The sequence below is a fragment of the Euprymna scolopes genome, chromosome 21 (assembly GCF_053919585.1).
Source record: "Euprymna scolopes isolate OS-2025 chromosome 21, ASM5391958v1, whole genome shotgun sequence".
NCBI lineage: Eukaryota > Metazoa > Mollusca > Cephalopoda > Sepiida > Sepiolidae > Euprymna > Euprymna scolopes.
The window spans coordinates 45,881,790-45,942,737 of NC_136502.1; the positions used below are offsets into that span (position 1 = coordinate 45,881,790).

General features: G+C 32.4%; 1 protein-coding gene and 1 long non-coding RNA gene across 2 annotated transcripts; one reads left to right on the forward strand and one right to left on the reverse strand.

Moving 5' to 3' along the window:
• Window positions 1-30,012: 30,012 nt before the first annotated feature.
• Window positions 30,013-48,500, forward strand: LOC145242202 (uncharacterized). Its single transcript, XM_080105197.1, has 2 exons — window positions 30,013-30,501; window positions 39,902-48,500. Exon 2 carries the CDS (start codon window positions 41,034-41,036, stop codon window positions 42,510-42,512), a length of 1,479 nt encoding a protein of 492 aa, XP_079961323.1. The 5' UTR covers window positions 30,013-30,501; window positions 39,902-41,033; the 3' UTR covers window positions 42,513-48,500.
• A 1,853-nt stretch (window positions 48,501-50,353) lies between these two features.
• On the reverse strand, window positions 50,354-59,300 carry LOC145242203 (uncharacterized). Its single transcript, XR_013862667.1, has 2 exons — window positions 59,223-59,300; window positions 50,354-53,202 (listed from the first exon to the last, which is right to left on the reverse strand). It is a non-coding gene; the product is annotated as an uncharacterized LOC145242203 (long non-coding RNA).
• Between the last annotated feature and the right edge of the window lie 1,648 nt (window positions 59,301-60,948).

The window sequence follows — 60,948 nt, forward strand, 5'->3', positions numbered from 1 at the left end:
TTTTGAGTTCATGCATTCATTTCTTTTAATGAAATGATCCACAAGTTTGTTTTATTTTACAAAAAGAAATTTTATGAGAACTGCAAGTAGTTCATGGGGAGCGCTGAGTTTATGTGGTTCTGAATTCAAAGTCACCAGTTTGGAGACGGGTTCACCAGTTTGTATAGCGACTCTGAGGCTGCCTGGCGCTAAATTGCTGAAGTTCTAACTTGTTTACTCTATTCATATGCGAAGAGATAAAAATATAGTTCCATGAGTTTGTGTGTCAAGGTGACACATTACAATGCGTTTCCTTGTGTGATACTGATTTGCGTAGGTGTTTGATGACACAATCAAAATATCCATGCGGGAATAAATTCCGGCTATATGGATTCTTTTATTAATGTAACAAGTGACTTGGGTTAGCTGGTCAGTGACCAGCTAACCCAAGTCAGCCTGGTCACTACAAACATATCCCAAAATTACGATAAACGATAAGGTAGAAAATTAATTAATGCGAAAAGGTTTCAAAGGCAATTAGTAAAAATTAAGTTTTGCTAAATTAGCCAAAGATTATCATTTTTCAGAAAAGATTTATCTCCCCTTTTGTTACGATTAGAGCCCTCCGGTTTGTTTGTTTTTTCTTTACAAAACTCAATTTTTGCTTCAAAAACTATTTTCATTAATAATTAGCTTCTACCTTATTGTTTTTTCATAATTTTTTGGATATGTTCATTGTTGTGAGATGACAATTCAGTAGCTAGAATTGGTTTCACTGGAAAGTCCATTTTTCAAGTTTCGAATTTTGCTACACGAACCTTATTTTTAAAGCATCGAGTACAAGTGTAAATGAATAACTTTGAAAGATAATTCCTTGTAGCAATATAGTAATAATATTAATATATTATTAAAAAATATATATTAATAATATTAATATATTAATAAAAAGTATATAGCAATAATATTAATATATTATTAAAAAATGTATAGTAATAATATTAATATATTAATAAAAAGTATATAGTAATAATATTAATATATTATTAAAAAATATATAGTAATAATATTAATATATTATTAAAAAATATATAGTAATAATATTAATATATTATTAAAAAGTATATAGTAATAATATTAATATATTAATAAAAAGTATATAGCAATAATATTAATATATTATTAAAAATATATAGTAATAATATTAATATATTATTAAAAAATGTATAGTAATAATATTAATATATTATTAAAAAATATATAGTAATAATATTAATATATTATTAAAAAGTATATAGTAATAATATTAATATATTATTGAAAAATATATAGTAATAATATTAATATATTAATAAAAGGTATATAGCAATAATATTAATATATTATTAAAAAATGTATAGTAATAATATTAATATATTATTAAAAAATATATAGTAATAATATTAATATATTAATAAAAAGTATATAGCAATAATATTAATATATTATTAAAAAATATATAGTAATAATATTAATATATTATTAAAAATATATAGTAATAATATTAATATATTATTAAAAAATATATAGTAATAATATTAATATATTATTAAAAAATATATAGCAATAATATTAATATATTATTAAAAAATGTATAGTAATAATATTAATATATTATTAAAAATATATAGTAATAATATTAATATATTATTAAAAAATATATAGTAATAATATTAATATATTATTAAAAAATATATAGTAATAATATTAATATATTAATAAAAAGTATATAGCAATAACATTAATATATTATTAAAAAATATATAGCAATAATATTAATATATTAATAAAAAATATATAGTAATAATATTAATATATTATTTAAAATATATAGTAATAATATTAATATATTATTAAAAAATATATAGCAATAATATTAATATATTATTAAAAAATATATAGTAATAATATTAATATATTATTAAAAAATATATAGCAATAATATTAATATATTAATAAAAAGTATATAGCAATAATATTAATATATTATTAAAAAATATATAGCAATAATATTAATATATTAATAAAAAGTATATAGTAATAATATTAATATATTATTAAAAAATATATAGTAATAATATTAATATATTATTAAAAATATATAGTAATAATATTAATATATTATTAAAAAATATATAGCAATAATATTAATATATTATTAAAAAATATATAGTAATAATATTAATATATTATTAAAAATATATAGTAATAATATTAATATATTATTAAAAAATATATAGTAATAATATTAATATATTATTAAAAAATATATAGTAATAATATTAATATATTATTAAAAAATATAGTAATAATATTAATATATTATTAAAAAATACGTAGTAATAATATTAATATATTATTAAAAAATATATAGTAATAATATTAATATATTAATAAAAAGTATATAGCAATAATATTAATATATTAATAAAAAGTATATAGCAATAATATTAATATATTATTAAAAAATATATAGTAATAATATTAATATATTATTAAAAATATATAGTTATAATATTAATATATTATTAAAAAATGTATAGTAATAATATTAATATATTATTAAAAAATATAGTAATAATATTAATATATTATTAAAAAATATGTAGTTATAATATTAATATATTATTAAAAAATATATAGTAATGATATTAATATATTATTAAAAAATATATAGTAATAATATTAATATATTATTAAAAATATATAGTAATAATATTAATATATTATTAAAAAATATATAGTAATAATATTAATATATTATTAAAAAATATATATTAATAATATTAATATATTATTAAAAAATATGCAGTAATAATATTAATATATTATTAAAAAATATATACTAATAATATTAATATATTATTAAAAAATATATAGTAATAATATTAATATATTATTAAAAAATATAGTAATTATATTAGTATATTATTAAAAATATATAGTAATAATATTAATATATTATTAAAAAATATATTAATAATATTAATATATTATTAAAAAATATATTAATAATATTAATATATTATTAAAAAATATATAGTAATAATATTAATATATTATTAAAAAATATATAGTAATAATATTAATATATTATTAAAAAATATATAGTAATAATATTAATATATTATTAAAAAATATATAGTAATAATATTAATATATTATGAAAAAATATATAGTAATAATATTAATATATTAAAAATACACCAACTTTTAGGCAAATGGAATACTTTCGACATTTTAAAAATGACATTTTTAAAATGCTAATATAAATAAAATATTGCTTGTCAAGCATTTTTATCTTGTGTTAACAAAATATTTGGTTGCTTATTGAGATAGTCGACAGATCGACTTTTTAAAATATGTCATCTTAAGTAAAAACATATTACTTAGTTAATAATTATCATATAAAAAATAGAAATATATCCAAAAATTATGAAAATTCGTGGGTTTTTTTTTTACTAACTTTTCACTAAAAATTCTTCTTCCCCAACTTGAAGGGAAACCTTTTTAGCAGACTACACGATAAATGCCCTGAATTTACCTCCCTTTGCAAAAAACATTTTTTTACGGGCTTAAAAAGCTAAAATTGTCCAGAAATGAAGGGGTCATTTCACATTAAATTTCATACATGCACAATGTGTAGGGGGAAGATTGGATAATTGTTGTAAAAAAGACATGATCCCAGTTTGGATAATTTAGTGATGCTGGGGGCTATTTCCCTGCACCCACTACTCTCGGGTGAGAAATTCATTTTGGTTTTAGTTCTTTTTTATTTTTATTTTTTATTTTTTTCCTATTAGTCACTCACAGTTCTGTCAACATTATCCAGCTGTGTGGGTTTCCACACTCAAGGGTTTTCTATTTTAGCAGTTTTCATGAGTATCATGCATTGTATGGTATCACTTTGACTAAAATTTTTCTTTGTCTTTTTCCCCAGTGTTTTTTTTTTTTTGCTTAATTATTCCTACAATTATTGGCAATCACTTTCTTCATGTTCCATATTCCTTTTAGCTCTCTGGCAAGTTTTGTGTATTATTTTTTTCTGTTCTGTGAAATATTTTAACAGTTTTTTTCTTCTATTATTACGTCCAGTTTCTTATATTTCATTCCAAAAGGCATCCAAGCAAGAAAACCAGACATTTTTTTTTTACATAGGCATCACCGCTTATCAAGGCCAAGAGGCCACTCAAGGATAAGAGTTAAAGAGTGAACAGTAGACATTGGACAATATAGTAATCATTAGTAATGAAAATTTGGTAAATTTGATAACTTATATAGAACGGCTCATCAAGAACTTATTTACGTTAGACTTGAAGACAACCATATTGTAGTCAGCCGGAAAGCAGGAAAACGGAAGACAATTCCACTGGCGTGCAGTTCTAAGAAAGAAGCTTTGTTCATGGAATCTACGTTTAGGTTTAGGCACAGATAAAGAGTGGGGGGAGTTATTGATAGTGTGTACAGCTAGACGAGTGTTTCTTGTGAAAGTTTGGCGAGTGGGGACCATAGATTGAAGCTCAGTTGAACACCTTCCATGAAAATAACGATACATCAGAGACAAACTCGCAACATCTCTTCTGTGAGATAGAGGTTGCAAGGAAGAGAAAAGGATATCTCCTACGAGGCTACGAAGTCTATTTTGAACCCTATCAAGGCAGGACAAGTCCTTTCTAGCAGCTCCTGCCCAGATGTGACAACAATATTCCATCCTTGGACGTACCTGGCTCTTATATAGATAGAGAATAGCATCAGCAGTGAGATATCTACCGGATCGATAGAAAGATCCCTCCATTTTTCCAGCGGCCTTGGCAACAGATTTGATGTATGTGTTCCATTTAAGATCAGGAGTAAAGGTCAAGCCCAGAAGCTTGTCAAAACTTGAGGCCTCCTGAAGACGAGAGCCATTCATTTCAATTGATGCCAGATGTGGATCAGAATGTTGATGATGTAAAGAGAGAAGCTTGGTTTTAGATGCATTAAAAGTAACCAGCCACTCCTTTCCCCATTGTACTATGTGCTCAAGATCAGAGGAGAGAGAATTGGAGAGAACTTGCTCGTTTACTGTCTTAGATGTGCTACCATAAATGGTAGTGTCATCAGCATAAATGTCTACAAATGATGTAAGGATGTGATTTGGAAGATCATTAATGTAGATCAGGAAAAGAGTTGGGCCCAGGATGGACCCCTGAGGGACACCAGCATTAATACTGTGAGCTTCTGATTTTTGCCCCTCAACTACTATTCTTAAGAACCTATCAGAAAGAAATGATTTAATAATTGAGAAGACATTTCCAGCTATACCATAGCTAGAGATCTTATGAAGTAAACCTTTATGCCATACCCTATCAAAGGCCTTAGATATGTCAAGAGCAATTGCTCTAGAAAGGTGGCCTCCATCGAGAGATTTGCTAATCCTATGAGATATAACTCTAAGCACATCTGCTGTAGAACTAGCAGAACGGAAACCATATTGAGTGTCACTAAGAAGGTTATTTTTGTTGAGATGGTTGATTACTTCTGTATTTAACACAGATTCCAGCAACTTACTCATGACGCACAGGAGACTTATTGGCCTGTACTGAGAGGGGGATGAACGATCACCTGAATTCTTAAATACAGGGCATACTGATGAAATTTTCCAGGGAGATGGGAAACTATTCTCCTTAAGACAGCGTTTAAACAGTTTTGTAAGTATGGGCACTAGTTCTGGTTGAAGTTTTTTGAGTACTATAATTGGAATACCGTCAGGGCCAGTTGCTTTACTGGAATCAAGGTTTTTGATTAGCTCGGCAACATCACGTACAGATATATGTATATCACATAGCGTGTTTTCTGATACAGGAGGAAATATTGGGGGTTGGCGGCCTTGGTCGCAAAGGGTAGAATTAGCTGCAAAGTTCTTGACAAAGAGTTTGGCTTTGTCTGATGCTGACGAGATTACCTCAGGACCATTGATAATAGTTGGGATGGAACACACGCTTCTGTTCAGGATTCTGTTTGCTATTTGCCAAAACTGGTGGGAACCAAGCCGCTGCTCAGCTACTTTGGACTTAACAGATTGAGCATACAACTCTCTAGTGTTCTTTATTACTTTCTTACAATGGTTGCTGGCAGTCCTGAAAGCGGCTTTAGTTTCCATACATCTATTATGTTGGAAGCAGTGGAAAAAGTGATTTCTGTGCGCAATGGCAGCAGCACATTCTGGAGATAACCATGGCTGGCTGTTAGGTTTTTGCTGAAACTTTTTCGAGGGTATGAAACGGTCAATACCTACAATTAACCATTCTGTCAGGTCTAATACTATAGAGGACACATCCTTTTTAAACATGGAATGCAGAGGTAGATCGGATATAAATGTACAGAAGCTATCCCAGTCAGCCTTAGAGTATCAATATACTGTACGATGGAGAGGTACGTCTAGGGACATATTACATTTCATTTTTATCTTAATTGATACAACAGAGTGGTCGGAGGATCCAAGAGGCGACAGAACAGAAACTGAACATAGTTCAGGGCAAGTTGTGAGAAAAAGGTCTAGTAAGCTCGCATACTGGCCGTCATTGTCGGGCACATGGGTGGGTTCCTGAACAATCTGAGTGAGGTCATAGGCAATGGAGAAATCATGACAGAACCTCCCCTCATCATCGGACATGTCCGGTTTTCTTGCTTGAATACCTTTATCGCTTTATCTCCGAGGCCCAAAGGATTTTATGATTTTCATTTTATATATATAGACTAGCCGCGGTGTTTGGAGGTGTGTGTAAGGGTGTTTATTGAGCAAAAAATAAAAATGGTAGTAGGCAGGCAGGCTCGACCCCATACCACGAAGGAGGAAAAGAATGTGAAAAAAAAATCCGTGACATCTTTGCCGTTGTGTCCATTGTAAAATTGGAAGTGACGAATGTCAAAATTAAGGCTAGTCAATCAAAAAGAGGGGATGACTTGTGAAAATATCAGTGACCCCCTCCTTGTAGAAAAGTACCCAGTTGAGGGTGAAGGAATTAATGTTTTTGGCCAATTTTTCAATATTTGTCGTCTGAAAGTTTGAGGTTTAAAATCAATACCTGTTCCGTCATGTTCCGACACGTCTGTCAAAAGTTTTTAGCTGACATACAAACACACACACACACACACACACACACACACACACACACACACAAATTTTTGCCCTTTATCTTATAGTTGTTATTCATGTATTATTTATACGAAATTAATATTTTTCTTTTCAGATTAGAGAATATGGAACAATACTAGCAGTACAGTAAAGAACACTGGTTATTATAAACAAACTGATTATTATTTTTATCAAACAACAATAAAACTATACTAACTGTACAGTCAAGTGAAACACGGTCTATTAAAAATACAATTTCTTGTTGCTTTGAATGTGCTGGTCTGTTAAGGGGGAAATTTTGATTTTAAATATTTGATCTCATAAAGTGATTTTATTCATCATCATTATACATTTAAAGATTTGTCGTTGGGGGAAAAAACTTCTTTAACCCATCAATGTGTAAAAAAAAAGGTTTTGTTTTAGGCGAGAATTTAACAATTCTGTAGGAACTGAATAAAAAAAATTACTTTTAAATGTATAGAATGTCAGAAATCTTTCTGTAGCGATATTCTCTTAAAAAAGCACAGCAATACACATACTAATAGCAAGCATACCCGGTGAACCAAGTGCAAGTGAAATACAAACGATTGCACTGAAAGGGACGGCTAGAATCCTGAAAAGATCTCTTGGTTGGACTCACTAAAATAGGGGTAAATGTCAGACATCTGGTTGGATGTCCCATCTCCTAGAAGAAAAAGTTTAAGAAAAATGAAAAAAAAAAAGTGAAAATAAGACACTTTTCACTGTGAAATTTGTAAAAAATCTTTCTCTAAAATTGTTCAGCTGAATCCTCATATGCGGTCACATGCTGAAGAGACTCCTTTTCAGTGTCAGGTGTGTAGCAAATCCTTCTCTGGGATGAACACTTTAAGAACTCACATGAAAACTCACACAAATGAAAACGAACATCTGGGAACATGAACCACCACCGATAACATCAAACGGAAAAGTGACCGTGTTCTATGACAAAGACATACAGGCGGGCAGATACATAAAAGACAAGGCTATCAAACCAGATATTGTAATATGGAACAAGCCCCAAAAAACTGCGCTCATTATCGATGTCACAGTCCCAAATGATTTTGGCCTTAATAGAGCTGAACGGGAAAAGATAACAAAATATCAGGACCTAAAAATGATCTAAAAACCACATGGTCTCTGAAAGAAATAAACATTATACCGGTTGTGATAGGAGCAACTGGTTTAATAAAAAAGAACCTTCAGAAATACTTAGAAGCAATTCCTGGAAGATCAAGCTGTAACGAGATACAAATAGCAGCCATAAAGGGAACAGCATCTATTCTTAAAAGAGCCCTCAGATATAAATTTAAATCATAACAGAATCAAGTGTTAGCTCCAGGAGGGAGCCCCTTGACATCCTAAAACTTACTGAAGTTAAATAAATAAAATAAAAAAAATGAAACTCCCTTTTATTGTGAAATATGCAATAAGTCATTTTCGCTAAATTCTTACTTAAAAAAAACATATGATTATCCATACAGGAGAGACACCTTTTGAATGTGGAGTGTGCAGAAAATCTTTTACGCAAAAAGCTCACCTAAAAAGTCACACAGAAACTCATTCGGGAAAAAAATCTTTTACATGTGAAAAGGTTTTTCTGGAAAAGTTTGCCGAAATGAACATGTTATAATTCACGTAGGTGAATATCCATTTTGGTGTGAAGTTTGCTCAAAAGGTTTCCCTTCAAATGCTTCATTAGGCCGGCATGTAAGAACGCATATCGAAGGGGCCCATCTTCAATGTGAGATTTGCAGCAAAAGCTTTTCCCTAAATTATACCTTAAAAAGACACATGAAGGTTCATGCAGAAGAAACTCCTAAAGGAATCAAGTGTAAGCCTCAGGAGGCGACTCAGATCTCTGAGAAATAACAAATAAAATAAGAGAGAAACGTTTTTGTGGTCAAGTTTGTGAAAAATTTTATGCACAAATTTCAAAACAGTGATTCCTAAGTGTGTTCTATAAGTTTTGGAATAGAGGGTACTGTATTTTGATGATTTTGAAGTTCACACACGCATATTTAAAAATGATATACCAAAACCAATATATGAACAGGATGTACCTATCATAAAAAAAGTGGGTCTCGGCCTTACTGAAATAAACTATGCATATCAAACCACCATAGTAAGCATGGGGCAGTATATCAAAAGCTCAAGAGATAGGGCAATGCAAATGATGAGGGACCACCATGAACGTCTACCCCCAGCAAACCTCAATCACAAACTTTGGGGGGTCTCATACTGGAAAATACTGCCAAGGTATATAATAAAGCAGCAACACAGATTGCAAAAAAAGAAAAGAAAGAAATACACGGAAATCGAGATAGACACAAGAAAACAAGGATGGGAACAACATAAAAGAGCAGGAAAGTTCTTAGAAGAGCTTAAACCGGAATATATAGACAGGGTGCTTCACTCCAATGGCTCAAGAGTGGGAGACTTCCATTTGACGAATAAAGACTCATTGTAGCCAGTCAAGATCAGGGCCTACTCACAAATGGATTTACAAAAATGGCTGGCCTACAAGCAAATGACTAACGCCGGTTTTGCCACTCAATGATTGAGAGCCTAAGCCACCTAATGTCTACATGCTTAATCTTATTGGTAGATGGCCTTTACACTGTCCACCACAACAAAGTATGTAAATACTTCCATTGGAAGATATGTGGAGAGATGCAACTTGATAGATTGTCAAACATCTGGGAACATGAACCACCACCAATAAGATCAAATGGAAAAATAAGTGTTCTATGACAAATATTTACAGGTGGGCTGATACATAAAAGACAAGGCCATCAAGCCAGATATTGTAATAAGAAACAAGCCTGAAAGATCTGTACTCATTATCGATGTCACAGTCCCAAATGATTTGGGTCTAAATAGAGCTGAACAGGAAAAGATAACAAAAAATGATCTAAAAACGACATGGTCTCTTATACCGGTTGTGATAGGAGCAACTGGCCTAATTAAAAATTTAAAAGAATTAAAAAGAATCTTCAGAAATATTTAGAAGCAATCCCTCGAAGACCGAGCTGTAACAAAATACAGATAGCAACCATAAAGGGAACAACAACTATTCTAAAAAAAAAGCCCTCGGATATAAATTCAAATCATAATGAAATCAAGTGTTAGCTTCAGGAGGAGTTAGCTCCCTTTGATCTCCTAAAAAAATTACTGAAGTAAAATAAAAAATAAAAATAAAAGATGGTATGCTGTCTTGAGTCATCCAACATATTCCTCAGGTTGCAAAATGTGGCCCTCCCCCCATTTATAGAAGGCAGCTTCTAATACCAAATAAGAAGCCATGGACAATAAGGAATTAACTAATATAAAACAATAAGTAAAAATAAACCTACATATTGGCAGGCCGGCACCCAGGATAAAAAGGCCCACCAACCCATTTATACACCAGGCGGGTAGAGGTAAGTAATGGTGTAAACCTTTTCTCCTCTGAAAGTGCCACACAATAGTCATGGCAGAGCCTTACTAGGGTCAGCCATCAGGCTTTGATAAAAAAAAAACCATCACTAATTCTAGCAACGAAAAATTATACCGGTTATGATATAACATTAGAGGATTAAAAACCAACCATGGTCAGTTGCAGAAAAGAAGGTCCTATTGTTTTTCTACCATTATTCAAAGTTTGAGAAGTGGAGCAAAACTTCAAACTTAAGCCTTACCGAGAAGATAAAAAAAAACTAACCTTCCATATGAAGATGTTTAACTATACGAGGGCTAAGTGGGATGGGCTTTGCAGCTTCGTATGTGATGCTCCATGGGGTTCTATTTTTGGTCCTATTTTTCCAAATACTGCTCCTAAGGAGATTAGTGACTGGTTTCTTGTTGGAATTGAAATCTTCATTCCTCATCGTCAATTTAAAATCAAACCTTTTTCTACTCCCTGACTTCCGCCATTGCCCAGTGTAATCATTACTTCGATCTGAGTCTTTTCAGCAATCATACAAAAGAGCTAGCAATGCCTGCAAGAGACCAATTTCTGAGGTTAAGTCTAGCTATTCTCAAAGGATTTGTGACTCTATTTCATCTCAAAAGGTCGGCTTTATAGATTTTTAGGGAATTTATAATAGTATTATTAATGTGACAAGTTGGCTATTCCTCCTTTTTTTAATGGCTTCTAAGTCATTTCATCTTCTAAGGATACGGCTCATCTCGTCTATTAATGATTCTGGTGTTGTTCTTGCGGATTTCATACTTCCACAATTTTAGAACCATCTCAACGACTGCCAGCCTGCGGAACATCCCTGCTTCTATTACACAACAATTATCTGCTAAAACAAAACTCTTTGTCAAGAACTTTGCAGCTAATTCTACCCTTTGCGACCAAGACCGCCAACCCCCAATATTTCCTCTTGTATCAGAAAACACGCTACGTGATATACGTATATCTGTACGTGATGTTGCCAAGCTAATCAAAAACCTTGATTCCAGTAAAGCAACTGGCCCTGATGGTATTCCAATTATAGTACTCAAAAAACTTCAACCTGAACTAGCGCCCATACTTACAAAACTGTTTAAACGTTGTCTTAAGGAGAATAGTTTCCCATCTCCCTGGAAAATCTCATCAGTATGCCCTGTATTTAAGAATTCAGGTGATCGCTCATCCCCCTCTCAGTACAGGCCAATAAGTCTCCTGTGCGTCATGAGTAAGTTGCTAGAATCTGTATTAAATACAGAAGTAATCAAACATCTCAACAAAAATAACCTTCTTAGTGACACTCAATATGGTTTCCGTTCTGCTAGATCTACAGCAGATGTCCTTACAGTTATATCGCATAGGATTAGCAAATCTCTCGACGGTGGCAATCTTTCTAGGGCAATTGCTCTTGACATATCTAAAGCCTTTGATAAGGTATGGCATAAAGGTTTACTTCATAAGATCGCTAGCTATGGTATAGCTGGAAAAGTCTTCTCAATTATTAAATCATTTCTTTCTGATAGGTTCATAAGAGTAGTAGTTGAGGGGCAAAAATCAGAAGCTCACAGTATTAATGCCGGTGTCCCTCAGGGATCCATCCTGGGCCCAACTCTTTTCCTGATCTACATTAATGATCTTCCAAATCATATCCTTACATCATTTGTAGACATTTATGCTGACGACACTACCATTTATGGTACCACATCTAAGACAGTAAACGAGCAAGTTCTCTCCAATTCTCTCTCCTCTGATCTTGAGCACGTAGTACAATGGGGAAAGGAGTGGCTGGTTACTTTTAATGCATCTAAAACCAAGCTTCTCTCTTTACATCATCAACATTCTAATCCACATTTGTCATCAATTGAAATGAATGGCTCTCGTCTTCAGGAGGCCTCAAGTTTTGACAAGCTTCTGGGCTTGACCATTACTCCTGATCTTAAATGGAACACGTATATCAAATCTGTTGCCAAGGCCGCTGGAAAAATGGTGGGATCTTTCTATCGATCCAGTAGATATCTCACTGCTGATGCTATTCTCTATCTATATAAGAACCAGGTACGTCCAAGGATGGAATACTGTTGCCACATCTGGGCAGGAGCTGCTAGAAAGGACTTGGCCTGCCTTGATAGAGTTCAAAATAGACTTCGTAGCCTCGTAGGAGATGTCCTTTTCTCCTCCTTGCAACCTCTATCTCACAGAAGAGATGTTGCGAGTTTGTCTCTGATGTATCGTTATTTTCATGGAAAGTGTTCAACTGAGCTTCAATCTATGGTCCGCCCTCGCCAAACTTTCACAAGAAACACTCGTCTAGCTGTAAACACTATCAATAATTTCCCCCACTCTTTATCTGTGCCTAAACCTAAACGTAGATTCCATGAACAAAGCTTCTTTCTTAGAACTGCACGCCTGTGGAATTGTCTTCCGTTTTCCTGCTTTCCGGCTGACTACAATATGGTTTTGTTCAAGTCTAAAGTAAATAAGTTCTTGATGAGCCGTTCCATATAAGTTATTAAATTTACCAAATTTTCATTACTAATGATTACTATATTGACCAACTTCTACTGTACACTCTTTAACCCTTATCCTTGAGTGGCCTCTGGGCCTTGATAATGTGGTGATGCCTTTGTAAAAAAAAAAAAAAAAAAAAAAAAACATCTGCAGAACATCTCCGTTTACATCTCACAATTACTACCCTTGCAGAGCTTCAGAACAGTCCCAAATATAAAAACAACACAAACGTGTCAACCAAGGAAGATGCATATCGTTCTCCCTGAATATCCTGATGCAAAGAAACCGAGTCTTCACCACAGCTCGTATGTTCTCCAAACCTAACTTGCACAATGTCACACTTTCCTGTGCAACTTTACTAAACTCTATGATATCCAAACATTTTCATCCCTTAACTTGTCTCGCCCTTTGACCGAGGACAAGGGGCAGCACCTGCTCTATGCCAAACTTAACATATTTTATCTTCATCCAGAGAAGGAAAAATCCTCCACAACCGAGGCAATTCCTTTTTCAGACCCTTAATGTGTCCCAGCAGCGCCATTTTGGTCAGGGACCAAGTGTAACAATTGCTCCAACACTACACTCAACATAGTCAATCCCTGTCCCGTGAAGGAGAAATCCTTCTCGACTGAGTCATTTTTTTAACAGAATAATATCAGCACCATTAGTTTCTTTAAGACTTTCTACTTGACAGTTTAACTGATTTAACACTACTCTCAATTAGATAATTATTTTGTTCTTTTTTTTTTTTTCATAAAGTTCTCCAACCCAACGACTCTGACAGTTGAAAAGCAGTTTACTATTGTATCCCCTATAAGGATTCTCAAGCCAAAAGATTTTCTATTCAGCAGTTTAAATGCTTCAACATCACTTCCAAACAAGTTACTATTTCACATTTCATGACAATTTTCAGGTCAAATGACTTACTATTCCACAGTTTAAATGCTTCAACACCATAACAACATCCGAGAGGCAGCATGCGCCATATTCACTAATATAAATATTATTTAATCATTAAATATATTTTGAATTATGCTTTATGTAGTTGGTTATATTTAAACAAGAATATTTGATGCTATACCTAAAAGAAAAAAGGAAAATGTATCTTCCCTTTTCATGTATAATCGGAATTTTGCTGTTTCATTTCATAATTAAACGTTTTCAATGTTTATAGTGGAAAAATAATCCTTGTGAAACATCAATTGATTATAATTATTATTTTTTAATATTTATGGAAGAACAATAAAACTATACTAACAGTACAACTAAGAGCAACCGGGTATATTAAAAATAGAATCACTTCTGTTACCTATGTTGCTATGAATGAATGGATCTGATCTTTCCAGTTTACCATTTTTTTATGGTGATTTTGGATGTTGTTTTTAATTTTCTGGAGGTCTTTGTTCATGTTTCTCAAACATTCAGCATTTTTGATGATGATGATGATGATGATGATGATGATTGTTGTTGTTGTCATCTATGATGTTCTTCAGATAATCCCATCTCTTCTTATTCTTACCAAATTAAATATATTTTGTGGAAATAATACAATTATTAATTTTTATTTTCAGAGTACAGAATATTGAACAAAACATACAATTATGCTAACAGTACAGTAACAGTACAGTAACAGGCAACATGAAATCTTTTGTGTCACGTATGGTTTCATGAATGGACTGCTCTCTCTCCATTTATCTTTTATTTCAAATCAAATGAACAGATCCATGGTCGACTTAGGATTTTACTTTTAGATTTTTGGCATTCTATCTTAATTATTTGACTTTTTCAGCTGAAGAGTTAGTAGTATATCAAACTATGGATAGACCATCATCCTTATATAGTCCTATATCCTTACTGTTAATAACTCAGTTATTTCATATACAATAAAACATCAAACCTGCAGAATCCAGTGAGCTCATCTCCACATCAAATGAATCCGTGAAATATAGATAACATCTATTTCTTTGTTAGTAATATTTGTAAGTAATTTCGTGAAACTCAAGCTTGTAGAATAACTTCTTTATTATTGAAGAGTAATAATCTATTTTGTCGAATTGAATAAATGAACAATGCTTTTTTCCTCTGTTTCATTAAACCAGTTAATCATACTGGTAATATTACTATTGGTTAAGATGCAGTTTTTCTTTGGTAATCTTATTTGTAACTATTTTATTAATTCTTCCAAGTTTATATTTTCTTGGGTTGATTCCCTGGCAGTGGGCTCCAGGCAAAGTTGCACCCAAACAGAGAAGTGCATTGTCAGTGAAAGCTGAGAAGAAAGAGAATTGCAGTGGGTTTAACCTTTTATAAACTCTGCCTTGCGGTCTACTTGCCTGAGTGATGATCTTTGATTAGACATGCTAGAAAGGAAGTTGACTGCTACAACCAATCAGAAATGTTGTTATAAACCAAACATATTGAAAATCATAAGCCACAAGTATATACTGCTACGGCTTATACTTCATGCCAGAATCTCGTTCTCCACTAGTAATTATTCAAAAATCAACAACCATGATGCATCTTGTACTGCCATAAACTGTTTGGTATGTAAACACATTACAGCATCTATTATGAAAAATACTAAAGCCGACAATGTGGTTGTGATATGTGGATGACACATTTATACCCTGGCCCCATCAGGAAGATGTTCAAACATTACTAGATCATGTGAACTCAATCCATCCAACTATACAGTTCACGATGGAAAAAGAACACGCCAACAAATTATCATTCCTAGATATGTTGATAGCTCACACTGGTCAGGGCTTTATGTCATCTGTATACCGAAAGCCAACTTTCATTGGACAGTACCTAAACTTTAACTCCCACCATCCATATAATGTAAAGAAAGGGATCGTCTATTGCCTACACCACCAACCAAATGCAATATATTGTAACATCAGTCCATATCAAGGGAGATGGACAGTTTAAGAGAAACCTTCCACCAAAATAACTATCCAGAGAGCATGGCATCAGCTCCAAGAAATCTGGACCAGACACAAAAGGACACCATTCAGAAACTCGCCACAGTTTGTATACAATATATGAAGGGTGTGGGAACATGCCAACCGGATGCTAACGTCTCCAGCATAAGAGACAAAATGAAAAATCGTCTTTTGCACATGGCTCCACGCATCGCTTCCATTTGGAAAAAGAAAAATAAGATAACCACAAAAGAATTATCAACCAATGGCAGAGCTCCGCGCCGAAAATAAAGGCCTAAAATATCACAGTCGCTGGGAACCGGTTTGCCACTATAAAATGAGGGGACCAGAAAGAAAAGAAGAGGAGATTCGCCCAGCTGCATCAGTGAATGCACGGACATTCTCCCACCCGACCTAAGGAGATGAAGAAGAAAAAGAAATAAGGCACCAGTGAACTGAAACCAACTACGCTCTCAAGTTATGGGCCAAGACGCCTTCAATTCTAAACAATGTCTAATTCAAACAAACCACAGAAAAAGAAAGAAAGAGGAGAAAAACATAGGAGGCGAAGACGCCGTGCTGCTAGCTGTTGAGGAAAGAAGTCGCCGCTCTCAAGTTAAAAGCCAGGACACATATCACCGACAGTAGCACGACTGGCCACCCACTTACCACCCCCATCGTCCGAAAAGATAAGTACGCTTACGAACATTCATTCTTTGTTAAATTATACAAGCCTACAAAAGTTCATTCCTTATCAATGCATACACACCTACAAACATCCTACGAACACTTTACCTCTTCTAATTAAAACTGTCATTAATAAATAAAACCGGTTCTCAACCTTCAATATTCGTCTGTCCTTAATTGCATGGAGTCAGATTCTACATACGTTGTCAATTAAATGTATTCTTTGTTGTGACCTCTATGGCCTCATTCCTTCACCCCTTCTCCATCTATAAACCAACCAAAAAAACCTCCGGGCCATAAGGGCTTGTCTGAAAAACTTCAACGAATATGTAATCCATTTGACATCAGGACAGTATTCAAGAGTGATTCAATTCTCCGAAAACAGCTTGTGAGAGTCCAGCCACCTACAGAAAAAAAATGCTGACTAAGAAATGTGTATATAAAATCCCATATAAATGTGGAAAACTATACAAAGGTGAGACATGTCGTTCGTTGAAAGTACGGTTAGAAGAACATCGAAAAGCTGTCGTATGTGGAGAGATTGAAAAATCAGGTATTGCTGACCATATCTGAAAGGAAAAGGGAAATGATCTACCTTTATGGGATGAAGTAAAAATTATAGACTGACAAAAAACGGTGGAGAGTAAGATGACTCAAAGAAGCAGCACATGTACTGAGAGACAACCAATTACCAAGTAGACCTAGTATAGATTTAATACAATATGGGAACTGTTAATTATAAATAATAGATAATATGTACAAATAATAAGTAAAAACGTTCATATATATTAGGATATATAGTAATATAAAAAAATTGTAATAAATAGTGATATTTAAAACTAGAAATAAAAATAGGTTTAAGGCTTTTAAAATTCATACTAGAATTGTCTACAAGGACCCATGGCGCAATGGTTAGAGTACATGGAAAAATCAATTGTAAAAAGCAATATTATCCTGAAGGTTGTATGGGTGACCAAAAAATACAATTGCGAATTACTTAGGGCCTCTATCCAGCCATGGCTGACAGAACAAGAGCATGCTACTCTTGTGAAGTAAATAAAGAGTCTTGCTTGAAATTTTGTCCAAATTCCCGAGTTTGACAGAAACATTCCCGAGTTCAATAAGACTACACCTGAAGAAAGTCAACTGTTACATCGACCAAAATGTAATGAAAATCATACTCAAGACGAGAACAGTAGTCCGATGAATCCAAATAATATGAATAACCAATCCTCATCTCAAAAATTCAGAAATGTCATTATTATGATATTATTATAATTATTACCGATATTGGTATTATTATTAACATAATTGAAAATTGCTTGTAAAATACCTGAAACCATTGGGACTAATAGAAATAAAGTTATAAAGAATTGTAAAATTTTTCTTTATTTTTTTTTTATTTATAAAATGTGCGATTTGTTTTTCTTCTACAATGAATATATAAAGCAGTAATGGAAGGCCATGATATTTTTATTTTGGTGTAGTTACAATATAAAAGTAATTTTTCTCAATCAATGAGGAGAGAAGGAGTACATATGTATTGGAGAGTGAAAACGTCTTCCTTTATTCATCATTTAAAAAATATTGATCAGAATTAAATATCAAAATCGATGAAGTTGATTTAAAATGAATTTTTTGTTTTTAAGAATACTATGTTTGATTAAATAGAAAGAGTTTACTTGGCAACAGCTTATGGTTTCTGATTACAAGATCAGAAGCTGTCACTAATTAAACTCTTTCTATCTTACTATATATTTTCCGAAACTGTACAAGATTCATTCCTAAACTAATTAACTGATCATTTTAGAATACAACTGCTAGGCATAAGGGATGAAAATATGGGCTATATTTAGTTTTATTTATTTTTAGGTGGTAAAAAGGGGTTAAAGACACTTGATGTGGTCTCTAGCCTTAGTCTAGGCCATTTTACAGCATTTTTGAATAAAGTCTAAGAATCACACGAACGTTTAATATGAATTGGGGTAAAGCATTATTCTTTTAGTGAAGTGAAAAAATGAATCGATATATATATATATATATATATATATATATATATATATATATAAATAGGTAAAATAAAATGAAACGTTGGAAAAGTAACAAGTGTTACCTAAAACAAACAAACAGTTTTATGAATGAAAAATGAGAAATATGAAAGTTTATAAGAAAACATTTTCATATAAGAATATAAAAGTTATTTTCATGCTAGTAAATGTTCATCGCTAAAATGTTGATTGTGTGAATAATATAAGTATTTGAGTGCTTAGTAGTGTGACATTGTGTATGCTTGTGTGTTACCTTTGTTCTTGTAGTGTTTGTGCATCTGTGCATGAGTGATAAAAAGCTGAATGCTAAGTCTTGAAGTTCTTTCGTCTTACCATCTTGTCCAAAGGCCAGGTTGGGGTGCTCAGTTGACCTTCTTGCTTTCCTTTTATTTGATAGGCTGGTGGAGAATCTCTCTAAACTGATTTTCTTCACCAAGTCTTATAGTAATTTCTAAATTCACCCTGACTTACTACATTCACGTATAGGTGTTACTTTCTAGAGCTTGGAAAAATTGCCATTGGCTGAAAATACTTTTTTTTTTTTTTTTTTTTTTTACAAAGGCATCACCACATTATCAAGGCCCAGAGGCCACTCAAGGATAAGGGTTAAAGAGTGTACAGTAGAAATTGGTCAATATAGTAATCATTAGTAATGAAAATTTGGCAAATTTAATAACCTATATGGAACGGCCCATCAAGAACTTATTTACTTTAGACTTGAACACAACCATATTGTAGTCAGCCGGAAAGCAGGAAAACGGAAGACAATTCCACAGGCGTGCAGTTCTAAGAAAGAAGCTTTGCTCATGGAATCTACGTTTAGGTTTAGGCACAGATAAAGAGTGGGGGAAATTATTGATAGTGTTTACAGCTAGACGAGTGTTTCTTGTGAAAGTTTGGCGAGGGGGGACCATAGATTGAAGCTCAGTTGAACACTTTCCATGAAAATAACGATACATCAGAGACAAACTCGCAACATCTCTTCTGTGAGATAGAGGTTGCAAGGAGGAGAAAAGGACATCTCCTACGAGGCTACAAAGTCTATTTTGAACTCTATCAAGGCAGGACAAGTCCTTTCTAGCAGCTCCTGCCCAGATGTGGCAACAGTATTCCATCCTTGGACGTACCTGGCTCTTATATAGATAGAGAATAGCATCAGCAGTGAGATATCTACTGGATCGATAGAAAGATCCCACCATTTTTCCAGCGGCCTTGGCAACAGATTTGATATACGTGTTCCATTTAAGATCAGGAGTAATGGTCAAGCCCAGAAGCTTGTCAAAACTTGAGGCCTCCTGAAGACGAGAGCCATTCATTTCAATTGATGACAAATGTGGATTAGAATGTTGATGATGTAAAGAGAGAAGCTTGGTTTTAGATGCATTAAAAGTAACCAGCCATTCCTTTCCCCATTGTACTACGTGCTCAAGATCAGAGGAGAGAGAATTCGAGAGAACTTGGTCGTTTACTGTCTTAGATGTAGTACCATAAATGGTAGTGTCGTCAGCATAAATGTCTACAAATGATGTAAGGATATGATTTGGAAGATCATTAATGTAGATCAGGAAAAGAGTTGGGCCCAGGATGGATCCCTGAGGGACACCGGCATTAATACTGTGAGCTTCTGATTTTTGCCCCTCAACTACTACTCTTATGAACCTATCAGAAAGAAATGATTTAATAATTGAGAAGACTTTTCCAGCTATACCATAGCTAGCGATCTTATGAAGTAAACCTTTATGCCATACCCTATCAAAGGCTTTAGATATGTCAAGAGCAATTGCCCTAGAAAGATTGCCACCGTCGAGAGATTTGCTAATCCTATGCGATATAACTGTAAGCACATCTGCTATAGATCTAGCAGAACGGAAACCATATTGAGTGTCACTAAGAAGGTTATTTTTGTTGAGATGTTTGATTACTTCTGTATTTAACACAGATTCTAGCAACTTACTCATGATGCACAGGAGACTTATTGGCCTGTACTGAGAGGGGGATGAGCGATCACCTGAATTCTTAAATACAGGGCATACTGATGAGATTTTCCAGGGAGATGGGAAACTATTCTCCTTAAGACAACGTTTAAACAGTTTTGTAAGTATGGGCGCTAGTTCAGGTTGAAGTTTTTTGAGTACTATAATTGGAATACCATCAGGGCCAGTTGCTTTACTCGAATCAAGGTTTTTGATTAGCTTCGCAACATCACGTACAGATATACGTATATCACATAGCGTGTTTTCTGATACAGGAGGAAATATTGGGGGTTGGCGGTCTTGGTCGCAAAGGGTAGAATTAGCTGCAAAGTTCTTGACAAAGAGTTTGGCTTTGTCTGATGCTGACGAGATTACCTCAGGTCCATTGATAATAGTTGGGATGGAGCACACGCTTCTGTTCAGGATTCTGTTTGCTATTTGCCAAAACTGGTGGGAACCAAGCCGCTGCTCAGCTACTTTGGACTTAACAGATTGAGCATACAACTCTCTTGCGTTCCTTATTACTTTCTTACAATGGTTGCTGGCAGTCCTGAAAACGGCTTTAGCTTCCATACATCTATTACGTTTGAAGCAGAGGAAAAAGTGATTTCTGTGCGCAATGGCAGCAGCACATTCTGGAGAGAACCATGGCTGGCTGTTAGGTTTTTGCTGAAACTTTTTAGAGGGTATGAAATGGTCAATACCTACAATTAACCATTCAGTTAGGTCTAATACTATAGAGGACACATCCTTTTTAAACATGGAATGCAGAGGTAGATCAGATATAAATGTATGGAAGCTATCCCAGTCAGCCTTAGTGTATCGATATACTGTACGATGAAGAGGTACGTCTGGGGACTTATTACATTTCATTTTTATCTTAATTGATACAACAGAGTGGTCGGAAGATCCAAGAGGCGACAGAACAGAAACTGAACATAGTTCAGGGCAAGTTGTGAGAAAAAGGTCTAGTTGGCTTGCATACTGGCTGTCATTATCGGGCACACGGGTAGGTTCCTGAACAATCTGAGTGAGGTCATAGGCAATGGAGAAATCATGACAGAACCTCCCCTCATCATCGGTCTTGTTTGAGTGGGTCAACCATTCGACGTTGTGAACATTGAAGTCTCCACATACGTGAATGTTAGCTGAAGGATAAGTAGAAAGGACTTGGTCAATTTTCTCAGATATGCTTTGAAAGATAGTAACTCCGCTGTTGTGGGGGCGATAGAGAGTAAATATAAATGCAGTAGTGTGAGCTAAAGCAACCCGGAAGCACATATAGGGTAAGTTAGGATCTTCCCTGGAGATGTTCCTCCCACATGGAAAGCTATCTTTAATATAGGCACATATTCCATGCCCATGACGATCTTGGGGGTCAGATTTAGAAGTTAAGTTAGAGTATCCTGTAATTGCAAACTCATCTAGAGAAATAGCCTGTCCAATGCCAGTTTCACTTAAAAATAAAAGGTCTGATTTAGTCTCCTGTAATTGGGTTTCAATCTCTGGAAGGTTAGAACGAAGACCCCTGATGTTGGAGAAGGAGACATGGTAGTAGGGGTCTACGTTGGAAGTTGGAGAACCGGGTTTAATCGTGTATTTTTTCTTGAAACTTGTCATGGTGAAATTTTGGAATTTGTGGACTAGGTCGACAGATTTACTTAGAGCAGGACAGACTTTTGAGATCACACGTCCATGTCAAAATTTCCTTGCTTTGGGGATGGAATTTCAATGAAGCAGAGAAGGAGAGAGTGCAAGCAATTATAGCCATTTGTTTTTTTAACGTTTTTTTTTTTTAAACATTAAGACGCTTGAGACTGCGATGAAAATTCAGATACATCCTGTTTTTTTATGAAATTTTAGTAATCAGTATAAAACATTAATTAATAAATAAATCTTTGTTACTTTAAATGGTTTTACGGCCCAATCGCCCATTTGCAAATTTATTTCAGATTTCTATTAAATTTGATCTATTTATAGTTACACAATACACGGCACAATCACGTTGACACACCGATTCTCACCAGATCATCAAAGTTAAGCAATGTTGATCCTAGCCAGTACCAGATGGGTGACCATTTGGGAAGGCAAGGTGCTGTATATACCACAAGATAAAATACCAAGTTGAGAAACTGGTGTGGTCTATTCTTCTCTCAAGGGTAGATGGGACTCTTAAGCCGTGGTAGGCACCCCATCTAATGATGGTGTCATGATAAAAAATACCCTTGATAGCCCTGGCGAAACATCAAGTATTCAGCTATCGACAAGATTTGAATGACACTACAAACTTGTATAGTGAGTTCAATCTCGACTATGGCCACGCTGAATGATGAATAGTTACACACCAATTAAGCAAGATTCCCTGAATTTTAATTTCTTCTTAAGAATTCTTAAGCTTAAACTTTTAATTTTAGTCATTTTCTACCTTATCCAAACATCGTCTCAGAACTATTTAATGCCGTAATTGTGATAACTTCCACATTATGGAGATTCGACGTCTCCTACAAAAAAAGAAAAAAAAAAAAAAGAAAAAATAATCTACGAATAGAGTAAGAGACATTGAATTGAGGGAAATGGATGTGGAACTCATTTGTTGCAAGCATGCTTTACCATGAGCATTTCTTTTTCAATAAATAAAAAGATGTAATCGTTGTTTTCAATACATAAAAAGATGCAATCGTTGTTTTCAATACATAAAAAGATGCAATCGTTGTTTTCAATACATAAAAAGATGCAATTGTTGCTTTCAATACATAAAAAGATGCAATCGTTGCTTTCAATACATAAAAAGATGCAATTGTTGCTTTCAATACATAAAAAGATGCAATTGTAGTTTTCAATACATAAAAAGATGCAATTGTTGCTTTCAATAAATAAAAAGATGCAATTGTTTAATTCAATAAATAAAAAGATGCAATTGTTTAATTCAATACATAAAAAGATGTAATCGTTGTTTTCAATACATAAAAAGATGCACAAGTTGTTTTCAATACATAAAAAGATGCAATTGTTGCTTTCAATAAATAAAAAGATGCAATTGTTGTTTTCAATACATAAAAAGATGCAATTGTTGTTTTCAATACATAAAAAGATGCAATTGTTGCTTTCAATATGTAATAGAAGTATTGAAAATACATAAAAAGATGCAATTGTTGCTTTCAATACATAAAAAGATGCAATTGTTGTTTTCAATACATAAAAAAATGTAATCGTTGTTTTCAATAAATAAAAAGATGCAATTGTTGCTTTCAATACATAAAAAGATGTAATCGTTGTTTTCAATACATAAATAGATGCAATTGTTGCTTTCAATACATAAAAAGATGCAATTGTTGCTTTCAATACATAAAAAGATGCAATTGTTGCTTTCAATACATAAAAAGATGCAATCGTTGTTTTCAATACATAAAAAGATGCAATTGTTGCTTTCAATACATAAAAAGATGCAATCGTTGCTTTCAATACATAAAAAGATGCAATCGTTGCTTTCAATACATAAAAAGATACAATTGTTGCTTTCAATACATAAAAAGATGCAATTGTTGCTTTCAATACATAAAAAGATGTAATCGTTGTTTTCAATACATAAAAAGATGCAATTGTTGTTTTCAATACATAAAAAGATGTAATCGTTGTTTTCAATACATAAAAAGATGCAATTGTTGCTTTCAATACATAAAAAGATGTAATCGTTGTTTTCAATACATAAAAAGATGCAATCGTTGCTTTCAATACATAAAAAGATGCAATCGTTGCTTTCAATACATAAAAAGATGCAATTGTTGCTTTCAATACATAAAAAGATGCAATCGTTGCTTTCAATACATAAAAAGATGCAATTGTTGTTTTCAATACATAAAAAGATGCAATTGTTAAAATCGACTATGACACAAAAGAGAAATGTCTGGTAGAGCTTGGTCTCGTTTAAAGAATCAAAAATATCATCCTGCAATAACCTGGGTTCTTTCTTCAGTATGTCCAATATCTCAGCACACGGTATCCTTGTAACAAGAGAATGTATTGAATACTAGCAATTGTTTAATGCTATTTAAAACATCATAATGACTTGAGCCTCCATAAGGAAAGTAGAAAGTGAACCTTGGATTTACTTCCGGCAGCCTCATAATTATCGCTTTCCTAACGTAGAAATTCAGAATGCAAATGATAACCTGTGAATAAGGTTTTATTCATCAAGAAACACAGGTGTGTAAACCGTAATAGAAAAATAGAAAATCGTTAAAAGTTACTGTAAACAATGTTAATAATATGACACCTAATTTTGTCCTTTAGTCCGCACATTCCATGAGTGATGTTTCTGTCAAAGGGAGAAGAATTGTTGTTTTCTTGGCCGGAATCTACCCACTAACACTTATCATTAGTTTTTGACTTTGAAGTACTTTTTTAAGTTCTTTACATCAAATGGCTTCAGGCCTTATCTAGAGTGATTTCTGTAAGAAAAGAATCATCTCCTGAAAACTAAAAACCTTTTCAACAAGGTTAAACATAGAATTGAGCCAGAGATACTCAAGTCTTCCCAATGCAAAGAAGAACAGGTGGTTAGTCTGCACACGTCCTGCCTGTCATGAAAACCAAGTTCCCTCAAACTCTATTCATGTTTTGGGTGTGTTTCCAGCATGTCAATCTGTACCACAATTTTGAAAAGAGATTACGACCCAATTCAGATGGATGTTGTGAGTTGCTGTCTTCTTTTGTCAAGTAGTAAATGGAAAGGATGGCTTGCCGAAAGGTTATATTCATGTCAGACTTTCCAAAAGTGGCTGTCTGAGAACTTCCAAGACTTCACCAATACTAACATCTGGCCTCTCAACTTGTCTGGTTGCAACCCCATGGGCTAGAGATGAGAAAGGCATAAACTGCAACACTACACTCTCTAAAGTCCAACTCTTCTTCATCGTGGTATAAAGAGTGATTTTTTTTTTACATGGGCATCACCACTTATCAAGGCCTTGAGGCCACTCGAGGATAAGGGTTAAAGAGTGTACAGTAGAAATTGGACAATATAGTAATCGTTAGTAATGGAAATTTGGTGAATTTGTTAACTTATATGTAACGGCTCATCAGAAACTTGATTACTTGATTAGATTTGAAGACAACCATATTGCAGTCAGCTGGAAAGCAGGAAAACGGAACACAATTCCATAGGCGTGTAGTTCTAATAAAGAAGCTTTGCTCATGGAATCTACGTTTAGGTTTAGGTACAGATAAAGAGTGGAGGAAATTATTGATAGTTATTTCTGCTAAACGGGTGTTTCTTGTGAAAGTTTGGCGAGAGGGGGGGGGCAACCATAGATTGAAGCTCAGCCGAGCACTTGCCATGAAAATAACGATAAAGCAGAGACAAACTCACAACATCTCTTCTGTGAGAAAGAGGTTGCAGGGAAGAGAAAAGGACATCTCCTACGAGGCTACGAAGTCTATTTTGAACTCTATCAAGGCAGGATAAGTCCTTTCTAGCAGCTCCTGCCCAGATGTGGCAGAAGTACTCCATCCTTGGACGTACCTGGCTTTTATATAGATAGAGAATTGCGTCAGCAGTGAGATATCTACTGGATCGATAGAAGGATCCCACCATTTTTCCAGCGGCCTTGACAACGGATGTAATGTATGTGTTCCACTTAAGATCAGGAGTAAAAGTCAAACCCAGAACCAAAACATGAGGCCTCCCCAAGATGAGAGCCATTCATTTCAAAGTGATAGCTTGATATTATGAAAGCTTCGCAGCTAAATTGGCTCTTGGTTGAAAATCCAAGAAAAGTTGGTATTACGATGCGTTGTCTATTTTTTTTGCATGTGTTGGGTATGGAACTGTAAATTAATGGAGTAAGAGTGACACCATTCCTTCTGTACCATTCCTTTATGTGTTCTGGGCCAAACCTTCCATTACTTTGCATGCAGCTGCTGGGTCCTAAAGTTCTCAATGTCAAGGATAAAAACCTGCAATCTTTCAGAATAACAAATAGCTACGACTAACGAGGAGGACTTCATGCAGACCAAATAATCCTAAGGGACGATTTTCATGAACTCATTGGAGACTTCCTTAACAATAGTAACAACCTATAACACCAAGAACGAACTGATTGTTAATGTGAAACTGGTGTTCTGGCATCTCCTGGATAACAGTGAAAACTACATGCTCCAGGTTTAGGATTTGCTTGAAGGCTCAAGTGGTTTTTTTTCTGCCGAGCTATAATTCAACAAAAGATAGTGTGGGACACTTTGAATTTTTAAAATAACTCAATGACGTTTTTCTTTCCTTTCCAAAAAGTGTTAGTGTTTTTTGAAAATCCTGTAGATATAAAATAATAATATTTGACCGCTGCCTAAACAACAACCCAAGGCAATGATATTTCTAATTTTGATAAAAAAGGGGTACTTATGCACTTTTGTTACCATGCTGAAATAATAATGCTATTATTTAGAAAGTCATTCTTAATATGAGAAGGAGAGGGTGTTTTCTAACTATTCTCTACTTTCACTTAACAATTTAATAAAAAAAAGATATAATAAAACTTGAATTTAACTTAAAAATACTATTTAAAAAATAGTATGGTAACAAAAGTGCATAAGCCTTCTTCGGGCCAAAATCACAGTGTAGTATCTGTTCTGATGCTGCATTTCACCTTTTCTGTCCCCGGTCAGTGGAAGTCCATGATGACTGAGACAATTTTTATTTTTATTCTTATTCAAAATGCCCCTTTATGAGGAGCTGGATTTCCCCCACATTAAAAATTGTAGGTACGTGCAAAATGAATACCGATGCTCAAAATGTATAAACATTTTGACCCCTCCCTTTACTTAAAAATTCACCAAAAATAATGAAAATTAACTAATTTTAATAAAATTGTCAGTATTTATCAAATAATGATCGTGGAATATAATGAACTAATTATTTTTATTTAAATCTTAATGAAAATGTATTATTTTGTTTAAACAAAAAATACCTTACTAAAGTTATGGTTTTCAATAGTAAATAAAATATGCAAGCATTTATTTTTGCTTTTTTTTATATAAATAAAGCATCGTAATTTGTAACAATAAAAATAAAATAATTTTTACAGGAACATTACAAAAAAGCCCCTAAAATCCGTATTAAGGAATTCGATATAACTCGAAGAAAAAGGAATTTCTCGAACTACCGATATTACCATTGAATTAAGCATTGTTTATTTAATATTTTCACACACAAAAAATTATAATTGCAAAGAATATTTCTACTTTTTTTTTAAATTACAGGTTTCACATACATTTTATATGCAAGATTTTAATAATTTCCTTGCTTGCAAGGATGTGAACCTTTCGGCATAACATATTTTTTATATAATATTGAACAATAATTAAAAAAAAATAATTTAAAAACAGGAACATAGAAAAATAATTAAATTTTAAAAAATGGATAAATTTATATAAACGTTCAGAATAGGAATGTACGGATGCACGTCTGGGGGTGGGGAATTATCACAACCCTTCCTCCATTTTAATTACATGACGTCATTTTCACGGTCTTTCGACTGGCTGAAATTTTGGGTCTCCGTATATTCTGTGTTTAGAAAAACTTCAGTTTGTTGCGTTTTTTTTTTTTTTTTTTCACGTGTACGTTACAACACCGACCACTTTAATTTTGTTTTTTAGGGGTAATCGAGGTCGCTGACAACGAATCTGATACTCAAACCGGAGCAAATTTACAGTTTGCATGGTATTAACCCCTGAACCCACGAACTACTTTCCGCCATTTTACAGCTTCCGTTTATGCTACGGGCGTGCGCGCGGCAGCATAAACAACGGCTTGTTTCACCTAGCGAACTGTCTCCTCACATGGCGTACTAATCTTCCGCGGAGAATTTAAAATTAGATGGAAAAGAAATAAAACAAGAAAAGAAAAGCACACCAAGTTGTGGTGGAGGGGGGGATGTGATTTAATTAATAAAATTAGTAAAATGGCGGAAAGTAGTTCGTGGGTTCAGGGGTTAATACCATGCAAACGGTAAATTTGCCCCCGGTTTGAGTATCAGATTCGTTGTCAGCGACCTCGATTACCCCGAAAAAAACTAATTAGAGTGGTCGGTGTTCTGTTGTGACATATCTGAATATTTACCGAAATAAAGTTTAGTCTTTAATCTTTCAAATACAATCAAAACGTAGTCAGAAGCCTACAAAAAAATGATGATAAATCGGCTTTCAGAACTAGGTCCCTCTATCGTTGTCCGCCTATTTTTGCCCATGCTTATTAAAAACCGACCTTGTGTCTAACTCTGCCCTCGTGGGGGGGGGGCAATAAATAGGAACAAAAGTGAATAAGTACCCCCAAAAGTTAAAACTTTAATAATGCTTTATCTGTATATTTTATTATCCAAAATTAATGAAAAAAAAGTTAAGATAAAACAATTTTTTTTATTTATTTTATTTTATTTTTTTAATAAAAATATTTGCATCTTAAATGTGGTTTCAAAGGCATTTTGTGTTTATAAACGTGCTTTTGTCAGCACATTTCTTCGATGAACTGAAGTTATAAAAATACATAATAATGTATGTGTCTAATCTGTCTGAAGTCGAGCCTATTACTTGAAATTCAGTATTTCGAATTTCCCTTGGTACTTCACGGGGAATGTGGACCCTGTGTAATTTTTTTTTTTTTTTTTTTAATGACTGCTCCCTGAAAGCGCATGTGCAAATATTTGAGGCAAAAAAAAAAAAAAAAAAATGGTCAAAAGCATTATTTGAATATGTATAAAAAAATAAATGTAACAAAAATCAAAATATTTAGTGGAGAAAATGTAATAATAAAAATAAAATGAAATAAAATACAATAAAAACAAGCATGCCATAAATGTATAAACCAAATTTACTCATCGAAATTTTTTTTTTTAATTAAAATAAATACACGCTCGATAAAAAAAAAAAAAAAAAAGTGCATGTGAAAAAAGTGAAAGAAACCCTTTTTGCACATTTCAGGGAGCAGTCATTAAAAAATAAAACATTTTATGCAACGTGAACGGTCCACGTGAAATACCTTTCGCTATTAAAGAGGACGGGCCCAATTTTGTATCTAATGTGTTAAACTCTTTCTCCTGTTTTTATGAACTTCTGTTATCATAATGGCAAGCAAGAACACTTCCAATTAAATTTCGACTTCCCAATAGATTTTTCAAAACAATAAAACTTCAAAAAATTATTTTTCAAATATTTTTTTTTTCCCGCAAATAAATTATTTTTAAAAAGTTGCTATGATTCTATTCTTCTAATCTAAATTCTAACCAGTTATGGCAACGAATTTGACAACGTTTATCTTCCTTCACATCGTGAAGGTTTCTTACTATTTCTTATGGCATCCATGGAGAAGCGACAATTGTGTTTTCTTCTTTCCGCTTTCAGAGTGTCTACATGTGATCGCCTTAAAAAAATATATGGGATTTCATCTTGGGAGATGAGGAGAGTCGTAGTCTAGTGGAGGAGTTTCATCTACAAATTCACCTAGGTAGGAATCAGTCAGATCAATAAATATGCAAGTCAAAAGCTCCAAAGACAAACTGGATTTAAATTACGCAAGGAACTTGTTTTCATTGTCACCGGTTCCCGTGTTTGTTAATGTTCGTCTCCATTGTTTGTAAATTTTAAGGCCCTTTGAGACTACTTTATGTTAATTTCCTCATGTCAACTTGCGAAAATACATACTATTTTCAAGCCGGATTTTGAAACGTGATGATTATTTAATGTTTATCAAGCAGACAAGATAAATATAAAAAGCGAAATAATATAGGTAAGGCTGGTATTTATTTGTTAAGATCCTTTTTTATTCGCCCTGTGCATTTTGTTTATCGTTGTTAAGTTATTATCGCATCCCTACGGGGCTGAATATGATAGTATCCGCTTAATATAGGGGATACTTGACTCTTCCTAAAAGGAATCAGCTTGTTCTCCCTATGTGAAAAGAAAATGTCGTTCCCTCAAAAGGGGTTTTCCATGCGACAAAGTTAGACACAAAGACCATTTTGGATGCGGGGGGAAAAAATGCCGCACAAAGAGGCATGCTGAGTTTATCATTGAGAGAAAGTTAGACATAAGGTCGGTTTTAATGTAGATAAAATGCAGTTCCCTTAAAAGGAGCGCTTTCAGTTTTCTCACAAAGGCTTTCAATGCGGAGAAAATGCAGTCTTCCCCAAAGGGGGCATTTTGAGCCTTCTTAACTTGAACAAAGTTAGAAAAGAGGTCCAATGGGCAATCTTGACCACCGTAAGTTGAATGTCGAAACAATGCTAACACGACTGCTAAAAATGTGGCGTCATTGGGGAATGTAAAATGTGACATCTGGATACATGAAACGAAATACGTTTAAATAGTTTTTGACGCCCCCCCCCAAAAAAAAACCCTCATTCTTGTATTTCACAATTAGTTACAAAATTACATTGAAATAAATTAACTTAAAAATTAAATTTGGAGTTTTTAATAGTAATTGCACAATAATTGTAATTTAACAGTTGAATAATTATTTTAGAAGAATTTTAATTAATTTGGCGCTTGATATATATCTGAGGGGGCATGTTGTTTAGAAACAAATAGTTACAAGTATTTTTTTAATAGTTTTATTAAAGGATTGGTTCATTTGTTTAATACGAGTGTTATATATATATATATATATATATATATATATATATATATATATATATATATATATATATTACAAAAACAGGTGGAAAACTCCATTTTAATAAGAGATTCGTAAGAGATTCTAATTCATTTTAAAATAAATTTTAACCTTAAAAAAATTACAAAAGAAAAGAAAGTTGCGACTAATGCCTTTTGGGGGGGGGGGAGATTTGCCGTTTAGTTGTACAAATACCCCCGAACCCTGTAATATGTGTATCAGAATTTTGGCGAATTTTTGACATCCTTAACACAAAACTGTGAATAAAATATAAAAAAATCGTAATTTCTCTTTTTAAAGTGGGTTATTTATTTTCTTTATGGAATATACTTCCAAAATAAACTATTAAAGTTGTTTAAAAATAATAGAAATATTATTTTTTATCTTTAAAAAAACAGTGTTTACAAAGTGCCGGCGCGCGTTCATGTAGCCATTTTTTTTACACATGAAATCAATTGAATTTTATGAGTTAAATTATTTTCAATTTTAAAAATCTATCAAAATTTTTCTATTGGTTCAATTTTTACGATATTTTCAGGGTCAATGTGAAATTTTATGCTCTTTCCAATAAACCGAATATAATATTTTAGACAACCGTTTTTTTTTAACCCTTCCCCCATTTTGAAGTGTCTATTAAAATTTAAATAATTAATTTACACATCAAATTTTATATATCACAAATTGAAGATAAAAGATCAATAAATAAAATATTTTAATTTAAAACAAAAAAAAAAAGAAATGTTCTTTGGAAATTTACTTGTAAAGTCCAAAGTATAAAACCTTTTTTTTTTTAAACCACGTTGATTTTTTTTTTTTTAAGTGAAAGCTCATGTTATGCTTAGATTGTCAAGTAAATAGCGGACGATGACAATTTTTTCTATTTCATTCAATGTTTTATTTTTTTTGTTTAAATATTTAAAAAAAAATTCACTCGATAAAGAAGAAATAAAATATATTAATCAAAAACTCATGTATTTCATTATGAGAATAAAAAAAAATCGATAGTGTGTTTTTTTTTTTTTAACGGCAAAAACTTACAAGTGAATGTGTTCATTTTCAACTAAGGTGGCCCCAAAATACTAATTTTGGTTTACAGCACGCAATAGAAAGAGACATTAATTGTGGCGTTTCGAAGCCACCAGAAGATAAACTCAAAGAAAATTAGACATTTGTCTCCCTTTATTTGAACAGTGAAAAACATCTGAGTTTGTTTTTTTGTTTTTTGGAATCCTTGTTTAAAAACGTATTTCATTTAAAAAGGACATGGAATATAAGTATAAATATGGATAAATTCTTAACAATGAACAATAGAAGTACCCAACATTATGTTACAAATAAAGAAATAATGCAAGATGAAGTTTAAAATGATTAAATGTGTTTTATTTCATAATTTAAAATATAAAACATTGAACAATACAAAGTAAAATTTTAGATACTTATGTATTTTTGGTACCATGCTGAAATAATAATGTTATTATTTTGAAAGCCACCCCTAACATGGGGAGGGGAGAGAGTTTTATAACTATACTGTGTTTCAGCCTTACAATTTAATTAAAATAAAAAAGATATCTTGTGAAACTGGAATTTAACCTGAAAAAAACTATTTACATATAGCGTGGTATCAAAAATGCATAAACACTAAATTTTACAGTAGATATTGTTCTTGGATACATATAATGGCAGAGCACGATACCATCTGCCATCATATATACCCAAGAATAATATTTACTGCAAAATTAAACCAAAACTTGGTGCTTATACATTTTTGGAACCGCGCTATTTGTAAATAGTTTTTCCAGGTTAAATTCAATTTTCACGATATGTTCTTTTTTTTATTATTATTAAATGGTAAGGGTGAAGCACAGAATAGTAACAAAACACCCTCCTCACATAAAGAATGGCTTCCAAAATAATAATATTATTATTTAAACATGGAATAAAAACACAAGTATTTAAAATTTTATTTTTAATGTTTTTAATTATATAGTATAAAATAACACATTTAAGTATTTACCAACTTCATCTTGCATTATTTCTTTTTTGATTTGTTAAACAACATGTTTAGTTTAAATTGAATTGTAATCACATGATTACATATTCAATAATAACCTGATTAAATTTTACCCAAGTAAAGTTTAATTGGCAGATTAAATTAAACCAAACTTTGATGTGTTGCATTATTTGTAAATAGTTTTTTGGGTTAAATTCAAGTTTCACAATATCTACATTTTATTAATTGTAAAGCTGAAGCACAAAATAGTTCAAAAACACCCTCCTCACCACATGTTAAGAATTGCTTTCAAAATAATATTATTATTTCAGCATTGTACTAAAATACATAAGTACCCAAAATTTTACTTTGTATTGTTCAATGTTTTTAATTTTAAATTATAAAACACATTTAATCATTTTAAAACTTAATCTTGCAATATTTCATTTTTTTTTTATTTGTTAAACAACATGATTAATTTAAATTAAATTTTAATCACATCCTTACATCTGAAATAATAGCGTGATTAAATTTTACCCATTTAAAGTTTCTGAAACATTTCCAATATATCCATAAACAAACTTCTGTTTACATTAAGCAATACTGGTGTCGAAAGTAAAGAGTTCCTTTTAAGGATTACAGGGTTCGGGAGTATTTGTACAACTAAACAGCAAATCTACCACTTTTTTTTGAAGGCAACAATGTTTATAAAACTGAACAACAATTAAAAATGAGTTAACAATTAAAATGTATTTTGTTTCATGTATCTAGAATGTCACATTTTGCATTTACCAAATGGCATCACCCTTTTGGCGGTCATGTTAGCAATGTTTCGACGTTCAACCTACGATTGTCAAGATAGGCAGTCCAATATAAATGTGGGGAAAATTCAGTTTCCTCCAAAGTGGAACTTTGGATTAGTACCAAAAATAAAAGTCGCTTCTATCTTAATAGGACTCCTTCATGAGAGGACTGTGACTCATCCCCTGATTGAGGACAAAGACAAGTCTTCTCTTCTAAACACAAGAATTTTGAAAATATATATGTTTGATTTTACTTTAAACTGATTGTAGTGTGATATAAAAAATCTTAGTAACGCCAAAAATATTTGTTACTGTAACTAACAGAAGAAAAGGAGTACAAAAACTAAACAAACAAAAAACAAATATGCAATAAATAAATGTTACCAAAGGCAAGATAGGCTATTTTTCTACCAATCTAGATAAGTTTACTTGTGTTCTAACTTTAAAAAAAAAAAAAACCCGATGTTCACTGTGCAATTAATGGCTGTCCATAAAACATTTGATAATCGCTCAAATATCGAAAATTAAACAAAATACTGGTAGAACATTTTCACACAATTGGTGACATTTATTGGGTGAGTTTCTACCGGTATTTTGTTCTGTTAATTGCAGTAACAAATACCCCTTGTTGGTACATTAAAATTTTCTTGACTGGAGTAATTTCGTTTTGGTTAATTTGGAGTTTCATACAACCTATACTACGATGTTATGTCATTTTCTTTACATAAAAGAAAAATATTTTAGAATTTATAGCATGGGATCAGTTTCCTATATAAATTAACCATTTCCAGACCATTGTAGTTTTTTTTTTACAGAAGTTAATGAAAATGTTTTACCACCAACCCTAAGCCTTAGTAGCTGCTAGTTTAGATTAGTTTAGAAGATGATAACGAATGTTTTAAAAAATCACCAACATCACAAAATCTTTATGAAATACAACTCTTGCAGGAATTAAATAGTTCTGGTTTTGTCTCTCAGACGGTCATTCAATGCAAAGTCTATCAACCCATTCTTTGAAGTCTTGGTTTTTATTAAAACAATATATATATATATATATATATATATATATATAGTAATTTATAAAATATATATGGCGATTAAGCTACACTGAATATTCGGCGTTTCATCCACTCTAGGATTCGTCAGGCTTATGCGCATAAGCCTGACGAATCCTAGAGTGGATGAAACGCCGAATATTCAGTGTAGCTTAATCGCCATATATATTTTATAAATTACTAACAAGCTCTACCTACGTATTGAGCACTTTTGAAGTAAATACTTAAAGCTTACGCATAAATCTATACTTTCGTATATTAATTTTATGTGAGTAAATGAAGAAGTTATATATATATATATATATATATATGCGTGTGTGCATCTAATTGATGAGCCCAAAATGAGGGCGAAACTTGAGTCTTAGACTTCATGTTTGTTGGCTGTCATGGCTCTTGTGAGCTTCGACGTATGTCTATGGAAATAATTATATATTCTCTCACATTCTGAAATATATATATATATATATATATATATATATATATATATATATATATATATATCAATTATGAAAGAATTTAAAATATCTGTTGCAAATAAGCACCTTGACTGAGTTAATTAATATCTGGTTAAAAATTAACTTAACCTTGGTAAGAGGAGGCAATACAAATCAGAGATAAACTGAAATGAAATTGGTTCAGGCAAGAAAATTCAAAAGAATCAAACATTTTGTCATAAAATTGAATGTCATTAAAACAATGTGTAAGGGGGTCCATCAATTTTATATATATATATATATATATATATATATATATACTTTTTCTTTTATATATGTATAAATATATCACTACACATTCATGAGCATGTTTTGGTCAGCCAGTTACAAATAACTAGAGACCTCTTCAGGCGATGCTGATATACTAAAGTAGAGTCTTTAATGAAAATAAGAAAAAGTTCACAGCAGATCTTAATCAAGTGGGCAGTCACATGATATTCAAAAATAAAATTAACGGCATTTAAATAAGTGAAAAAGAATATATATATATATATATATATATATATATATATATATATATATATATATATATATATATTAAGTAATGTGATTTATAATTTTAAAATTTAAAAAAAAATTTAAAAATTTAAAAATCAAATTTTAATTAAATTAAAAATCAGTTTCATAAGAAGGAACAACAACAAAGTCAATTATCTGTACGATCGTTTCGGAAATCCGTGCTTTTTATTTGTGGTATACATGAAGTTATGTAGAACAATTATATATAGTTTTTTTGGTAAGCACGGTCTCCTCATCAGCAAATTTAGGAGGATTTTTATTGAATTTAAAAGACACCAAAAATAAACCTAGCATTAAAAGTAAGGCAGATGAATCTTTTAGTTTTTCTTTTTTTTGAAATCAGGAACTTTGTTTAAAGTAGTCATTTAGATGTTTGCTATAGCTTTTTATTTTATTGAATAGTACAGCTTAACCCTTATAAATATATATATTTATATATATATATATATATATATATTTATAAGGGTTAAGCTGTACTATTTTATTGGTATATAATTTTATTATCATTCATTTTTCTTTTTCTCTGTTTATATACATTTTTATATACTTTTCTTTTCCTTTTCTTTTTTAAGTATTTAATTGCCGTTAATTTATTTTATTTTTAAATATCACATGACTGCCGTCTTGACCAAAATCTGCTGTTGAACTTATTTCCAATTTTCATTATGAACTCTACTTTTATATAAGCAGCATATAGAGTAAAAATAAAATTTACAAAGGTCAAAGAGTCAACAACATTCTATACATATAACTTATTTTATCTAACGGTTACACTCATTAAGTCAATGGCTGGTAGTTTGTTTACTGAAGCCTGGGAAAGTGAACCTTCTAGAACTGCTGAAAACCAGCATTACACTGCAATCAATAGGACTAGGTCAGTACAGGAATGGATTGTTGATTTTGGAGACTGAGGATAAAATGATTTTCAATTATATTTCTTATTACAAAATAAAAATTTGATTTCTATTTTGAAATATGAAAATGGGAACTTTTATTCAATATTTTCTTAATTTTTTTATTGTTGTTATAATTAAATTATTTAACATCTTTGTTTTTAAACAATCCATTACATTCTGTTCGAACTTGTTTACTTTTTGTATAATAGTAAGATTTTAAAGTTCAAAATATCTTTTTGGTTTTAGGGAAAAAAAGGTAATTTCTGAATTTCTTATGACTTATAGTGAGAGAATTTTTGCTATTACTTACCAACAGACTGTTACCATTGTTCATCAAGGGAAGTTTGTAAAATGTGGGATAGTATGTCGATAGAACAGAGTAAGAAGAAAAAAGAAAACACAAAATCTATAGTTACAGCAAATGGAAAGTAGTGAGAGTGAGTAGTAGGAGGAAAAGTATTTTTTTAAGAATGTAAAGGATGTGTGAATGTAGAATGGAAGTGAACGAACATAAGTTTTTATTCTGCATCGAATTGTTTTTTAGTTAAGTTTCATCCATATATGTATTGTTACAATCATTACAATCATATGTTATCGTGTAAATGTTTGCCTGTGTGATTGGGATAGTGCTAGTGCTTTTATGTTTGTGTTACCTATTAGATACCCAATGCAATTAAATTAGCTAGTGTGAATTTTGACAAGGGTCACACTGAATAATCCAAGTCTGTAAAATACAATCGTTCCCAGGGTTGAATTAAAAACGGATGATGTAAAGTTGAGGCAGAGGTTCAACGCCATAGACAAAACAGAGAGACAACGAAGAATAATGTCAATTTTTCAAGTGGAGAGAAAACTAAAGTTTTCAGTTTAGTTTCTCAGCGGAAGCCATGTGAATGAGACACCGCCATTAATATGTGTCTGAACTTTTGAGATGAGGATTGGTTATTTGTATTGTTTTGATTCCTCAGACTACTGATCTTACTTTGAGTGTTATTTTTACTACGATTCTTCAGGTGAATCATGTTAAACTCTGGAATCTGCACAGAATTTTGAATGAAATTTGCTTCATGAGGTTAGCATGTTTTCATTTCATCAGTCATCACTGGATAGAGGTCCTAAGTAACGCTTCACTGAAGGAATGCATGTGCATCCCAATTGACAATATAATGGAGATGTTGACCTTCTTTGTAGAAACTACATACTTTATGATGAGATTTGATATGAATAGGCAGGAAGAAGGACTGGTAATGGGATCAGCATTGTCCCCAGTAATGGGATCAATGTATATGTGGAATACTTTGAGGAAATGGCATTAGATTAACACCACTAATGCCAACAATGTAGTTGTGATATGTGCATGACACGTTCATACTCTGGCCTCACCAGGAAGATGTTCAAACAGTAGACCATGTGAACTCTATCCATCACTCTATACAGTTCACGATGGAAAAAGAATATAACAAATTATCATTCCTAGATGTGTTGATAATCTGCACTGGTCAGGGGTTTATGTAATCTGTATATCAAAAGCCAATTTTCACTGGACAGTACCTAAACTTCAACGCCCACCAACCATATAATGTAAAGAAAGGAATCGTCCATTGCCTACTACACCAAGCAAAAGCAATATGTTGTAACAGCAATGCATATCAAGAGGAAATAGCTTAAGAGAAATCCTCTACCAAAACTACCCAGAGAGCATGACATCAGGCCCAAGAAATCTGAGCCAGACACCAATACACAGCACCCAAAAACTCATAACAGTTTATATATCATACACAAAGGGCTGGTTGGAAAGACTTAAAAGAATATGTAATCCACATGACGTCAGGACAGTATTCAGGAACGATTTGACTTGCCAGAAAAAGCTTGTGCAAGTCAAGTCCTCTACAGGAAAAAATAATGACTAAGAACTGTATGTATGAGATCTCATGTAAATGTAGAAACATGTTGTTCACTAACAGTAAGGTTAGAAGAACATCGAAATGCCGACTTTAGCATTCAGATGGTCAATGGTGTCATACACACACCCAAAGTGCAACTGATATTTGCAGAATGTGTTGGAGTTTTTATTTTTTTATACTTGTGAAACACTGCCTCACTCCCTCGACAGCCGCCAATGTAAGAAACAATAACAACTAGAAGAGAAGACAAAGGAGAAGACAATAAATTGATAATTATACTAATAGTGCTTCTGCAGTTTACAGACTTCAATTTTTATCGTATATTTTGTTTAATAAATCATCCCATCCACCAAAATAGATTCTACTTTATTTTGTTTAATTACATGTGAACACTCTGAAAAACTTTATGTAAAGAAAATAAAAACAAATGGATGATAAGTTTCCTAAAATGATACCTTATTTCCGGGCCATTCCAGCTTTTCAGGGCAGTTAACCAAATTTTTTACCACTAACCCTAAGTAAAAGAGGTAATGCTGAAAAAATCACATGTTATTGCCTAAAAATGTACTCTCTCCCCCCACAAAAAAGCGAAAAATTTATATACATGAAAAAATAAATTTTGGTAAACTGCTGTAATGGTCTGTGAATGAAGGATAATTTTTTGTTAAATTTGTACATGAAACTGCAATCTTAATTCTAAAATTATTTTTCCTTTCCACCAAGGTTCTCGTGGTTTCGCACATAACTCAAAAAAGTAGAATCACATTTTTGTGTGTGTGTGGGGGGGGGTGAATGATGATTTGGTAGAGATTGTTAATCTACAATAACATTGTTCTTTTTTTTTTTACTTGCAGATTTACAAAAATGAGAATTTTTCCAAAATGTTTCTGCAAACAGAAGTCTCTATTTACTATCCCTCCCTCAAGGACAGAATTAGACACAAGATTGGTTTTTAATGTGGGGAAAACCCAGCTCCCCGGAAAGGAATATTTTAGATTGGGACAAAAATAAAACTGTTCTTATTGTAGAAGGATTTCTCCTTCACTGAGCGAAAACAGAAAAAAATGAAGTGCAGCATACCAGATAGAAGTATATAAATACTATAAATAATATATAGAAGTATGGATAATTAAAATGGCACATCAAAATTTAGAATATGTTGTATACCCTGATTTCCAGTAACAACAAAAAAAAAACGCTATGCAAGCATTTTAAACCTATAAGTCTCTATTCATTAACTGGTTTTATACATTTGCAATGTAAAGTTCTTTTATAGTTCTGCAGCCAGATGTCTTCAGTTAAGAATAGGTAAAAAGGAAAGTTCAGTAGCCTGGTTCTTTCCTGGAATTTTTTGGTTGCGCCTTTTTTATGAATAAGTCACATCCATGTTTAGTATGATTTTAATTGTATATAACCCCCAACTTATAGTATTGATATGACATTAACTGACATTGTTGTGTGTCAGAATGTCGTAAATGTTGGAATGAATATCTTTCTGCTGATGAAGACTAGTAATGTTGAAACGTCTTAAAGATATTCATACTACATTGTCAATAAAGATAAAAAAAAATTGATGCAACTCTGATATTCTTTAGTAAATGTCAATTTATAAAATACTCATTCTTAGAATCAACTATTTGATCTGTAATGCACTTTTCTTTCTCTAAATCATCTGAGACTTAAATAAGACACTTTAGTATTTGATAAAAGAAAGTTTTATGTATCTCCGAAAAATAAATTCTGATCAACTGATTGAAACAATGGAAATAAACAGAAACAAAAAACTTTTGTGATTGATTCATAGCACAAAGTTCCCTGCTTATGGTGCTTAAGTAGATTGTTTCTCGAAAGTGATGTGGTCTTATGAGCTGCTGATATAGAGTAGTGATGCTCTATCTTATTCTGCTTAATGATAAAATAAGAAACAAAAAAATACTTAAAGCATAACTTGAAGCTGTTTATGAAAAACAATATTTTCGCCCTGACATGGAAGCCTCTAATGAGCTAGTGATCAGAAAAGAAACTTGTGTGATTAGCAAAAATTTTGATCCATTGAAAAAAGCATCAGAGCTAAAAGTCCTCAAGTGTAGCAAGTGCCCGAAAACGTTTCCCAGCAGCAACCAACTAAATCGGCATGTGAAGACACATACGACAGTCAAACCATTCCAGTGTGAAATGTGTGGCTCCAAGTTTTCACGGAGGAATCAGCTTGTCAGCCATGTCCGATCTCACACTGGCGATAAACCCTTCCCGTGTGACATCTGCGGGCTGCGGTTTGCATATCTATCATATCGCAAAAGACACATGCGAACACATACAGACGAGAAACCATATCAGTGCCAAAGTTGTGGCTTGCGGTTTGCCCAGACTTCTATCCTGAAGAGCCACATGAGAACTCACACTGGAGAAAAACCTTACGGATGTGAAACGTGCGGTGCTAAATTCACTCAAAAGTCAAATCTCAAGAAACACACTCGAACTCACACTGGCGAGAAGCCATTTTCATGTAATATTTGTGCTGTCCACTTTTCGCAAAGTTCGAGTCTTAAATGTCATATACTCACACACACCATAGAAAAACCATTTTCATGTGACCTTTGTGGTTTAAAGTTTGCACGGAGCTCAGAGCGTAACAGCCACCTGCAAATTCATACTGGGGACCGAATGTTTGGCTGCGAGACGTGTAGTGCAAAATTCTCCAAAAGTTCCCAGCTGGAAAGCCATGTACGTACTCACACAGGTGAGAAACCCTTCCGTTGCTCAATCTGCAAGGCAGAGTTTTCGCAGAACTCAAATCTCCGCCGACACATGCAGAACCATATGGGAGAAAAACCGTATTCCTGTGAAGTCTGTGGTGCTAGATTTTCACGAAGGCTTAACTTGAAGATCCACACACAGACGCACTCTGGTGTAAAGCCATTCAAATGCGAACTTTGCGAAGCAAAATTCTCCGGAAGTTACCACCTTAAACGGCACATGCAGATACACACGGGCGAAAAACCCTACAGTTGCAGGATTTGTCCATTAAAATTTGCAGAAAACTCTTCGCTCCGATTACACATGCAAAGGCACACAGGTGAAAAGCTTTTCCATTGTCACATCTGTGGATCCAGATTTTCGAGGAGTTCCACTCTGAAAAGCCATCTTCGTACACACACTGGAGAAAAGCCCTTTCATTGTGAGAAGTGCGGTTCGCGATTCTCCGATAAGTCCTACCTCCGTAACCATATGAGGACACATTCTGGGGATAAACCATTTAATTGTGAAACTTGTGGTGTCAAATTTTCACAAAGTTCGTCCCTCAAACGACATATCCAAACGCATGTGGATGAACAAAAATTCTATTGTGAGATATGCGAGTTAAAATTTTATGAAAGCACAGAACTCCAAGATCACATGTCAACACACATTACTTTAAGCTGTCTGACACAGGATTCATGTAATGAAATTCTCAATGTAGATTAACCCATCATTCACAGTCCTCTTGTGTTGTTCATTGTCTGACAAGTAATCTCTTTAATTTTTTACCTTTGGGTGGGCTTTAATAAACGATTATATATTAATAAAATATACAGCATAATCACATTGGCACAAAGGTTCTTCTTGAACTGCCAAAATTAAGCAATGTTGAGCCTGATCAGTACCTGGTGGGTGATCATTTAATTATAGCAGATGCTGCATGTAGGAGGACATTGACACCTCCTTGTAAGAGCTGCAAAACCCTAATGTTGTCATCTCTCTTAATGGAGATATACATGGGGACCAATTCTGAATTTGATATTGCCATGAAACTTCCTTCTTTGGAGGAAGCCAGTTCAACCCACATTGGGTCAGTGCTGCTTCAGTGCAGTAGTAGTATATATTAGTAAAAGAAAACTTGATATATGCCAAAGATTTCTCCGACGCCATGGTGTAGTTTGTAAATTAAAATTTAAATTTGATGAAAGTACAGAACTCCAAAGTCATGTGTTAATGCACATTAGTAAAAAAAAAAAAAAATTGGTCAATTCGGGAGAGAAAAATTATTTTTCCAACTTCATTACTAACTCAGTGTTTGAAAAATAAAGATTCATAGTACATTCGAATATCTATGTATCTCATATAGAGTTCAAGTGTTAGCCCCAAGTAAGGGGTTCTTTAATTTCTGAGAACTTCGACTAAAAGAGAAGGAAACTTATAATTGTCTTACACAGGATTCCTGTAATGAAGCATTCTGCATGGATTAAGCTTACCATAAGTAAATTATTGGATACGTAGGGAATTTCAGGAATCACTATTAAGTACATAAAAGTAATTTGATATTCTTCAGCTCATTAGGCTTTTTCAGAAATTACTTTGATACAATTGAAGCACAGGTGCTTGCAAGAATTAAGATGGAGTAAGTTCATGGAAGTCCATTCACTACTATCAAAGCTTTATTACTGCCGACCAAGGGAAGAGTCTATCAGGTATGTATATACAGTGTGAAACCTGTATAGCAGTGAAACCTGGACAGCAAGGATTGAGAACATGTGTTGAATGGAGTGAAATATATGTAGGTGTTAAAAACAAACTCCAGTTTGATAAACTCACAGGAAGATTAAATATGAAAAGTATAGAAAGATATGTGCAGGAGTTTTTGATGGTATTGTCATATTGAAAGAATGGACTCATGAGAGTTCTTGAGTTAGTTGATGCTGAACAATTGAGGAAGCAGTCACTTAATAGAAGCTAAGGAAAACAGGAAGAAATGATCGGGATAGATTTAAGAGAAGGGGAGTGTAATTTCATGACGGAAAAGAAATCTAATTAAAAAAACATACATTTATTTATTGTTAACACATTTCAGTATGACTGTGACAACCGTCAAGTCAACTGAACAACAAATATAAACCAAAAAAATCTGTTTACATGATTCAACACGGACAATACCATTGATGCAACCTGATACGGTACTAAACACTTCTGTCGACACGAGCTGACATAGTCCTGAACAATTGAACAGTTGGCATGACCTTGCATGGTCCTGAACACTTTCGTCGACACGATCTGATATGGTCCCAAACAAAATCATTGACACGACCCGACACAGTTACAAACAATTTTGTTGACATGGCTTAGCATGGTCTCAAACAATTTTGCCAACATGACCTGGCACTGGCCCAAAAAATGCCAAAAAATGACCCAGCATGATCCTAAACAACTTTGTCGGCACAATCTGGCACATTGAACAACTCTGTTAACGTGACCCAACGCAAGGCAAACAATTCTATTGATATAACCCGACACACTACCAGAGCAACCTCGGCCGTTATACCCTGGATAACTCTGGCATCGTCTTTTTGTAGCCCTTGAACAAACTCATTTTTGCCATAGGTGGACCAGATTAAGATATTGACAAACAAGTCTTGAGTGTTTCCGCACATGTCTGTCACAGAGAGTTAAAGACCTGGACAGAGATAGGCTTGTTTGGAAGTCAATTCCTAAAATCCCTCCAATGCATGCCAGCATGTAAAATGGATGTTATACTGAATATGATAGTGATGAAAGGGGATTAGGCATAATTTTGAAGATAAAAAAAAACTCTAGGATTGTACTCAGATATAAACGCCAGTGCCTTCACATTGTACAACGAACAGTAACAAAACTAATAAAATGAGTAACAAAGATTAATTTCTGTGAAGTTGAAAAAATTTGAATCATCTACTTTAGCTAAAATAAGAAACTATTAGTTTAATTGAAGTGGTGGACAAAGGAAGGTTATTGTCAAAGGAAATTTGAAAAAAAAATCGATATTAGATTCAGATCCAAGTCAGAACAGCAATAGCATAACTCTCCAATGGTGGTTGCATGTTTTATAATTGATGATAGGCTGAGTGGGAGTTATCTTCATTATGATTAAAGGTTGACTGAGGTAGGAGGTCCATCTGACTCTATATTTGAAATGTGAAGGATATTGGGTTTTAAGGATGGAAAATAATAGATTAACATCTGAGCAAAGATTACTTTGGAAGTTTATTTTTAAAAGCTGTTCAACACATGCCAACATGTGAAACGGACATTAAAATGAATATAATAATTATTCTGTGTCAAACGTAAGGACTTCCAGCAGTAAGATGCTTATTATTAAGCATTTAAAACTAATTTAATACCATAGACACTTAAAGCCTTATGTGAACTCATGCATAAAAGGTGGAACAAAATAATAAGAAGTAAGGAAAGCAGTAAATGTAGACTCTGTGGATAAAGAGACAAAACAGTAAATCACTTAATCAGTAGATGCAAGAAAGAAATCCACAAATATCCTCTGAAACCTGGATGTATGCACTGCAAAAATACGAAATAATGTGACATCAGGCTAGCTGAGTGGGTGTTTTCTCATTGTTAATAGAGATGAGTGTGTCAATCATGTTTATCATGTACAAGACCATAGATTAACCTGCAAAATCATAAAACCAAATCAGCAAGAGTGCAGTACAAAAGATACATGAATCGCTAAAAAAAAACAATATTTCTGTAAAAGTTGGAAGCTGTAACCAAATCACATGGTAAGAGGCACGCTTAAGAGGGGTTGAAATGGTCTCAAAGAGAGGGATCAATCTATACTGAGTGACACAACCTGACATCTCTTCGATCTGTTAGTGCAGATCGAAAATCAATAATCAATTACTTTGGTCATTGAAGAGCTTATCAGCACAGGAGACTAATGTGAAACACCAGCATCTCTGACTGATTGTGAGAATAGACATCATTGATTGCCATACTACTATTACACTATTACTATTTAAATGAACCATGGCACTTTCTCTGTACAAACTTCCTACTCAAACTTGTTTTAAAATAAAGTCAGTTCGGGTATATCATTTTCAATTTAGGGATTTTTTTTATGTCTATATATTAAAGTTGAAAACATTTTTCCAAAGTAATGTCTTATTTATTTTTGTTGACGTTTTGCTCATTCGGCTACAACAGACAGTTGTTTCTGTGTATTATTAGTGGCTTTGCAAACTGAAGACCGGCATATTAGAAAAGGAAAACACCGGCATATTAACAAACACTGGAAAACACCGGCATATTAGAAAAGGATGATCAACCTCATAATAATTTGTGCCAGATCAAAATATTTGAAAATCGTAGCCGCAGCTCAGTGTTCCTTGGAACTCCTCAACAAATAAAACACCCAGTCAGGTCAGTGTTGCTCTGGTAAGAAGAAACTCTGCCAGGAGCTATTGCACAACTTGCAAAATCCAAGTAGATAGCCTACAGTTTGCATGAAGACATACAAGTTATGAAAACCAAGTTTTCTCAAACTAGAGGGTATTTCCAATGAAGGCCAAACCATGCTGCTTCACATCTTCAGAAATAGAGGGATGTGGATTAGATTTTAGTTATCACAGGTAGATATGAAGTAAAATAATATGAACAATAAATAAAATACTGTCTGTGTTTACTTATTGCTTAAAACATCCATATTTTCATATATGTAGGATCCGTGAAGGATGGAATGTTCTGGATTGGAGATCTTAAAAGATCTTAATCTATATGCTTACTTTCTGTTAACTTATTTTTTGAGAAGTTAAGATGCCTTCACTATATTGGAAACTAGCGAGGGGTACCCGGCGTTGCCCGGGTGGTTGTAGGTGTGTGTGAAAAAAAAACAAAGCCTTGACGACGCGCAGTTGGAAAATAGTAAAGTGTGAAAAAAAAAAAAACAGTTGGTCGTTTTTGATTGACGTGACGGCGATAGGTATTCAGCAGTCAGCATTTTGTGCGGGACAGTTTTTAATGAGGTCAATAAATCGGTTTGTTTGTTTTCAAAACCCCGCTCCCCCGTCTGATATGACGAAGTCGACAAACGTTCACTGGCTCTGGGCCTGTTATTAGAGTCGAGTTTCGCTTTTTGTTTATACCGAAAACCGAATGTAACGCGTGCCGATGCAGGAAATGTGGAATAATTAACGTTTGAAAGTCAATAAAATTAAATAGACAGGCGAGCTCCGTGGTTAAGTGTGAGATATTACAATTTATAGATGATATAAAAAGTTTTAAGAAGTTGTGAACCGAGCGAGTGCTTCTCTGAAAGAAGCCTTTTGTGGACATTGAGGAAAAGCGTACATACATACATACATACATTTTCGCTTTTATATATATAGATGTCGATTTGGGGTGGGGGTAGTTTGAGGAGGTAATAGTGGGATCCAGCCAGTACCCAATCTGTCTTCATATGTTTTCTTCCACTCTAAAAATTAGACATAAGCTTTTCCAAAAGTTTGTTTTTATAATCATAAAAGTTATTACTGAATTCTCTTTGCAGTATTTTCATTTTTAAAATAGGTTATTTATTAGCATGCCGTTTTATTTAAAACGTGCTGATCGACTGCATTGAATTGTTTATGAAAAATTAATTAAGATGTCAATTAATGAAGAACTAATTAAAATCCACTTTGAATTCCTTTGATAGTGGGGCTGAAGTGCACTTGTATAAAAACTAAACGGTTTTGTTAGTAGTTTTATAGGATAATATAAATTGTAATGGATTTCTTTGCATGTACAACAAATGTTTGCATTCAATGTATTAATAATACATGCACTTATAGATAACATTTGCTGCTGATGATCGTCATTGTAGTTGACAGTTGCTGCTGACAGCAAAAATATCTTCATTCTGAAAAATATTCCTAGCAGGATAAATAATTTTCTGAAAGTAATTAACTCAAAATAATATTTTTGTTTCTGAATGACATAATACCACAAATCACAAGAAATGACTATTTAGAATCAAATATCGATTTATCAAATGCAATTCTGTGTAGTTCTAATGCTGAAGCTTTAACTGGCTTTTCTTTATATATTAGAAATATAGATATGAAAATAGGAATAAATAAAGCTCCCAAATAAACGAAATCGTTGTCTGGTACCAGAAAAATCTTTCCTTTTCATGAAAAAATAATCTTAGAACCTGGAAGGTTCGAGCCAGAGTTTCAAAGGTCAACTTCTGTCTTAAATTGAAATAGTCTTTATTGTCTTGTCCTTCTTAACTTTTTACCCCTCTCTTAAACAGATATACATTCTTGGATTAATGGAGAGGTGACCCACTCTCTCCCAAAGAAAGGGGCATATAATTATTTAAAAAATCATTTTGGGGCATAACATTTGAAGAGACATGAAAATCTCATGGTGGTAAAACACTGTCCTGAACAAGTTACCAAAATTGAGCATTTTAACTTGTTCTTTCCTGGAAAACTTCTTTTCAGTTTATTCAGCAGTCATCCAACCTAAGTGCGACGCCCATATCCGATCAGCATCAATTAGAGAGAGGGACAAAACCTACCAATCTCTTTCTCTAAACACAGTGACATCTATATTTCGACCACGAAAATTAAAGTACTAGTCTGACTATGCTCTTGACTTCATAACCCTGGAAGTGGATCCCATATATTTACCTGTATGGCCTAATAAAACTGATAATTTATTTTTCCTGCGTTTGTCATCTTTCTTTGGCGCATTTGTCTTTTTTTTTACAAAGGAATCACCACTTATCAAGGCCCAGAGACCACTCGAGGATAAGGATTAAAGAGTGTACAGTGGTCAAAAAGACAATATCGTAGTAATCGGTAGAAGTGTAAATTTGGTAAATTGGACTACTTAAAGGGAATGGCTCATCAAGAACTTGTTTACATTGGACTTGAAAGCGGCCATATTGTAGTCAGCTAGAAAGCAAGTAAATGGAAGAGAGTTCCACAGATGTGCAGTTCTTAGAAAGAAACTTTGTTCATGGAATTTAGGTTTAGGCACAGATAAAGAGTGGGGGAAATTAATGATAGTGTTTACAACCAAACGAGTGTTTCTCGTGAATGTTGGGTGAGGGGGAGGCATAGATTGGAGCTTAGACGAGCACTTGCCACGAAAATAATAAAACAGAGAGGCGCTCGCAACGTCTCTTGTTTTTCAGATGACTTCGGCACACATACCCGCATTCCATGAAACCACACCTAACGTTCTGTCTTTTTAATTTTTTTCTATTGTAATAGTATTAAAATATTTGTCAACCAATAATTTACTCGCCATTCACTTTTGGCTTGTAGGAAATTAGTTGCAATTTTGTGTCTCGGAAGTACGTCCGCAGATCTTTGTTCAAATAGAAATAACGCTATAACCAGATGAATGCCATCTTATATCAAAATGATTGAGACCAATAAATACAAGATAGCACTTACTATTTTTAGATTGTAATATAATTTATATGCGGCATTCAAATCTGCAACCCAAGTTTTATATATGTTTGATTTGAGCTGATTGAGGATTTATGATTCGAACATAATTTAGCTGACAATGGTTCCTAGTTGAATCTGTGTTTGAATCAAAATAGTGCCGTGACCAGAATAATGAAATTATTAACATTAAAAACATCATTTATTTTTAAAAATTGTAATTGATCTAATATACTTCAATGTAAAATATTGACATTCGAGCCAAAGTTTATATGATTAATTTAGCTCACATTCATTTGACTCTGTAGCATTGGAACGTTTATTACGTATTTATATACTATCAATAAGCAGAATTGTCAGTGGACACACCTTTGGGTAATCAACCACCACTATCATTCTGTTCGTTTTCAGTTGTAATAAACTTCAAATTGATTTAGGCTGAAAAATATCAAGGAGCACAGCGATTTCTTTTTAGATAGTAAGCAATATAAAACATTCAAAATTAATGGCATTTATTTAGTCTCGCTTGGTTTTTGCTTACATCTTGTTTTGAAAAACATCCTAAGTAATGTACTTTGTAAAATGTTTATAATGTAAGTCGAAGTTTTGGAACACAGATCAGCTCTTCTTTGGGGGAAGAGAATATGTTCTTATAAATGCTATTTACTAATCCAAATGCCAATAATTGGCGATTAGCATATTTAGAACACAATTTACCGATATTAAAATAACCTCTAATGACCTCTAACATATTAACATTTCTTTTGTGAAGCAGCAAATAAATAGGAACCTGCATGAGATGATTAAAGATGCACGTACAGCTTGAAAACATTAAATGATATAAATAAATATTGATAACATTAAATGACAAATACATCTTGATAACATTAAATGATATAAATAGCTATTTGACATCTCCCTTCAATAATTTTTTAATTTGAGATATTATACAACCAGGGTTATGCTCAATAAAAAAATACCAACTCTGTGGGTGTTTGTTGCATATTTTTCAAGTTTTTGGCTAAACAAACATATTCATCCTTGATATAATATATTTAGCTCAATAATTATTTTTACTAAGAAAAATAGAGAAGACAGTAAAAAACAACCTGATGATTTATGATTAGAGTATTTTATTAAAGGTTAAAATGATGAAACAAATTTTATCATAAGTAACAAAGAAATTAATTATATTAGACTTCCGGTCAGTACATGTGTATAGGCTGAATATAAAAGCACTGATTTTGCCAGCTGTTATTCCTTAAACAAGTATCAGAGGATCCTTAAAACTTAATTCGAAAGAGATTTAGCATGAGTGCCCAGACATCTTATTGGAGGCATACATCTATCTAAATTACTAATATGACACGTCAATGGGGGTAAAAATATAGGAGAGCTAAAAATCAAGGAATCGTAAAGAAATTTTTTTTTTAAATTCATATCAAACGCAGTAGAATTTAATTATCTATTAATCTTAATACTTTTAACATACTTTCACAGTTTTTTTTTTATTTAATTCTATAAAAGCTGGCTTATTAACAGATAAAAATGAAAATAACTCTTCATATGTCACTCAACTGTTTAGGAAGAAAATAAAAAATGATTTACCCTACTACTAATACTAAGTTTGAATGGCAAATTCCCCACCACCAAATTAGAGTCAGTGATAGGATAAGTTTTTATTAATAGCTTTTCAGTATGAAGTTAATCAAAGTTAAACATAAGGCAGCCATCTTTATTTTTTCATATAAAAATGACAGGTATGATCCAAATCTAATTTTGAAATAAAAATCTTCAAAACAATTTCAACATGTTACAAGTATACAGATCGGTAGATAATTAAATTCTACTTCGTTTGGTATAAGTTATTTGTTTTTGTTTGTTTGTTTTGTTTATTATTACTTGTAAGAAGAAAAAGATAGAAACAACCCACTAATTAATAATTATAGTATTTTGTTATTAACGGTAAAATTAATTTTGTCAAAAATGAATTAATCATACTAGGTTTCTTTCTAGCAGACACACAAAATATTGTAATTCCTAAATTATCAGAGAATCTTCAAAACTTCATTGTGAAAAAACTGAAATAGAAAATTTGATTTCCTATAATTATTGTATAGCTTAGCCTAAATGAGTAGACGCATTTATTATCACCTTTAACCATGATTGTCATGTGGCGCAGTGATTGGTATGTTTTATTGCTTTCTGCTGAATCAATCAATAGGTCAATGCTTTGTAACTGGAGGAATGAATCAGCAAACAATTGAACAATAAATAGCGGTACAAGTCTACAGCTCAACCTAAATAAACAGAAATACAAAAAAAAAAATCTTTATGATATATACATACCCATCACAGAATGACAATGTCATATTCCAAAAATCACATAAATTGATCAAGTAGTATTTTTTTATACAGAGAAAATCATTTTTAAACAATTTTAAGCAGTTAGTTAGCATTATAGAGCTGATCTTGTAAGTTTGAATTATTGTGAACTCATCTACCTTTGTTTTTCCAAGATATCGACGTGAGACAGCTGATTTTCTGCTTACTCATAGAGTTTGATTTTCTTAGTTAAAAATAAAACTACAAGATCAATTTATGCAATTTTCGGAATATGACATCTTTGTTCTGTGATGTAATATGTACATCACAAAGGTTTTTCTGTATTTGCTGCATTTTTGTGCTTTTTTTTTTATTTAGGTTGAACTGTAGACTTGCACCTAAATTACTGCTATTAACAATGACAGCATTCGATTAAAAATTGTAATTTGTACTTTTAAGAAGGGCCAGAAATATGGATGCATGCAGTGGGGCATTCATGATGTAGTGGTGGGGTTTGTTTGATCAAAGTAATGGATGAGGGTGAGCTTAGCATATAACTGTGTGTGCTTTATTTTTGTTGTTGTTGTTGTTGTTAATGATGATGATGCTGTTGTTAGTGTCAATCAGTATGAAGCATAACATGATTTTCTAGGTTGCATTTATCAGCATAAAATTTTCCACAAATTTGACATGAAAATGGTTTTTCTCCTGTGTGAGTCTTCATATGTCTTTTTATGTTATGAAGTAGTGAGAAAGACTTATTACACACATCGCACTGAAACGGAGTTTCCCCGTTATGTTTTCGTACATGCTGTTCCAAAGCGGCGTGTGAAGTTAAACTTTTGTAACAGATCTGACACTGATAGGGTGACTCACCAGTGTGGATAATAACATGTGCGGTCAGATTATCTTTTCGAACAAAAGATTTCCCACAGATTTCGCATTCAAACGCTTTCTCGTTTGTATGTGTTCCCATGTGTCGCTTTAAATGAGCATTTTGTGTAAAAGACTTTTTGCAGACGTCACATTGAAAAGGTGTTTCCCCACTATGGATTTTCATGTGTTTATTCAAACGTGAATTTAATGCGAAGCACTTGTTGCATATTTCACATTCAAAAGGGTTTTCCCCGGTGTGCGATGTCATATGGATTTTCAGGCTGCAACTTCTAGAGAATGCTTTATCACACACTTGACACTGGAAAGGTTTTTCTCCAGTATGAATTCGCAAATGAACTTTAAACCAAGCTAGATTAGTGAACGTTTTGTCACAAATCTGACAAAGTAAATGCGATTTTTTATGTTTTACAAACTCCTCCTTATTCGAAAAGGTTTCTGGACATTTTTTGCATTTGAAAGTCATTTTCTTAGAAATCTTTTTAAGTACAATGACTATCAAAAAAACAAAGAAAATAATTGTTTTATAGATATGATGATGCTGAAATATTCCTCAAATCTAAAATGGATTGTCTTTTATGATCTTGTTTTTCTTCTTAGTTCTGTTGATTTGAGTTTCAAATCAAAGCAAATGATCAGATCAAGCCATTCACTGCAAGAGCATCAACACACTACTAGCATAAGATTCCATTTTCCACAGACAGAATTGCTCTTTGTTGCAGTTTTATCGCATAATATCCATCAATCTGAAAAGATAATAATAATTATGGCGATAACTACATTGATACTAACAAAACAATTACAATAACTGTAGGACCACTAGAAACACTGCTGAAAAAAGAGAAGAAATTGGAATCAAAGGAGGAATTGACAACTAAAAAATACAAATGTGGAAATACACATAACCAAGTTAAAATTATTAAAAATAATTGTAGCAAAACTTGGGAATTTTTTAAGCTGGAAAATTTTCTGAATAAAGTCAATAGCTTCCAAATCTAAATACATATTCTCCACATCTGAGTTCTCATCCAAGATACATTTCTTGAACACAAACCGGTTATAATCTATCAAATTTCCTGCACTTCGACTACACTTAAATAGTTTCGTAAGTATGGGAGCAAGTTCTGGTTGAAGCTTTTTTAACACTATAATTGGGATGCCATCAGGGCCAGTTGCTTTACTGGAATCTAGGTTCTTGATTAGCTTGGCGACCTCATGCACGGATATTTGTATGTTACCTAGCTTGTTCTGTGTTATAGGAGGAAATATGGGGAGTTGATGGCCTTCGTCGCATAGGGTAGAATTAGCTGCAAAGTTCTTTGCAAATAGTTTGGCCTTGTCTGACGCTGACGAGATGACCTCTGGTCCATTGATAATGGTTGAGATAGAACACACACTTCTGTTCAGGATCCTATTTGTTATTTGCCAAAACTGGTGGGAACCAAGCCGCTGATCAGCTACTTTGGATTTAACAGACTGGGCATATAGCTCTCTTGCATTTTTTATTACTCTTTTACAGTGGTTGCTGGCAGTCCTGAAAGCAGCTTTAGTCTCAGTGAATCTATTACGTTGGTAGCTATGGAAAAAGTGATTTCTGTGCGCGATAGCAGCAGCACATTCTGGGGAGAACCATGGCTGGCTGTTAGGTTTTTGTTGGAATTTTTTTAGATGGTATGAATTGGTTTTTGGGTTAGGGTTATATATACTTTTGAAAGCCAGTTTATCATCATTTTCTTGTAAGTTTCTGATTACTTTTTGATTCTATTTGAAACATTAAAGCCTAAAGTTAATTTCCAAAAGAGAAAAAAAAATACAAATGAAATGAAGTGAATTACTAATTAAAAAATGGAATGAAATTACTAATGAAAAATGTTTTTATGGCAACATTCAGGAACTGAGAAGTTCTGCTAAATTTTTAAGTTCGATAAATTCATTGTAAAAACCCCTTGAAAGATAAATATTATTTTTCTTCAAAGATAAGTAGTAAAGTAAAATCCTGAATATTTTTAAAAAAGCATTTTGTTTGTATAAAGAAATAGTTTACTTAGTCCCCAAAAGTGAGAGATTGTGGCTTTGCACAATAAAAACAAACAAAAATTAATCTACCATCAGTTTTACTGAAGCCCAAAATGTGAGAAAGTCAAAAAGCTATCTGAAAACGACGTCGAGTGGATGGGGAGAGTAAGGGAGTGTAAAACCGACTGGTTTTCTTTTTTTTATTTCCCAGCTGTACATCCGTACATCCTATCGTGAACGATTTTATAATTTTTACCATTTTTTAATTCAATTATTTTTGTGTGTTCCTGCTTTTAATATTTTTCATTTTTTTTTATTTTTAAAGATTATATAAGAATTATGTTATGCTGAAAATTATACTTTCATACATCCAAGGAAAATATTAAAATCTTATATATAACAATTACGCTAAAAATGTAATCCTAAAGAAAGAGGAAATAGTTTTTGCAATATTTTTGTGTATGAAAATATTAAATACACAATGCTTAATTCAATGATATCGTTAGTTCGAGAAATTAATTTTTCTTTGAGTTATATCAATTTCGTTCTTTAGGGGCTTTTTTTTTTTTTGTAATGTTCCTGAAAAAAAATTTTTTTTTTGTTACAATTTACAATGTTTTATTTTCATAAAAAAAGCAAAAATAAATTCATTCGTTTTTTTTTTTACTACTGAAAACCATAACTTTAGTAAAGATGTTGGTTATGGTATAAAGATGGATCTGAAAATCCAGCCTTGTTTGGGAAAAGGTGAGTCTGTAACCAGTGTCAAGAGAGAACCTAACCTCTCAGAATAAATGCAGTAAAATATTAACCCTTCTAATATGGATATGAACAGCAAGTCTTGGGGTTGCTTTGACGAGACAAAAGTGTTTTTAAGGGAGTTTGGACTGTTGAATTCTTTTTAAATTCTAATTCTTTGAACTGGTTAATTTAAAATAATACGAATTGTTTGAAATTAACCATGTTAAAAAATTCTAATTCTTTCAACTGTTGGATTAAAAAAAATTCTAATTCTTTGAACAGTTGTATTTTTAAAAAAAATGTCATTTTTTTTTCTTTGAACTGTTAAATTTAAAAAATTCTAATCTTTCGAACTGTTTAGTTGAATTTAAAAAAGGTACTTATGCACTTTTGTTACCGTGCTGAAATAATAACATTATTATTTAGAAAGCCATTCTTAATATAGGGAGAGGTGTTTTCTAACTGTTTTTTACTTTCACTTAACAATTTAATAAAAAAGATATCATAAAACTTGAATCTAATATGAAAGCGATAACAAAAATGGATAAGCACAAAAAATTCTAATGCTTTGAACTGTTTAATTTTTTTTTTTTTAAATCTGTTATCTATAGTAATAAATGCTCTAAAATTCTTTGAACTGCTTCTTTCTTTAATTCTTGGAATTGCTCCTTGTTTTTCTTTTTAACTTATCTCGCCTTTAGTAGCATTTATTTATTGTATATTACACCTTTTCCATTTTTCTGTTGTTCAAAGTTAACAACTCGACACTTACTTCAAAGGAGCTAAGTTCTCCCTCGACACTAGTGACAGAGTATCACAAACCCGAACTCAGAACAAGGCTGGATTTTCGGACCCCATCTTTATACCATGACCAAGATGTTTTTTGTTTAAACAAAATATTTCCACTAAGATTTAAATAAAAATAATGGATTCATTATATTCCATGATCATTAGCTAATAAATACTGAAAATTTCATCAAAATTGGTTAATTTCATGAGTTTTGGTGAATTTTTAAGCAAAGGGAGGAGTCAAAATGTTTATAAATTTTGAGCATCAGCTATTCATTTTACACGTACCTATTTTTAATTATTTTATACCTCCATCTAACAACTTAAATAAACAAAAGATGCCATGCAAATTGAATTTAACTTAAAAATCCCGTCTGAAAAATAACAAAATCTGTGTTTTGCAGAAATATCTCAAATTGGAATCTGGAGAGAATTAAAGGCGCTGCTACACTATTAGGACGAAATCTTGTAGTCGATAAATGGAGTTTTCAGATAAATAACAATGGTTTCAACTGATTTTATTTTTTTGTTGTCAATTCTATTAAATAGCTTCCAAATTAAGCAGTCGAAATTACCTGAATATTACTGAATTATTTAAAAAGAAAAAACATTTATTGTGTTAGCAGGTGAAAAATCGTAGCCATATTGTTTAAATCGAAATGGAAAATTACCTCCCTTTTTAACGCTCCTGTGTATTACGATCGTTTTCTTCAAATTCTATTTCTTTATTTTCTTTAATAAATAATTTTCTGCCTTATCGATTTTCATAAATTTTGGATACAATCATTTTACGAATATGAGGAATACCATTGTTTTCATGTTAAAATCTGGTATCACGATTTCCAAAATTTCGTCCTAATAGTGTAAAAACGCTGAATGAAAGTTTCATAGGTAAATGCCAAGTATTATGGTTGCTTTGTGCTGTTAAACATAGAGGAAAAAAAAGAGAGAACACTTCTCGATATAACCACTTTGTTTACTTCCTATTTACAACAGAAAGATATGGCACAAGGCCAGAAAGTGAGAGAAATTTCAGTGCCTCAGCTGAAGTCAGGCTAGTTTCTAAAAAGAACCTCTGCAGCCTTGTTAGCATTCCTCAGTAGGGGTAACTCGCCGGGCACTTAGTATCTCCTTCCTAAAGAGGGAAAGCAAAACCTGGGCGGATGGACCTGCTAGGACTATTTAAGACATGTAGGCACTCCCAAACGAATGCGAACAATTGTGAAAAAAAGGAACGCCTGATCCTGTGACGTCAGACTTGTGTTAACTATACGAACTATGGAAAAGCGGAAGCGACTTAATGATATTTTAAAACCTTTGTTTATCTTCTTCAAACTGCAATTAATAATTAATCTTTGTTGTAATTTTGTTAGGTTTTAAGATTTACATAGTTTAATGATTAATAATATTTTAAACATTTGTATACTAAATATGAAATACGGTTTTACTAAATATGTACGAGTGTTCATTTGGTTACTTATCGACTTACATACTTTTGTTTGGTAAAAAGAGACAAACTATATATCGTAGGGAGTGTAGAAAATGTTTAATTTTTGTGAAAAAATATTTTTAATCGGTTTTAATATGGTGATTAAATAGCTGACAAGAGCCATGTTTATATTCAAATTTAATATTAAAAAAAAAAGGTTTAAACACAATTAATTAAAAATCTATGTTGTAACGGAATATTTTGAAATAATGGAATTTTAATCGTTTTAATCTTTTAAAAATTAATTAATTTTTACGAAGTTTCTTTTTCTTGACAATTCAACATAATAATAGTATATATATTAATTAGAAAACATGCTATTTTACAATAAAACGTAATAATATAAAATTTATATTAATTTTTTAATTGCAACTTCAAGGTAAGTTTTTGTTCAATACGTGTTATTTAAATTTTACAAAATAAATATTTTTTACTTGTTTCATAATAAACAGAAATTTCGATAGATTTAAATATATTTTGTTCAAATTTCGAAAAAAAAATAAACAGGGGAGGGAGGCATGCACTAAAAAAATATTCCCCTTCACATATTTTGCGGGAACTGCATTTTATATGTAATTTCATTCTAAAATGGATAAGTATCGAAAATTTCACGAAAATCTGACCATCAGTTGATTTTTTTCTAAATTTATTAAACACGGGTATTTTTTCACGTTCAGAATACTTACTACATGGGAACGTTATTTTAAAGCGCCAATTATGTAAACACGATTTTCGTCTCGCAATTTCATTATTTTCGTACGATAAAAAAATTTATTACTAGTTTATTCTGCCCTTCTTTTAAATGGTACAAAAGTTATATTGATAATATTAACTCATAATAAAGTTACATCATGTTACATAAAGTGTGTGTGTGGGGGGGGGGTATTGGTCTGTGGGAAATTTTAGAGGTGCCTAAAGACATGATACCCCAGTGGGACAGATACATTTTCTCGATTAGTATCAAGAAGGAAGAATCATGCCAGCCAGGACTCACCGTCAAAATCATTTTCTACACTCAAAATGAAACCTGTCGACTGAATCATGGAAGGGGTGTACTATTCTATAAAAGGCTAAACTAGATTTATTTATTTTTAAACGGTTGAAAAATATATGGTAAATTGTTATTTTTTTTCCATCTTAACAATCACATTTAAAATGACGACTTTTTCTAGGTTTTCGGGTATGCTGAAAACGAATATCACATTTTTTAATTTTGCACAGACAAGTAGTTTTCAGGATATTAAGACCTTTATTATCCAAGTACTTAATAAATGTCAGTGGCCTTCGCCATTCTTATCATGGGAGGATGTTTTTTTTTTTTTTCTGTTACACGCATGCGGCTTGTGGCGCATAATTTGCTATTAAACCTGTTATTTTTTTAAAATTTGGTCTTTGCTCCTTTAATTGAAAAAAAAAAATTAGGGTTTGAATTACATTTTTCAAGTTCGCTTCGAAAAATAGTAAGTTGAATTATTAAAGTTCTGATCACCATTTTTAATGGCCACTTTCTGCGTATTCGAAAATTAGTTTAAAACATGAAATAATCGAATCATAATGCTTCAAAACATGACATTGTTTACATTCAGGCATCCGCATTTACGTGTTAACAAACTAAGAAATAATTTCTTTACTTGATGTAATTCTTCCCTCAGTACTTTTGATTCTCGTACAAATCGATCCGTATATATCTAGATATTGTCAATACTAAATCGAGTTAAAACAAAAACTTACCTGAAAGATGGAAAAGATCGAAAAATTTATTCCGGAAGTCACCGGTGTAAGTGAGAAAAATGTCTCCAAAGGCTTAAGTTTTAGCATTTTGCGCGTACAAAAATGCACATCAGTCTTAATATAAAAAATAACATTGTTTAATGTCCGGAAAACTACTTGTTTGCGGAAAATTTAAATGCGATATTCGTTTTCAGCATACCCGAAAACATGAAGCAATCGTCATTTTAAAGGTGATTGTTAAAGTGGAAAATAAATAAAAATTTAGCATATTTTTAAAAATTCAGGGGCAGAACTAAATTTTTAATCTATTAATTTTTTTAAAATCTATTAAAAAAAAAACTATTCAGTAATAATTACTATTACCGGCATAAATTATTCAAAGATAAATACAGGTGAGAAATTAGTTAAAGACCATTTATTAAAAAAAAACAAAAAAACAAAAAAAACAATTTTGAAGTATGTGCAAAGCCAGAACGAAAGTGAATAAAAGCCGAAAAATAATTAACTTTTAAAATAATTTATGTGGTCTTTGGAGTGTGAATAATGGCTCAAAGGTCCAAAATTAAACAAAATACTGATACAAATTATTCACCTAATCAGTGTTACTGTGATACTTTTGGGGCGGATTTTTATTAATATTTTTTGTTTATTTTGGACTTTTGAGCCATTACCAACACTCCGAAGACGGCATGTTGTTGTCAGCTATGTTCTTGTCGGCATAACTTATCAACTCGGCAGTACTTGTTTTCGAACAGAATAAAACTTTTATTAAAAGCTTTAAAATACGTTAAAATACACAAAACTTGTCCACGTAAGTAGAGTAACTTATGTTGCTTTTGGTAACATTTGTTAATTATTTTAATTTTTGACCCCTCTTTTTTCCGTTTGTTTGCTTCTCTGCTAAATCCCTCAATAATGATTACCAAATTTTCTTATTTTATTTCTATCAATTTAGTACCAAATTTTCAGGTTGTGATTTTTAAAAAAAAGTTTCTTTTACAATAGATTTCTTTCTTTCAGGAGAGAGTCATTAAATTAAGCGTTAAATTAAACATTAAATATCGCTTATTGTGTATTATATTTTTTTAATATGTGTTAGACCCGTGGAAATTCCACAGTTGCATAATGCTGCCATATATTCTATGGCCATCTGGCGTGAACACAGACCTCAAAATATTATTGTACCTATTTACTATGCCTCCCCACGGGACAGAGTTAGACACCAGGGTCGTTTTTTTAACGTGGAGAAAAGGTACAAAAATAAAAATTGTCTCAGTCGTGGAGGACTAATGCTCCACCGAAAGAGAACAAGAAATGGAAGTGCAGCATCTGAAGAACAGATACTACACTTTGATCTTGGCCAAAAAACTTACCTATCTAGGTACCCTAACCAATGTAGCTTTAAAATATATGTGGTGATTGCTCTTACCTTGGAAACATGTGTAGGAGTTTGTTACATTTCTATCCTATGGGCATCTGCTGCAAATGCAGACTCCACAATATTATTGTAATATCAGAACAGATACTACCGCCTAGCATTATTTATTTGTAAAATAATTTTTTAAAAATAACAAATGAGGAATAAGGTCAATAAAAATGTGTAGAAATTGAGGGTTGTTAGTCATTCCAGGCCCAAGTGATAAAAATGGCTATCCTACTCTTCAAAAGAATCATCTCAATATCCTAAATACCACATTTACTCGGGGGGGGGGGTCGTCCTATTTAA

Excerpts from the sequence above, each read along its gene's own strand:
- LOC145242202 (XM_080105197.1), top strand. The coding sequence starts at position 41,034 with ATGGAAGCCTCTAATGAGCTAGTGATCAGAAAAGAAACTTGTGTGATT.